We start from the raw sequence: 65,263 nt of genomic DNA on the forward strand, positions 1-65,263 counted from the left end.
AATCATCTTTTCACCCCCTCTATGTCAGTCCTGGCTTTTCGGGCCTGATATGGGAATGGCATTAGAGTTGTTAAAGCTTTATATATAAACGGAGTATTTGCATCATTTGAACAATTGTCAGAAAAGAATATGTAGCGGGCATAATAAGCCACGCCTTGTACGGGTAGTAATAGTACTTATTTACCTTGAAAGATTAGGTTAATGAAGGGATCTGGGTCCCCATTCTGAATGCAATTAGTCTCAGCGCCTACGTAGGTAAGTATGTGGATGCCTATCCTGCTGAACAGAGTGGTTAGTACATTACACCCTATAAGATATCGTGGGGTGGGCTTCATGCTAAGGTATTTGACACAGCGGACCCTGGCGTGTAGAGTGTATGCTGTGCTATGGGTCCAACTCAGCATAACCCTTTTTCCCCAGAACCAACAGGGCAGTTGAGACGCCCCTACTCCAAGGTAAGTACACAACTCCAAAATACATATAAACCCTCAGGTAAGTACTGCAATAAGCCCTAAACTCCAAACACAGTAAAGACGAATCAATAGGCAACAACAGTTTAGTATTAATTGAATGTAATGTAGACGGTAACACATTCACTCCACGTACAGTACGTGTCTGTCGCTCTCTCTAGATTTCGTATTTTTTCTATTTGTTCAGCGACGCACACACAGCCGCAAAGCTCTCGCACACCGCGCCTCTCTTCTTTTTTTTTCTTCCCCCGGTTTGTTAAAGAGCCTCACTCTGATTGGCTACAATGGAGGAGGCTTGCCTGATACTAACCCAATCGTATACGACTATACTCAGAATAGTTATACCATACATATGCCCTGCCACACCCATTTTTTTCGATACCTTCAGGTTAGGCACTTTGTACAAAAAGACTATCACCCTTTCCCAGAGCAACCTCCAAGCACCCCCTTAGACGCTCTTTTAGGATCTAATACTAGTCTCAAAGGGGCCATCTCCTGGATATATGATGTAATTAACACTATTAACCCACAATCTCTGAACAACCTAAGGACAATTTGGGAACAAGATCTCGGCCTGTCTTTTGCAGAGGACCAGTGGATTTCAATTCGCGACCTAGTGCACTCCTCATCTCCTTGTGCTAGACACGGACTAATACAAATCAAGATACTTCACCGTCTTCATCTCACTAAGGAGAAACAGGCAAGGATATACCCAAACATTGATCCCACCTGTGAACTGGTTGCACATGTTTTGGTCATGCTCAAGCCTTCCGACTTTTTGGGAAAAGGTATTTGAATCCCTTAGTGACATGTATAATATTACAATTGTACCTCAGCCCATTATTGCCCTGTTTACATTGAAGGGGAATGCAAATAAATTTGAAAGAGTCTGGAGGCCTTTTCTTACCTACTATGATAACCTAACCCAAATAACAGACTGGGATAGTTCATAACCTAATCAGTTCTTGGTTGGAGCAGAACTGTAGCAGTACAATTAAGAATTAGTTTAAAAAGATAAAAATTAGTGGTTTTTTATTATTATTGTTTATTTTTTATTTATTTTATTTTTTGCTTTTCCCCCTTGTCTGTGTTTATGTGAATGAGGTCATTGTATATCTGTCACATATTTATTTGTACCTGATGTCATTTCAGAGGATGTTGGGGAGGGGGGCATGTTAGGGAGCAGGGGAGGGATGGGAATTATACTCGATTTATTTCATGATTGATTCTGTGATTTCTAAAATGCAAAATCCAATAAATATAAGTTTAAAAAAAAAGGCCGGCTTGGTGCTTAATGATGATAAATGCCACTTCAGCAAGCCCTCCCTCCGCTTCCTTGGACATGTTGTCACTGCAGACGGTATCCTTTCAGTCAGAGAGCACACCGACGTAGTCTTTAAGGCTCCTGCTCTAACTGATGCTGCTTCTCTGTGTTCCTTCCTAGGACTGGTGTCATGGTATTCCAAGTTCCTGCCCAACTTTGCGACAGTTGTAGCTTCAATGTGCGAGGCTGTCAGTGCTACAGACACGTTTACATGGACTGATGCTGCACAAAACAGTTTTGATGAAGTCAAACAGCTCCTTGTAGACAGCCCAGCACTCGCTTTGTTTGACCCCACCCTTCACACAGTAATCTCCACCGATGCGAGTGACCACGGTTTGGGGGCTGTGTTCGCTCAAATACAAACGGATGGCACCGAGAAAGCAGTAGCTTTTGCATTTGTACACTGTCAACGACAGAATGCAAGTACTCTACTGTCGAGAAAGAAGCACTTGCATGCGTGTGGGCTGCAGAAAAATGGCGAACATACTCATGGGGCTGTTGCATCACACTTCGTACTGACCATCAGGCACTCACCACACTACTTACAACACAGGGCATTAGACGTGCTGAGATGCGTATTGCCTGGTTGTCAGCACACCTTCTCTGCTTTACTATAATGTCATCTACCAACCTGGCTCCCAAAACTTCACAGCTGACTGCCTATCACACCTTCCCCTATCTGCCTCTGCTGACCCTGCAATGGATGTGGAGCCTGAGATAGTCGCCCAGATCTCCTCTACACTCAACTCCTTGTCAGTGGCTGAGTTTGAAGCAGCCTGCTCTGCCTGCCCTGAAATGACTGCGCTGCGTGAACAGATCAACAGGGGATGGCCTCTTTCAATAAAAGCAGTGAGTCAAAATCTAACAGCCTACCACAACATCAGAGATGAACTCAGTCAAGGACAACTATGTCCTCAGAGGCAACCGCCTTATTGTACCAATTACCTTATGTCATACACTGGTCACTCTGGCCCACGAGAGTCACCAGGGGGTTTTACGCACTAAGCAGTGCCTGCGAGACCTTTACTGGTGGCCAAAGATAGACTCTCAGGTCCAAGCCTGCATAGCCACATGCATCCCTTGCCAGTTTAATGATAAAACTGCTAAGCCTCGTTCTGCACCCCTACAACCAGTACCTCTGCCAGATGGCCCATGGAAAAAGGTAGGGCTTGACATAGTAGGGCCTTTCAAGACAGCTGTGCCCACCTGCTGTTATGCTATTACGCTGACAGACTATTACTCCAAATGGCCTGAGTTGGCCTTTTCCCACACTGCAACAACTGCTGACGTAATGCAGTTTCTTACATCTGTTAGCAGACACAGTGACCCAGAAATCATTGTTACAGACAGTGGAGCTCAGTTCACGTCAGCAGCCTTCACTGAGTTTCTTGAGAAAAGGGGCATCCTTCACAATCGGGTGTCAGTCTACTATCCGGCGGCCAACGGGGCCGCTGAACATTTCGCTGCATCCAGACTGCAATCCAGTAGTCTCGGCCATGGAAAGAGGCTGTGTTGGATTGGCTACAAGTCTACATGCCCACTCCAAACACCACCACTGCTGTCTCACCACATGAACTGCTTTATGGCAGAAGAATGCGCACTAAACTGGACATACTGCCCCTGCAACCTACTTTGACAGCACAGGGTGACTCTAGGCACAGAATGGTCCAAGAAAAACCAGCCAAGATCAAGCGCTACACTAACTCCAAACGTGGTGCCTGCGTGCCTCTTTCAGGAGGGAGAGAGAGTTACGATAAGAATACCTCACAACGTTCCCAACGCACACCTGAGATTCAGTGGACCAGTGACTGTGGAAAAGAAGGTAGGCACAAGCACCTTCTTGCTTAGTGATGGGGAAAAATGGAATGCATCCCACCTGGCTCCCTTCCCTGCTGCAACTGAGTATGAACCTGTCAACAATCCTGCTCCAAAATCACATCACACGCACACTCTCCACATCCAGCCACATGCAAGAAACAAGCCTAGTTGGCACAAGTACTATGTCCCGTACTGAAAGTTTGAATGTAAGTTTAAGCCATTGAATGGTTATAAAAATCATGGGAAAGAGAAAAAACAATATTACAAGCAAGCCTGTTATAAGGGAAACATACTGTTGACAAATCTTTATTTGATGTATACTCTGGTTTTGAAGAAATTGACCATGGCCTAGAGAGAAAAATAGAATCAGAAAGCAATGGTAAATGAAACGTAATGTTATGGTAGGATTAGATGTTACGGTATTGTAACGTGCATAGATAACAAGACACGCTGGCCGCTGGCTGGCGGGTCTGACCCTTTAGTCGAGCCGTTAGCGATGTCTCCTGCGGTGCGGGCGATGCGGGTTCGCTTCCCGGCCGCGGCAGTTCCTGTGGTTGCGTTGTCCCCCGAATTCGCTACAGTATATTGTTTGATTGATTACAGAATCTTACTGATGCTGGTTTGGCGGTAACATTCTTTTACAGAGAGAGATTTGTGTTCTGTTTATATTGATATTCATGTTACCCTCTTGCGTGGTGCTATGTTAAAATGCTGTTTTGTGGAGTTAGAAAACAACGAGACAGGAGACGTGAGAGTAGACGTAGTCGAGGTAGTTTACTAGCTCCAACTTTGCATGTCATACGTTCGACAACGACACTGAACTCTGTACCGGAAACCGAAGTGCATTATCTGACCCCTCGCCTCTTCCCTTAAAGGTACACTGTCCTCTTAGGTGAATGTCTCTAGTTATATAGATGTGGGTCACCACACAGGCCCCCCAAGAATTCACCTACACAAAACAATGCCAAACAGCAAAAGCGCAAGTCATGAACATAAAAATAGACTCTACAAGAGAACAGTCAATGACATAGTGCAAAGTCACGGGGAAAACAAGTGACGAGTCGGGGGGCGGACCCTGCGGCCATAACGGCTGCGCTTCACAGGAGGGGAAACAGATGGGGCCGAAACCCGGGCCATAGGCGGGGCCGAAGCAGGAACAGAGGCAGGTGCCGGGGCCGACCTAGGAGGGCGTCCCCGCCGCGGGGGTAGGGCCAATTGCATTGGCTCCCCAATGTCCAAGTGAGCGGGCTTGAGACGGTCTATAGCGACCCGCTCCGGCCTGCCCCCCATGTCCACCACAAAGTTCTTATCCCCCGCCTCCAGGACGCGGAAGGGCCCGTCGTATGGGGGCTACAGCGGGGACCGATGGCTGTCGTGCCTAATGAAGACGTACCTCGCCGATGGCAAATCCTTGGGGACGTAGGACCGGGGGAGGCAGTGTTGAGACATCGGAACGGGAGCGAAGGCACCGGCAGCGCTCCGGGACGCACTGAGGTGAGAGGCGGCCGACCAGGGAGCCGTAGCATCCGGAAGAAACTCCCCCGGAACTCGCAGGGGCTGGCCATACACCAGCTCAGCGGAGGAGGTCTGGAGGTCTTCCTTCGGGGCCGAACGCAGGCCGAGCATGACCCATGGGAGCCGGTCCATCCAGTCGCAGCCAGTGAGGCTTGCCCGCAGAGCGGCTTTCATGTCCCGATGGAACCGCTCACAAAGTCCGTTGCTCTGCGGGTTGTACGCCGTAGTGCGGTGGATCTTCATCCCCAGGTGCTCAGCGACCGCCGTCCAGAGCTCCGAGGTAAACTGGGAGCCCCGGTCGCTCGTGATGTCACCCGGCGTACCGAAACGGGCCACCCAGCAGCCGATGAACGCCCGTGCTACCTCTGCTGCCGTCGTGGAGGACAAGGGAATAGCCTCTGGCCACCTGGTGGCCCTGTCCACAATAGTGAGGAGGAACGTATAACCACGGGAGGGGGGCAGGGGACCCACCAGGTCAACATTGACGTGGTCAAACCGCCTCTCTGGAACCACAAACGGCGCCAAAGGGGCCTTGGTATGGCGGTGCACCTTGGCGCGTTGGCACGCCACACACGAGCCGGCCCAGGCTCTAACATCCTTACGGAGCCCAGGCCAAACAAACTTGACGCTCACCAGCTTGGTCGAGGCCTTCACTCCCGGGTGGGAAAGGCCGTGGACGGTGTCGAAAACTCGGCGCCGCCAGGAAGTAGGCACCAGGGGGCGCGGTTGACCGGTGGAGATGTCACAGAGGAGGGTGGTGTTGGCCGCGTCGAACGTCACGTCCTCCAGCCGTAGCGCCGTAGGGGTCGACCGGTAGTCTTGAACGGTCGCGTCCTTGGCTTGGTCCGCTGCCATAGCGGCGTAGTCGAGTCCCAAGTGAACGGCGTTAACAACCGCCCGTGAAAGGCAGTCGGCAACGAAGTTATCCTTGCCCGACACGTGTTGTATGTCCGTGGTAAATTCGGAAACCGCCGCGAGATGGCGCTGCTGACGCCCAGACCACGGTTCTGAGGTTTTGGCCATACAGAACGTCAGCGGTTTGTGGTCCACGAAAGCGGTGAACTGTCGGCCCTCCAATAGGAACCTAAAGTGTCTGGTTGCGAGGAAGAGACCCAGTAGTTCCCTATCAAAGGTGCTGTATTTGCGCTTGCTCTCACGGAGTTGTTTACTGAAGAACGCCAATGGCTGCCAGCCCCCCCCCACCCACTGCTCACACACGGCCCCCACGGCGTAGTCGGAGGCATCCGTTGTAAGGGCTAGGGGGCGGCAGGCGACGGGTGAGCTAGCAGCGCAGCGTTGGCCAGCGCGGTCTTGGCGGCCACAAAAGCCTCGTCCATTCCCGAAGACCAGTCCAGCTCATCCTTAGACTTCTTACCCCGCAGGGCCTCATACAGGGGACGCATGATGTGGGCGGCACGGGACAGGAAACGGTTATAAAAGTTCACCATGCCCAGGAATTCCTGCAGCGACTGTACAGTGCGGGGGCGGGGGAACATGGTGACAGCCTCAACCCTGGCAGGGAGGGGAACGGCCCCCTGTGGAGTGATGTGGTGCCCGAGGAAGGTGATGGACGACTCCCCGAACTGACACTTAGCTGGGTTGATGATGAGGCCGTGTTCGCTGAGCCTGTCAAACAGCTGTCTGAGGTGCGTCATGTGGTCCTCCGCCGACGCGCTGGCCACGAGGATGTCGTCTAAGTACACAAACAAAAATGGCATGTCGCGGAGCACAGAATCCATAAGGCGCTGAAACGTCTGCGCCGCCCCTTTAAGGCCGAAAGGCATACGTAAAAACTCAAAGAGCCCAAAGGGTGTGATGACAGCCGTTTTTGGGACATCCAGTGGGTGGACCGGCACTTGGTGATACCCCCGCACTAAGTCGATTTTGGAATAGATGGCAGTGCCCGCCAGGTGGGTAGAGAAATCTTGTATGTGTGGTATGGGGTACCGGTCGGGGGTCGTGGCATTGTTTAGGCGACGGTAGTCCCCGCACGGGCGCCAACCCCTGTTGGCCTTAGTAACCATGTGAAGAGGGGAAGCCCACGGGCTGTCAGAACGGCGGACAATGCCGAGGCGCTCCATAGTCGAAAACTCCTCCCTGGCTATTGCGAGCTTGGCCGAGTCGAGGCGTCGGGCCCGGGCGTAAACTGGGGGGCCCACTGTGGTGATATGATGTTCCACGCCGTGCTTGGCCACCGCCGAGGAGAAGGTGGGTGTGGTGAGCTCGGGGAAATTTGCGAGCAGGCGTTGGTATGGATCCCCGGTGGAGAGTGTGTTAGCAAGGCACAGCGCTCCAGCCCCCCCAAGTGTGCAGGGGTATGACGCAAAAGAGACGGCATCAATCACGCGACAGTTTTTAACATCCACCAGCAGGTTGAAAGCACAGAGGAAATCCGCACCTAGGAGCGGGGTGGATACAGCAGCCATCACAAAGTCCCAGCCGAAACGTCGGCCGCCAAAACACACGTCCACATGTCTGATACCGTACGTCCGAATGGACGTGCCGTTGGCGGCGTCCATCTGGGGGCCGTGACTGTCGGTCATCGTGTCCACAGCTTGTGCTGGTAGTATGCTGCGTTGAGCGCCAGAGTCAACCAGCAGCCGTCGGCCCGACAAGGAGTCTCTGATGAACAACAGCTTGCAGTCACGGCCGGCGCCCATAGCCGTTAACGAGCGCCGGCCTTGGCGTTTCCCTGAACCCTGTAACTGCAGGGTTTGCGACACCGTTTTGCTTTTGCCCCAAACCTGGCATGGTAATAACAGAGCCCGTCGTCAGGTTGGCGGCGGGCTGTCACCGCAGCCGCGGTGTCCATATAGTCGTACACAGGTGGTGGTGGGGCGGTCTGGTGGGGTAGCAGGGCATGCACAAACTGTTGCCGGTTGGCCAGGAAAACCCTGTCTGCTTCAGCAGCCAGAGAACGGTAGTCCTTGGAGGCGGCGAGAGGAGAACTGGCCAGTGCTGTGCGTACAGGTGCGGGGAGCTGCCTCAGAAAAATGTGTGTGAAAAGAAAGGCCGCATCAGCCCATCCCAGCACAGACAGCATTTTTTCCATTAACTCAGACGGTTTGCCGTCGCCGAGGCCATTCGGGGACAGTAAACGGTCTGCCTTCTCCAGCTCCGACAGTTCAAATAGTTTCAGGAGGAATGTCTTTATAGCATCGTACTTGCCAGCAGCTGGCGGAGCTTCCAACAGTGTCATTGCTCGCGCCGTTGTCGATGCGTCTAACGCCGCCACTACGTAGAAGTACTGCGTTGCATCCTGCGTTATCCCTCTCAGCTGGAACTGGGCTTCCACATGTTGAAACCACGGCCGTGGATTATGCTGCCAAAAGTCGGGTAGCTTCACAGTAGCGGTGTAAATGCTAGCGTTAGCAATAGCCATGTTGTTAGCACCGGCGTCGTCGTTGTCAGACATACTCGTATTAGTTGTTCGATCACGTCGGGGTCACCAATGTGGAGTTAGAAAACAACGAGACAGGAGACGTGAGAGTAGACGTAGTCGAGGTAGTTTACTAGCTCCAACTTTGCATGTCATACGTTCGACAACGACACTGAACTCTGTACCGGAAGCGGAAGTGCATTATCTGACCCCTCGCCTCTTCCCTTAAAGGTACACTGTCCTCTTAGGTGAATATCTCTAGTTATATAGATGTGGGTCACCACAGTTTCCTGTTTTTGACGTGAAGAAGAGAACGTAATGCTGGCTGCCTACATGATCCTTGAGTTAAGTAAACGTCCGTTCTAATCCGACCTGCCTCCTCGTGATTGTGCACCATCCAACACTACACACAGGTGTAACAGAATGTATCGCAGCCGTTGCAACATTGACGAGACATTTCTGCTGTATTAAAGCCTCCTGAAGACAATAAATTCTATCGTCAAGTATATTCACTGTGCTATTGCCTAAAGAACATGTGCATTAACATTCGTCCAAATGGCATCTATATATGTGAGCAGCATTTTCAGCCTGTCTGCCAGCATCTAACCTGACTAAGCATGCCCAAGACAGCGTTTGCATAGCAGATACACTGAGTGCATGTCCAGGAGTGCTTGGACATACCAAAACAGCTTGCTTTGTGGGCGATATACTAGTAGATTATGACCGTGTAACTCAGCCAGAAATAATGGGTTAAAGAAAAAGAAACTTATTTAAAACTATGTAAGTTATAAACGTTAATTTGTTTTAAGTTCATTTTTTATTTTATTTCATGTTATAGTTATGATTTATTACTTCGTTAAAATCGGTTACCTCTATCGGCTCCATTCTTACCTGCCTCGATTGATCGAGTCTAGGATAGAGGGCGTGTCCGTGTGAATAGAGAAGGGAGGGGCAGTGATACGAGAGACGAGAGAGCGGACGCTGCGAGCAGCTTATCAAACGATAATTGCTTCGCAACATGTGTGAGCTTGCACGAGCCCCGGGCTGGGAAGAGTGCCGTTTTAACGATGTTATCACATCCCACGTGTCTTGGTCAGGTTTTTTTGTTATGATCGGAATCATGAGAAGTCATTTGAGAGCTGATAGATGGCGACCCACCAGAGTAGCAGTAAGAAGCGGATCTGGACCTCTGCAGGACAACTCTACTTACCATCCAGTGTGGCAAGTTGTGCCAGTCACCCAGACTGGTATCCTTTGAACAAAACCCGAGTGCACTCTGACAATTAACTCTGACTAGTCATTGACTCATTGAAGTGTAGAAAATCACACTTCAGGACTATTTCTTTATTTTAAGGGCCCAGTTTATTATTTTCATTGAATTGTAAAATTGTATTTGTATTTTCCAGCACACTAAAGGTGCAGTTCAGATTAATTTGTGTGTGTGTGGTTATTACACTCTGCCCTTAGCATTGCGCAACCCAAGAGTGGGTTACAACCGCAAATCCCAAAAATATGTTATATCTACAAAACAGTATGTGATAGGAAATTTTTAAGGTGATTTTCGCGATCAGCAGCCCAAAATCCGTTAAGTAAAAGTGTTCAGGAAGCAAAATCTTCATTGTCAAGTGTTGTCTGTTCACAAACACCAAGTTGTCAGCTTGCTAATACTTAAAGTACACCCACACATTATTGGTAGGAAATGTACTTTCTAGTTAAATGTGAATTTTTCACACATTGTACACCACATTGAAACTATATTGAACAGAAAAGTGAAGTGTCCCATTTTCAGTGTACCAGTACATTTTAGTATGCCAGAACGCCCATATTGTATTGCTCATATTGCCCTATTTCTGCAGAGGCAAATGAATAAATAAATATGGCTATTTATCTTATGAAGATGTTTTACTTCAACAAAAATACTAGATCATATCAGATCATGGCCTGCCAGCATAAACCTTATTCACATTGTTCCATCTCATTTCTCTGATACAGACCATTATTAAGTCAAACTGCAGCAGAAGAAGACCACTGTGTAAAAGCTGTAGGGCTCGCCTGCCAGGGACAGTGGATGCAGTGGGACCTGGCACTCGAACGATTGTTGTCCTGGAAGGAACTCTGGGGTGTAGTTGATCTTCCTCCTCCATGCTTTGACTGACCTCTTGCCAACTCCAAACAATCTAAATACAACACAATCTAAATCTACAAAACAATCTACAACACACAAAATAATTAAGACAAAAAACAGAGGGGACAATTAATTATTTTAAAAACGATCTGATGGTACAAGACTGGAATAAAGTATATGTGGAAGATGTAGATGAAGCCTATGACAAATTTGTCAATAACAACGTCTCTTTATGAAAAAAAACTGTCCTCTTGTTAAGAAAGTAGTAAAACAGAAAATTACTGAAAAGCCATGGTTAACTAAGGGATTATTAAACTCATGTACGAAGAAAAATGTATTGTATAAAGACGTTTTAAAGAAGAGAACAAAAGAATCGGAACACAAATACAAGACGTATAAAAACAAACTGACAAAAATTATGAGAAACAGGATTACTACAGCAAATTACTAGAGGACAATAAAAACAACATAAAAAATACATGGGTGGTATTGAATGATATTATCAAAAATAAAAAGGAGGAAACTGGATACCCAAATTGCTTCCTAACCAAAAATAATAAAACTATCAATGATATGGCCTTAATTGTTTATGAATTCAAGCACTGTGGCACAACTTTTTGCACCCTGAATCACATCTTGACTGGATATCCCAAACTGTCCTTGCCAGAACTCTAGCAGCAGTGTCCTGTATGAGTTTTGGCCCTTTGACAGCTTTTTTGGGGAGACCAGAAAAAAGGCCATTATGTGAGTCTCATCTATTGGAAATAAAGGCTTGAATAAGTTTTTCCAAGTCTTCTGTAGACATGAATCTTCATCCCTATTCCAAGAGGGTGGGGAGGAACTTTAACAAATCCCATAACAACACTCCATTCAACACATTGTGTATACAGAATAACAAACAATTATAGACTAACACTCAAGACATAAACATTACAAAAGTGAACAAAAACTTGGAAAAATTATTGCATACAAAGCAAGAGCATGACCATCAGTGCCAAAAGTAGGATCTAAAAGACATGACAAGATGAAAATTAATAGGGGATGTTGTCTCCAGAAAGCAGATGAGACGAAGCTCATCGCTGAGTCCATCACTAAGACCTCTCCTGGCTCCTTTGCTCTTTATGGGATAGTGGGCTATTTATATGGTCTGTGTTGTGCCATGACTGTTTGACTCCGATGAAGATGCAGTTTGCATGGAAACATAAGTCTTTACACCAAATAGATCATTTAAGATGTGTAGTCCAGCACTTCTCTGGGATTTTTTTACCCATTGTTTTGGTTTTATATTGACTTGTCTGCGAGGATCAGGCCTGGGCTAAAGTGCAAGAGACAGTTTGTATTATTTTGCAGCTTCATTTAGTTAAAAGTCCATATACAGTCCAGCAGACTACATTTATGCATATATGTCTGTTTCCTGTTTTCAACACTGTAAGCAGCTTGACACATGCAGACCCAAGTAAAAAAATACCTCTCAGTCTGTCAAAATCCCTCACAGGTTTACTGTGTATGTCTCTGTGACATTACCTGTGTGACACACAAATACCATTATTCATTGACCATAAAAGCGATCTTTTTATACCCCTTTGCATTTTTTGATTGAGTTAGAATATGATGAGTCAGGAATACCATTTACTTTGAATTGGCCAATGGCTCTTAAATCATGGATGACACCCAAACTTGGTCATGACCCAAATGACTCATATGCACACAGGGAGGAAAAAGTTTGAAATCTTGGTTCAAACAACATTCAGTGATTTCCCCACTGGCACTGAGGGCATGTGGTACCTCAGGTTTTTCCAAAAAAGTCTATTAGATGTCAGCTTGGTGAGTTTGGAGTTCCCAGTGGATCTAGTCCACTTCAAGGCTCCCTGCCTTTTCCTGATGTAGCGCAATGACTCCGGTAAACTACCATAGTCCACTGGGCCATCTGTTGAGGATAGAATAGATTAGAGTTTAACAACAATACATGTTGAACTGACAACCCCTAGCCCAACTTGTGTTATCAAACTATAATGAAAAATATCATCATTGCCTCCTTTTAGATTGTCCGCCTCAGGACAGATAAGGACAACTTCCTTATCTTTGATTCTCTCTTCACTAGGGCTGCACAATATATAATTTCAACATTGTCATTGTGATATGTGCAATAGTCACATTGCAGGACAGGCGATGTGAAGGCAGATTAACTCATTACCAACACCTCATTAACACCTTATGATTAACACCTCATGATACACCTTTTTGCTGCTTGATACAAAAGGAAAACTTGCACGGTTCTTATTTTCCACGACTAATCTGCAAGAGAAGTCTGTCTGATATAACATAATTTACTCTGATTTAAGGGTTCTTGGATACACGGAGTTTGTTGCTAGTGAGTGACATGCAGGCTCTGCTTGCATAGCGAACCACCAATCACAATTATTCTTGATTAGTTTATCAAACAACCAAAGCAGACCCCACTATTCGTCAACCACAACCTGAAAAAGAAAGAGGAACAGGAAAAAAACATCGAAAAGGAAGATATGGTTGCAAAAAGAAAAGCAATGTCAGTTGTATGGATTTTTTAATTTTCAAAGTATCTTTAAAACCAGCTGGGGTTTTTCTTCTTCTTCTCTCATTCATTGTTGTTTTTATTTTGGTGAAGTGCAGACTACATATTGTGAAATTTGGATCGTGCGTATTTTTGAGTGTTTATTTCCAACCCGTATCAGGATGCAAGTTTGTCTGCTGTTGATCCTTCTATTGGCCTTTTCTGACACAACACGAGTTGAGCTGCACTCGCCGCTCGGTTTGGTGCACATCTGACAAGGTGTGCTGAGAAGTCACTGAGGACAGAGCAAAATAGGCGCAGTTTTCAAAACTTTTAGCGGGACAAGTTTGTCATTTTGTCTCGATATAAGCGTAAACTTGTGTTGTATGATTCAAGGAATTCTGACACACTATTTTCCTTCATTTTGCCTTCCATGCCTGGCTGGCTGCCTCGTTTCTATTGGCCACGTGGGTATTTGTCACAGTGCACATGCTTTGCTCGACACAGCAAAAAGCCGTCATGGTGCAGCGCAAGCCATTGGAAATAATGGGTTTCAGAGCGCAGTGGTGCCATTGTCGCATTGTCTGAAAGGGCCTTCTGCCTGCTGTGCACTGAGCGTGCACATACGTTATCCTCCATTGAGATTCGCAATACTTTGTCTAAACTTCCTCTGGGATGGAACTGTTAGTTTTCCTTTCCCATTTTTGTTTTATGTAGGTGGTACATACTATCTTAATCTACTGAAGTCCCCTCTATAGTTTAGAGATTATTGTAAGCCCAGAATCCATCCTATAGGCACTAACAAAAACTTTCAATAAATTATTTTCAAATGCCTTTTGACTCTTTAACTCGCATCTAATTTATTTAGGGTAAAGTCACGGTCATGACAGCACCATCTCAGAATTCTTATCTCTTCAAACCAGCCATTCTTAGTGATAGTATACTGGTGGTTGGGGAACTACTGCTACAGTTCTGAGCTCTGTTTCTTGATTTCACTGTTGTCCTGGGAGTAGGAATCATAGGTCTAGTTGCCTTTGGTACAATCAGTGATAATTGTTTAGATACGTCTTTTTCCTTCCTGGAAAATGTGCTGAACAAATTCGATGGTTGTCACTGGGAACAGTGGCTGCCCGTCCGCCCACTGGATGTCCCCAAAACGGCGGTGATCACCCCATTTGGACTGTTCAAGTTCCTGCACATGCTGTTCAACCTGAAGAACGCTGCGCAGACATTCCAGCACCTCATGGATTCGGTGCTACGGGACGTGCCTTTTGTTTTCATCGATCTAGATGACATCCTCATTGCCAGCTCCTCCAAAGCGGAACACCTGTCCCACCTCCGGACACTATTCAAGCGGCTCAGCCAGCACAGGTTGATCGTCAATCCAGCCAACAGCCAGTTTGGGCTGACAACCATCGACTTCCTCTGACACCAAGTCACCAAAGACGGGGCAGTACCCCTCCCATCAAAGGTGGACGCCATCGTGAACTTACCGCGACTGCTCATAGTCAAGTCCCTACAGAAGTTCCTCGACATGGTGAACTTTTATCACCGCTTTATCCCCTGAGCTGCTCAACTCATGCGACCCCTGTATGAGGCCCTGAAAGGCAAGGCCACCAAACACACTGTGGACTGGTCTGTGGAGAGGAACAAGGTGTTTGTGGACAGTAAGGCTGCTCTGGCTGACGCAACAATGCTGGCGCACCCGTAACCCAAGGGTATGATCGCCGTTACTACAGACGTGTCCGGGTTGAGAGGGCGGAGCGAGGACCAGGGTGGATGGAGCAGCACCATGTTGCTGAGATGGTGATTTTGTATGGAAGAATAGATACACGCGTTCATGTAGTCATTGAGAGAAATTGTTCGTCTCTACTTTCCTGCAATTTCCACTATATATATATATATATATATATACACTACCGTTCAAAAGTTTGGGATCACCCAAACAATTTCGTGTTTTCCATGAAAAGTCACACTTATTCACCACCATATGTTGTGAAATGAATAGAAAATAGAGTCAAGACATTGACAAGGTTAGAAATAATGATTTTTATTTGAAATAAGATTTTTTTTACATCAAACTTTGCTTTCGTTAAAGAATCCTCCATTTGCAGCAATTACAGCATTGCAGACCTTTGGCATTCTAGCTGTTAATTTGTTGAGGTAATCTGGAGAAATTGCACCCCACGCTTCCAGAAGCAGCTCCCACAAGTTGGATTGGTTGGATGGGCACTTCTTTGAGCAGATTGAGTTTCTGGTGCATCACATTTGTGGGGTCAATTAAACGCTCAAAATGGCCAGAAAAAGAGAACTTTCATCTGAAACTCGACAGTCTATTCTTGTTCTTAGAAATGAAGGCTATTCCATGCGAGAAATTGCTAAGAAATTGAAGATTTCCTACACCGGTGTGTACTACTCCCTTCAGAGGACAGCACAAACAGGCTCTAACAGGTACTATTTAATGAAGATGCCAGTTGGGGACCTGTGAGGCGTCTGTTTCTCAAACTAGAGACTCTAATGTACTTATCTTCTTGCTCAGTTGTGCAACGCGGCCTCCCACTTCTTTTTCTACTCTGGTTAGAGCCTGTTTGTGCTGTCCTCTGAAGGGAGTAGTACACACCGGTGTAGGAAATCTTCAATTTCTTAGCAATTTCTCGCATGGAATAGCCTTCATTTCTAAGAACAAGAATAGACTGTCGAGTTTCAGATGAAAGTTCTCTTTTTCTGGCCATTTTGAGCGTTTAATTGACCCCACAAATGTGATGCTCCAGAAACTCAATCTGCTCAAAGAAGTGCCCATCCAACCAATCCAACTTGTGGGAGCTGCTTCTGGAAGCGTGGGGTGCAATTTCTCCAGATTACCTCAACAAATTAACAGCTAGAATGCCAAAGGTCTGCAATGCTGTAATTGCTGCAAATGGAGGATTCTTTGACGAAAGCAAAGTTTGATGTAAAAAAAATCTTATTTCAAATACAAATCATTATTTCTAACCTTGTCAATGTCTTGACTCTATTTTCTATTCATTTCACAACATATGGTGGTGAATAAGTGTGACTTTTCAGGGAAAACACAAAATTGTTTGGGTGATCCCAAACTTTTGAACGGTAGTGTATATATATATATATTAAACAAAGAATCATATAGTATGATTCTTTGTTTAACCACATTAGCAGCTGATGAGTGCATGATGCACAAAACAGGCCTGTACTGCAATGCATTAAAACTTTTTTTTTTCCTGTATCTGTGTTGATATTCCGCTCCTCATTAGTTGAGCACTTATAACAACGCCATTGACAGTTTCAGAAAAAACGCTATATATCTCACAGAAAAAAAAATATTGTAATGTGAATTTTTCCAATATCGTGCAGCCCTACTCTGCACACTATTAAGATCAGGCAAATGGATTCTGGGTACTTGCTCAGAAGTGTTATTTGGCTGCCATCTCAATGTTAATATAATTTATTAATCAGATTTTATTTGCCTTTATGCTGACCCAGGCCCTCCCGTCCTAAAACTCTGGCTTCCTCACTGTTCCCAGAGTCAAAAAAAAATTCAGCAGGTTGCTGGGAAGTTTCTTACAGCACCCCCTTTTTTGGGTCTTGCTGCTAACACCTGAGGGGCATATTCTGCAGTCTCTTGCAAATCTAAACTAAAAACCTACTTAGCTGGTCGACTTTGTTGGTGCTTACCTCTCCTTGCCAATTATACAAATGAGCTAGAATAAAGTTTATGATTACCTATTTCCACCAGGATCACAGGGGGACCATTTTGGGTGAGAGCATCAAACAGGCCTATCCTCTGCTCATAGTTTAGTTGGGTTTGGCTGTGGTTTATTAGCAATGCTTCTGTCATTTCTGGTCCCATGGAGGATTTCCCCTGCGCAGACAGGATGATGATCAGTCGCTGGCATCTATGAAACATTGCAGCAATGACCTCGTGCATCGCTATAAGGAATAAATCAAGTGTGTTAGTTTACTCGCATACAGTAACTGTTGATTACACACGGTGTGAAAAAAATAGCATAGCATGGGTGTGTGTGTGTGTGTGTGTGTGTGTGTCTTGCTCAAAGAAACTTGAGAAGTATACATGGTTGTTCCAGGGAGTTACCCTGTGACCTTCTGGCCAATGTGGCCAGAACCTTCTCTGTTACTTTGCTCCTATCATGTTGACTGTCTCAGTGAAAAAAAAAAAACCTGCTTTATAATAGGACAACTGAAGCATCAGTATTGTCTAGTAGTTAATGAGATCATTCACCAATTGGATAGATTTTTTTTCTGTGTATTTATGCTCAAGCAAGATATTGCTGCATCATCTCACTGACCCGGTGCCTCAACAAAGGTGGAAAGACAAATTTACTTAATTAACTCTACCATTTACGAGACCCACAATTGATGTTTACATTTCTGCTGCATTGCTCCACAATGGCATGATCTTCTTGGGTTGGTCTCCAAATCTATGATTGAACAGTTGACCTTTTGGACAGACTGGTCTTTCTGAAATTACCCTTAATGAGTGTCCAGGACTCAGGGCATCCAGGTAGCATAGCGGTCTATTCCATTGCCTACCAAAACGGGGACTGCAGGATCGAATCCCCATGTTACCTCTGGCTTGGTCGGGCGTCCCTACAGACACAACTGGCCATGTCTGCGGGTGGGAAGCTGGATGTGGGTATGTGTCCTGGTTGCTGCATTAGTGCCTCCTCTGGTCAATCGGCGCACCTGTTCAGTGGAGAGGGGGAGCTGTGGGGAATAGTGTGATCCTCCCATACGCTACGTCCCCCTGGTGAAACTCCTCACTGTCAGGTGATAAGAAGTGACTGGCGACTCCACATGTATCAGGGGAGGCATGTGGTAGTCTGCAGCCTTCCCCGGATCAGCGGAGGGGTGGAGCAATGACCGGGACAGCTCGGAGGAGTGGGGCAATTGGCCGGATACAATTGAGGAGAAAAATTAAAAAAAAGTGCTCAGGACTCCATGGTCTGCACCCATCTACAGGCCATTGGCAACTCTTTCAAGGATGAGGATGCGCACATCCTTGATAAGGGGGAACGCTGGTTTGAACAGGGAGTCAAAGAGGCCATCAGTGTGAAGAGGGAACGACCATCTCTGAACCGAGGAGGGGGGCTAAGAGTACATCGATCACCATCTTACAATGCTGTGATTGCAGATATTCCCCAATCCTCTGTCAATAGTACACGTGGCTATTGTAACTCTAATTAATGGTCATGGTATTTGCATATGAAACCTGTGTTAGATCGCTGGTTTCGGTCACTTGCCACTGTGCTGTTTATAAGGTTGGCGATACTTGCAGTCAGCTGAAACTGACAAAGTCAATTAGATGAGTGATGAAATGTTTCTCCCACTAAACCTCATGTCCAGCTGAACTGATTCAACTTTCTGGGGTTTCTTTACCTGGATTATTGAGCATGCATCAAGATGTAGTGATAAATATTGTAGCAATATCATCCTTGTCTCCTTTTAGATTGTCCTCCTCGGAAAAGATAAAGTTTACACTTGTTCTCTCTTTATACAATTAAGATGAGCCAAAGGGATTCTGGGTACTTGCTCAGGAGGGTTACTTGGCTGCCATCTCAATGTTAATATCATTTAGTAATCAGATATTATTCAATCTTATATACCGACTCAGGCCTTCCAATCCTAAAACTCAGGCTACCTCGCTGTTCCCCGAGCCTAAAAGATTTCAGCAGGATGCTGGGCAGTTTCTTTCAGCGCCCCCTTTTTTGGGCAGGTGTTTTTGAAATTGCTGTCAATGAGTGAGAGGTCCAGACCCATCTAATGAAAGATCTATGTGATCAAGTTGTGAACTGGCCTGGCTCACAATGCAGTTAGCAAAGTATATCAAATTTAAAAAAAAATCCCTTTATCAGCATAGCACGGCTTGCGCCAAAGCAAAAAAATGTGTGAGCATTCCTGACCTTGTCCTGGGCAGTCATCCCGTCCCCTGATGTAGAGAGTGTAGCCGTGCTGCTTCTCAAGCACCTCCGGCAGAACTTGAAGGGCAAAGGTCGCCATCTCCGTTGAACACTCGTTGTCAGCATAAAGGTAACTGACATACGCATCATAAAGCTTCCCATCCAGAGCTGAGCGAAATCCAATAAAGTGGAATTGGAACAAGCCAAGACAAATCAAGTTATGAAAAAAGCAGAGAAAGACATCTAGTCATGCAAGATTTGGATCATCTTCTAACTATCAACTGTCTTTCTTACATATTCTATTCATTCTATTGATTATGGTATACTTTTGGACTGGCTTGAGAATTACCTAGGTGTTTCAGGTCTGGCTCTGTCTTGGCTTAAGTCTTACTTATCTGATTGAACCATGGTAATGTTACATCTGATTTCTCTGCAGTGGAATATAGTGTACCCCAGTGCACAGTTCTTGGTCCTTTGCTTTTCTCCCTTTACATCTCTCCTCTTGTTCATATAATATGGAGCTATGGAATAAATTTCCACTGCTACGCTGATGATACTCAGCTGTATGTACCTGTCAAGTCAGACAATCATTCTAATATCTGAAATCTAGCGGCATGCTTGTCTGCAGTGGAAAATTGGATGTCATCTAACTTTTCACTACTTAATTCTGGAAAAAAAAAACTGAGACGCTGGTTATCAGCTCTGCAAGACAAAGTCCCTTTGATGACCAATAAAAGGTATATCTTGGCAACTGTGTGATCTCCCAAAGTTCCATATCCAAAAATCTTGGTGTCATTTTTGATCAATCCCTTTCTATTGAGTTTCACAGACCTCTTTTTTCAACCTACAAAACACTGCCAAAATCCAGTCTTTTCTGTCCATGGCTGATTCGGAGATCCTGAGCCATGCTTTTATTTCATCTTGTTGAAATTACTGCAATGTCATTTTTTCTGGCCTGCCACACGCCAGCCAGCACAAAAAACCTTCAGCTGGTTCAAAAATACTGCTGCGAGAATACTAACTTAAACAAAAAAGGTTGACCATATCTCGTCGATTCTAGCCTCGCTTCACTTGCTCCCCATTCATGCTAGGTCTGACTTTAAAGTGCTACGTTTAACTTATGAAATACTTAACTGGTTTGCCCCATCATATTTGTCAGATCTTATACGTGAGCATGTACTTTCTCGTGCCCTCCGTTCTCAAAGTGCAGGCCTCTTCTCTGTCCCTAGAGTTAAAAAGGAGTCTGCAGGCTGCAGAGTCTTCTCTTACCGCGCCCCCTTTCTGTGGAATAGTCTCCCAGCCACCATCAGAGAATCTTACTCTGTACACTCTTTCAAATCTAAACTGAAGACTCATCTGTTCTCATTAGCTTTCAACTAGTTGTCTTATTTCTTTGGTAGTTTGACTTCCATCTGAGCTTTGTCACAACTATCCTCTTTTAGGAGGGTCTCAGTCTCAATATATTTATAACTGTAGGTCTTACAAGTAATCTTTTGGTTTTGTCCTGCCAACGAGAATGTTCCCTAAACTTTCTGAATGCATTGAACCATTCTAACCTTCTGTCTGTATCCCTGAGCAGTGAGCATGTGTGCCCATGTTGTGAACCTGTCCCCTACCCGCTACACACACACACTTTCTCTCTCTTATTCTAGGACAATTCTTCTCCCTTTATGAACTGTCTGGTGACCATGGATCATCTCTCTCTTTTGACTGCCTGATGACTTCAGAGCCTGTTTGTGGTGCGTCCTGTTTTCCTTTGGTCACAGTCCGACCCTCCTAGAGATTTATGCTATCGTTTGCACTGTTCTCATCTAAAATTGGTGGCCTGTCCGGGGCACCTCCCAGCCAGCCGCCCAATGACTGCTAGAATAGGCTCCAGCATCCCCACGACCCTGAGAACAGGATAAGCGGTTTTGCACCCAGAGAAAACCCACCGCAGACATGGGGAGACATGCAAACTCCACACAGAAAGGACCTGGGATGACCCTCAAGGTTGGACAACCCCGGGGTTTGAACCCAGGACCTTCTAGCTGTGAGGCGACAGCGCTAACCACTGGGCCACCGTGCCGCCAAGATGACAATAATCCAAATATTGAACCCTTTATGCCTGGTTATCTTCATCTGATAACAGCCAGAATTAAAGGACCTGGTCAGGGACTTAGATTTGTCAAAAGCTAAAGCAGAACTACTTGGTTCAAGATTGCAAGGATGAGGTTTGTTGTCACCAGGTACAAAAATTTCTATCTTTCAGAACCATCAAAAACATTTGACAGACTTCTTCAAGCAGGTTGACAATCTTTGTTTCTGCACTGACATTGACGGATTGTTCATGGCTTTGGGTTATGTGCATGACCCACAACAACGGCATTTTTTATTGTAGATTTGTCAAAGTTAAGCCTGAAAGTTGTCCAGTTACACAATGGCAATGTCCACCCTTCAGTACCCATTGGCTATGCAGTACACATGAAAGAAACCTACAATAACATGGAACTGTAGTTGAAACACATACAGTACAACAATTATGACTGGAAAATATGTGGTGATCTAAAAGTATTGGTACAGCAATGCAGCTCGGATATAAAAAGTACTGTTGTTTCCTTTGTGAATAGGATAGCCATGCTAAAGAGTCACATTACATTAAAAAGAACTGGCTGCTCTGTAAGCATTTCATTCCAGGGCAGAAAAGTGTGGCGCATAAACCACTTGTCAACCCAACAAAGATATTTCTACCTCCTCTTCATATAAAACTTGGATTGATGAAACATTTTGTGAAAGCAATTAACAAAGAAGGTGATGGATTTCGCTATTTGAGACAGACGTTTCCAAGAATAACTGATGCCAAAATTAGGGAAGAAATTTTTGTTGATCCACAAATCAGACAGGTCATCAATGACATGGAGTTAGAAGAGCTGCTAGTGGGGCCAGAGAAAATAGCATGGAAGCCACTAGAACGACCAAGACAGTCATTATGACCGTTTTGGATTTCCAAAGTTTAATAATTTCGTGGAGAAAAAAGATAGAGACCTGCCACTCCCTGAATTCTGCTAAAATTGCACATATTTGCATGTAGAATGAGTTTTAGATCAATTGCACACAAAAAAGTTATGATAAGATCTACCTAAAATGACCATGACCGGTCAAAATGACTGCTCGTAATTTGCGTGTGATCGTGTGCATCTTGTCACAATTTATGACGTGTTTTGATCACATCATTTCCTTCGCACACTTCATTGCGCTGTCCTAGAAACACACTAGCGTTCTCCAGTGCAGAGAAATAATCAAAATTTGATTTTTGATGATTGCCAACATGTCTGGTTACAGAAGCACCATGACTACCACCGATGCATTGCAGTATTTACAGGTGTTGGACAGCAGCCATTTTAAATTGTTTGAAAAATAGTATTAAAAGTTGTTCAAATGTTACTTTTGGTGTCAGATAGTTTCTTAACAGACATACTAACATGTGTAATGCATTAATATCTCAATTGGGTATTTATTTATCGTGACAGAGTATAGAGTTTAAAAGTCGTGGCGGTCAAAATGACCGTCCATGGTCATTCTAGTAGTTTTTAAGTTCCGGTCGTTGTTTGAGACCGTTTCAACATTTATTTTCAGTTCTTTTTTTACATTTCACGTTTTATAGGCCTTGTTACATTTGCTAGATTAGGAATATGTGTTTTCCGTTTTGTTTTTCTGGTAATATTTTCACTTTCTCAATTTTGCTATTCAAATTCGACCACGTCTCTCTGAAGTTTAAATGTATTATAGTTGTCAAAATGTTAATTTTGGTGTCAGTCATTTCCTAACAGACATATTAACATATAAAATGCATTAATATCTCAATTGGGTAATTATCTTGACGAAATATAAAGTTTAAAAACTGTGGGCGATCATTGTGATCACCCATGGTCGTTTGAGGTAGGAGTGAAATCCCAGACATTCTTAAGGGTGTTGTTGAGAATTTTCTTGGCAACTACAGAGCACCAAACAACATTGAGCTGCTTGACAACATGCTTAAAGTATACAAAACCATGAAGTGCAACATGGCATTGAAAATTCATTTTCCACATTCACACTTGGACTGTTGATTTTGGTGCAGTCAGTGACGAACATGGTGAAAGGTTTCACCAGGACATTGCGACCATGGAAAAGAGGTATCAGGGCAACTGGAATCCATCAATGCTGGCCGACTATTGTTGGACACTGACACAAGAGGCACCAGATGCTGAGTACAAACAACAATCAGCTGCAAAAGATTATAAGCTTCGCTGAACTAACACAATGTGTCAGCATCATTACGTGATTAAACATGTTAAATTCAATAAAAGTTATTTTAAGGTTTCTCTGAATTCCTATGTGATACAGCAAATCTGAAAAATAGTCTATCATAATCTCTAAATTTATTTGAGGAAGCAAAACGTTTGGGGAAAAATTGTCGTCCTGTGCAATCATAAGAAGCTTATGTTGCAAAAATCTTGCAAAACTCATCATTTTGCAATTGATTTCTACAAAGCCATTCTAAAAGGGGACTATGTCCACACATCTCAAGTAGCTCACTCTTTCAAGTGTTTTGGACTGGTAGGAGCAGTTTTGGGAGAATAATTATAAAGATAAAAGGAAAACATGACAATGACTTTGAATGTTGAGCCATACATAACTGTAAATGATGAAGTTGTGAAATCCTAGAGTACTATGACATATGGCTGACAATAAACCAAGGCATCATGTTACAACTACAATAACACAAGACATACATATGCATTTTTGTTTATCCATCCATCCATTAACCAAACTGCTTATCATGCTCTCAGGGTCTTGGGGATGCTGGAACAAATCCCAGCAGTCATTGGGCGGCAGGCAGGGAGACACCCTGGAGAGGCTGCCAGACCATCACAGGGCTGCATTTTTTCTTTTTTTTTTATATGACTGGTTTTTCTGTGAATATGATACGGTGTAAACTATGTCTAAAAATGTGGTACATTGGTGTTCACCGCATATTGGGTCTGACTTGGGACATTGTCTTCCCCTTTATGTCTTCACCTTTTAATATGTCTATTCTGTTCTGTGTCATAAATGCCAAAGAATATCATTTAAGCTTACAGTCCTGAAAAAAAATGTTTAACTTACTGATATCACTTTTTTTATGGAATGTGTATTATATTTTCATGAAAAGAATATGAATATAAATATAAATATATAATAAATAAAAATATATAATACACACTCCATCTTCTATCCAGTCCTTTAATATTTCAATATTTGATCCCGGTGATACAGCTCACAATTACATTTTTATTTTTTTCCATGCAGATTTCTACATTAATGCATTCTAGCACATCATCAACCACTGTTGTCATGCTTTCCACCACCTTATAATTGAAGCTTTTATCCAGGTACAAAGCCACACCCCTCCATTCTTTTTTTTTCCTGCTCATATATGTCAATTCATATCCATTCAGCTCAAAGTCCACACCCTTCTCAGGGCTGAGCCAAGTCTCTGATATAGTCACAACACCATTCCTGGGGGATGACGTTCACTGTTTTGTCACATTTCAGCATAAAATCCCCACATCGATAGAATCTAGCCTTGCACCAATCCATCCATCCTCATCTACTGGATACACAACTTCCTCTGTAATAGACCCCAGGCACTCAGTCAGAGTAGTCACATCATCTACCATTGTCACCAACAATGGAGCAGCCCATGGCTGAGCCCTGAGCCCATTCCTCTACAGTCTACACCCTCTACACCAATGACTGTCGAAGTCCATCCCCTGTCACCACTTCCTTCAAATACTCTGATGACACTGCCATCCTGGCACTTTTGAATAACAATAACTCCTTAACTGCCTATCTTGACACCTGGACACCATCCACTGCACAACCTGATGCGAAGACAGCTTCCTTCAGCTCAACGTTCCAAATATTAAAGAACTCCCTCAACCAAATTAACCCCCCCAACCCAACCCACCCCCGTTGCACCCCCACACCCCCATAACCATCAATGGAGAGGTGGTTGAACTGGTAAACTCTATCAAGTACTTGGACATAACACTGGACAATAACCTGGCTTTCAACCAACACGCCAATAATATCCAGAAACATTGCTAACAAAGGCTCTCAGTAACCAGGAAACTCAATGCCCCATCTGTTGAAGTGCACATCCTTCATGCACATTCTCCTCTTGCTGTACCTCAACATCACAGAACCACTGCTCCTCTACAGCTCCATCTGCTACTTCTCCATACTTACCGCCACAAACAAAAACAAACTGCTCAAAATCACACAAACAGCTTCAAAGACAACTGGACCCCCCATTCTCTGCACATGGGGCTGCAACACTGTGAGGGCAATTCATATATGAATGTTTGCTTATTTTTAATCTTTGACCATGTATCAGCTATACTATGTTCACATTGCTTGGATTGATGCTTGGGGCTCATGTGTAACAGGTCAAAGGTGGCACCATAAAGCGCCTTCTCCGGTGTGAACTAGTAAAGGCCTGTGATTGACTGTTGGTTGATGGCAGAGGAATATGTAGGAGACTCACTTGAGTGTCACAAGATCTGAAGGAACGGTCCTGGAGAATTACAAGCTGGAAGACAGGGATCAGGGAAGACCTGACCTATGAACTCATTGAGTAAGTTCTGTTATCCATTAGGATGACAGACCAGCAATGAAGATGAGCTACTTCTTCCAACCAGGATTAGGGAGAACACTGGGTACATACCATTGTGACCGTAACTCAGATTTATTTAAAATAAGCATGACTCGGCATTTTGTGCTGCAAAGTATGAAGGGAGTGGGCTCTGAGATCAGGGCACACACTTAAGTATCTAGGCTTGTGTGTCTGTTCATGAACACAGTGAAGTGTGACAAAACTGTAAGAGATTTTTGTCTCGCTCCTCATTTAATGTCAGAGTGGAATTAAATAATTGCCACACCAAAAACAAACTCTGTTCTGCTGAAGGCCAGCTCCAATGTCTGTGACGCCAGCCACCCGCTTCACATTCACTTCACACAACTGCCATCAGATCGTAGGCACAGGATTATAATGGCCAACAAAACATGCTACAGTAAAACCTTTGTCCCCTTTGCCATCATAACTTTAAACAACCAGCCATCCAGACTGAACACTGTTACCATTTGTAATTGTTGTCATTGTTAACTGTGATGTCTTTATCTTTGTGTTGTCTACACTCTTAAGCTGTATGTTGTTTTTGTTTGTTACAACAAGCTCAGGAAACAACTTTCCTCTCAGGAGGAAGATAAAGCGCTATCTATCTACTTCTCTATATATATCTCTATCGTTATCTATATCTCTCTATCTATCTACTTGAAGCACTGCAAATGCTCAGAACACTGTTCAATTCTGCAGCATCAACACTCCTGTAGACTCGTATTTTCTAAGGCAAGAGGTGTTAGTCGCGTTTTATAAAAACAGTGTTTTTTTTATATTTAATGCATGTGAGCTGGTGCCCTCTGTTGTGTTACAGATGGCTCATGACGTTTATCATAACTCACTGATCTGCTTCTGCACCAGTTTGTGTTACTTTTAAGAGAGGACCCACCAAAGGGCTACACAAACCGGCCGACGAACAAACCATACTGTAGAGTACTCACTTTTGTGTTTGACCAGAAGAGGAAGCAGTTTCCTGTAAAACAGGACTGCATCCACCTTACAGAAGAAGAAGCCAGTGGCAAAGGCTATAGAGACCAAACAGGAGGCTAGGCAGAGACCCACACAGGTGTAGAAGATGCTGTGGTCAGCTAGGACAAGCGAAGAAAAGACAGAAAACACTATCAGAGACTCTGGTGCAGTATGACTTCATCCGCCATAGCACTGAGAATATATTCAAGAAAGATGCGACCAATGCAAGCTGCCAATTCTGTATATCAACCTGATTTTAAATTCATTGGATTGGCTTTAGAATAGATAAAATTGGGGGGCATCTGGGTAGCATAGCAGTCTATTCTGTTGCCTACCAACACGGGGATCGCTTGTTCGAATCTCCGTGTTACCTCCGGTTTGGTCAGAGGTACAGACATAATTGGCTGTGTGCGCAGGTGGGAAGCTGGATGGAGGTATGTGTCCTGGTCGCTGCACTAGCGCCTCCTCTGGTCGGTCGGGGCACCTTCTCGGGGTGGGGGGGGGGATACCGTTATCTCCCACGCGCTACGTCCCCTTGGTGAAACTCCTCACTCTCAGGTGAAAAGAAGCGGCTGGCGACTCCACATGTATCGGAGGAGACATGTGGTAGTCTGTAGCCCTCCCCAGCTCAGTGGAGAGGGTGGAGCAGCGACCGGGACAGCTCAGAAAATAGGGTAATTGGCCAAGTACAATTGGGGAGAAAGGGGGAGGGATAAATAAAATTGAACATTTTAAATTTTTCATCTTGAATTTAAAAAAAAAACGTCAAAAAATATTTCAGACAAATAAATCATTCCCTCTTAAATGTTGTGGGTGTGGCTTTACAATGTTTAGAAGACTATTATCAAATACGACAGATTTTAGAAAATACTGTGGAACAGAAAAACAGAATAAGATAGTTGTTTTTTTAAGCAGTACATAAGAGTCTAACGGAATACACACAATATATAAATTAAATGAACAAAATGCAGCACAGCATATAGTAACAGAACAGAGCAGAATACCTCTCTGAAGCCACACCAAGCCTTCATCTTTACCGGTGGGGTTATTCACATGGCAGCAAAAGGGTACATTCAGGAACTCAGGTAGTACCTCAGAGATGGACAGAATGGACAAGCCAGACACTCTACCGCTGTCATGACGGCTGATGAAAAGTTTAGGGATGATATTGAAGAATTGGTCAATCCATCCATCAATCAATAAAACAAGCAGACAGGTCTATAAGATATTTCCCACACAAACAAAACTACAGTCATTAATGGCGAGATTAAGTCAGGGAATGTGTGGGGTATGAATCAATTGAATTAATCTGTTAATCAAGTAGTCAAGTAGACAATAAATCATATATGAATAGTAAACATGAATTAAAAATCCTTTCATGCTTTGTATGTTGAATATAGGGGATATGATTAATCACTCAACACCAACTGATCAATCAAATGAACAAGCAATGAATTAATAAATCAATCACATACAAACAAAAAATCAAAATCTCATAAAGAGGACAACATAGTCTATTACTTATATGCTGGTGATTTATGATACAGGCTTTGTTACATCACCAAAAAGCAGTGAATCATCCATCCATCCATCCATTATCCAAACCGTTTGTCCTGCCCTCAGGGTCACAGGGCCGTGTGGTAATTGCAAATACACCCAAAACTTTGGAACAGCCGTTCTAATTAGTGTAAGTGCATAGATAAGTAGACACGCTGGCCGGCTGGGGGGTCTGACCCTTTAGTCGAGCGGTTAGCGATGTCTCCTGCGGTGCGGGCGATACGGGTTCGCTTCCCAGCCGCGGCAGTTTCTGTGGTTGTGTAACCCCCTCGAATTCGTTACATTAGAACTGCCACTTCTATCAAATTGTGTGTTAATATTCACTTGTACTCTCCAAAATGTTCATCTTATTGACACACCTGTTTGTCTTTCTCTCATTTTTACACTTTTGTGTCTGTGTAATCTGTCTTTATTCCGTTGTCTTCATTCTTTAGCCATTTTCAAATTGTGCAGCACTGTGGTCTGATTTGATTGTTTTTCATTTTTGGTTTATAGTTTAAATAGCTTGACTTTATCGCATATGAAATTACCGCACCCGTGTAGATAGACAATGCAGGCACTCACACCAGATGGACACTCATCAATGCGCACGTATACATACAGACATATCGACTTATGCAGAAAGGAAGTACAAGATGTTTTCAGAGACTTAAGAGACAGAGGAAGAGGGGGATGAAGGAGGTAAAGAACTCACAATGTGAAGGAGTCATTTAGCTGCTTGTAGTCATCAGTGTATTGCCCGTTAACAGTCCAGTGCATTAGGTTCTCAAACTCCTCACTGACTCCCAAGTAGGCCAAACATTTCAGCTCTGCTCTTGAGCCTGTTGATAATTTATTACTTTACATGACACACAAAAATTAAATCACAGGCACAAACAACGTACTGAGAGTCCCATAGCCCATATATAAACACTTCATACCCCTCTCAAACATCTCTCCATTAGTTTGAAAAAGGATTTTAAATTCATCTTGCAAGTTTTTTTTCTGTTAATCTCTTAAGGGAGTTGGCTCCTCTTTATTCACCTGACATGCTTTTAGCTGTAATTCATTTAGATTGCTTATCTTCTCCTCCCTATGCCACAAGTCTGTTCCTATTCCTGTTCTCCGCACCATTACACTTTATCACCTTTTATTTCGCCTGTATATAGTCAATCCTGTGTATATATCTGAAGATTGTTGTGTTATAGTTTTGTTATTCTATGGTAAGTACACCGAGAGCGCCAGGAAACCAGAGTCAAATGCCATGTATGTGCAAACCTACATGGCCTATAAAAATGATTCTGATTCTGAAGTGGCCATCTTCAGTGTCTATGGGCCTCACATTTGGGGGAGTCTGCCAGAAAATCTTAGTTTCAGTTTCAAGTTTACTTGTCATATATGAAAAATAAGTTTACACTTATTCTCACAATGAAATGCTTGTTTTGCTGGCTCAACACACAAGTGGGAAATAAAAGTACTTATGAATGTAATGTGAGAAATCAAAGTGCAAGAACAGGATACATGTGAAAAAAAACAGTCACTGCAGACATTGGCTGTACTTTGCTTGGACAGTGTGCTACAGTAGAGAATGTCTGTACAATATAGTAAGGTGACATATGCAGTGGTATTGTAACAGTAAATTGTCCAAATAGGAGATTGTGCAGTTGGTAATAGTAGCCAATGTGAACAGATAAAGTGTGCATTTTCAGTAGTGAACGGGTGGTCTGTGATTGAGTGATCAGTTTAAGAGTCTCATGACTTGGAGGTAAACACTCTCTCAACACCTGTTGGTCCGAGACTTGATGTTCCCGTTTAGTAAGTTCTTAAGCTTGCTCATTAGAAAATCAAAATTATTTTCATTTTTGTCAAAAGAGTAACAGGTAACTTTTTGGATTCCGGCAACATCTTTTACTACAATCGCAGTGTTTTTTTGTTTGTTTTTTTTCCTTCACAGCATAGGTAACGTAAAATTGCTTTACTTATGTAACCCTGGATGGTGTCTCCTAAGCCCTCCTTTAACTAAATACCCCACCCCCCGACCCCCTTGCCAGTCTCTGCATTGTGTAATTTTTTTTTCGTTTTTTTTTTCCGGATTGGAATTGGGGTGGAGAACAGGTGTAGGAGTCGTTTGATTGCGGTGTGGTAGAGCAGTCCAGTGTCTCTCTTTATTTGTGCCTCGCTTGTCACCTTACAGTAATACAACGGAATTGTAACCCAAAATGGCCACAACCAACAAAAACAGCAAAAAGCAGCGCCATGTATAGAGAGAGTCTGGCCAACTGGCTACACAGGCACCATATTGCCTACCAACTGGTAGGCAGCCCCATGTGAGCGCTATTCAAAATCGCGCTCACTTCATGATCTCTCAAGCTGCACTTTCAAAGAAATAAGGGAAAACAGAGATGGGATGGGGGCAGCACGGTGGCGCAGTGGTTAGCGTGGTCACCTCACAGCAAGAAGGTCCTGGATTTGAGCCCCAGGGTAATCCAACCTTGGCGGGTCATCACGGGTCGTCCTCTGTGTGGAATTTGCATGTTCTCCACGTGTCTGCGTGGGTTTCCTCCGGGGGCTCCGGTTTCCTCCCACAGTCCAAAGACATGCAAGTCAGGTGAATTGGACATACTAAATTGTCCCTACGAATGAATGTGTGTGTGTGTGTGTGTGTGTGTGTGTGTGTGTGTGTGTGTGTGTGTGTGTGTGTGTGTGTGTGTGGGCGGGCCTGTGGGCCTGTGATGGCCTGTCCAAGACGTCTCCCCGCCTGCCACCCAATGACTGGTGGAATAGGCTCCAGCATCCCCGCGACCCTGAGAGCAGGACAAGCGGTTAAGATAATGGATGGATAGATGGAGATGGGGTGGCAGGTGAGGTTCTCAGGCATGGTGGGCATGGCTATGGTGCGGTAGGTGTGCCAAACGCAGCGGCGGGCATGATGGAAAAGACACGTCAAGCGGGTACATTTCGAGTGTTGTGAGTGAAGTTGAAGTCAGTGTGAGTGAACTGGATGGTACTGGTGACATACTAGATATACGTATAACATGCGCGGAACCCGGGGGCCCACCCAGACCGTGAATTTTTTCCCCCAAACGACATAACAATGGAGAACACATTGGCCTAGAGGCTTCTGATTGGTTCTGACCACGATGTAGGTTGGTATACGTCATCAGCAGGAGCGCAACAATGGCAATACGTTACATTCACCCACGTGTATTTGTTTACACTTTGCTTTTGCCCGACTACTGTTGATACTGTATAGAGATTGATATTTCGAAGGTTTGGGTTTGGGCTTGTTTTGTGATCTCCCTAACGTCGTGTATTTTTTTATCACAATAAAAGGTCTCTAAATTTAAGGCAAAGTTCGTGATTTTTAAATGTCTTATGGGTAGGGTGCGAGTCATCCACAATTAGCAGTTAGCCAGCATTAAGTGTACATTTGAGTGAATAATAGGTGTGATGCACAGATATAGAAGAGGAAACAATAGGTGTGATGCACAGATATAGAAAGTTTGACACCTGGATTGTGTTATTTCTAAAAATAAAAGGTGTATTACATTTAATGTTACAAGTTGACTTCATGGATAATGTGATTGCTGGACTCCCGTCACAAAATGCAAGGTTACAGCAATCAGCCCAAATTCCCCCTCAAAATTGTATGGCAGGGAGTGTTTCCCACGTATGATTCCAAAATCCATCCCATATGACAATTTACATTTACATTTGCCTGATTTCTGTCAACAGTTATACATGGTTTGGGTGTGCTATACAACTGATTTCCACACATCAATACCTTACAGACTCTTGAATTGCTCTAGAGAAGTTAGTTTATCGAAAAATCGTAAACACTGTCAATGAACTCACCGAGCACAAGTAGGAATAAACTGAGAGGGACCAGCCCAGCCTGCAAATCTTCATGGTCCAAACTGCCCTCTTTTGTGCATCCTGTGGAAATCGATACATCATACGGCCTTGTCCCAGCCAAACGGAACAGCCCCAAGCCGCACAACACACCATTTCTCCTTCAACTGCTACAAATCGGCGAGAAATGGCTGAAAACGTAGGAAAAATCATTGAAACGTCATAATGACAGAGCCAGACGTTGGTAGGCAACATGGCACTTGTCAAGCATGTGACAGGCTCTCAGCCAATCACAGCGCATGTTGCAAAGCTCAAAAGATGGCCAGACTCTCTCTCTCACTGGCAAAAAGAATACGAGAGCGCCCACTAGTGAGTACTCTAATTAATTGACCTCCTTACACCTATCCTGTCTGTGTTTGATGGCGTCCCAGCCATCGGACAACAAAATAAAATCCATCCATCCATTATCCGAACCGCTTATTCTCCTCTCAGGGTCACGGGGATGCTGGAGCCTATCCCAGCAATCTCTGGGTGGCAGGCGGGGAGACACCCTGGAACAGACCGCCAGGCCATCACACAGGGCTGACACACACACACACACACACACACACACACACACACACACACACACACACACACACACACACACACACACACACACACACACACACATATTCATAACTAGGAACAATTTAGTATGGCCAATTCACCTGACCTACATGTCTTTGGAGGAAACCGGAGCCCCCGAGGAAACCCACACAGACACGGGGAGAATCTGCAAACCTCACACAGAGGACGACCTGGGACGACCCTCAAGGTTGGACTACCCCGGGGCTCGAACCCAGGACCTTCTTGCTGTGAGCCAACCATTGCACCACTGTGCTGCCCACAAAATAAAATAAAACACAAAACAACAAAATAAATAAAACACAAACCCATAACAACGTACACATTGTTATGGGTTTGTGTTTATGTTTGTGGTATGTGAAGTGTGCTGTGTAATACACTCACCGGCCACTTTATTAGGCACACCCGTCCAACTGCTCGTTAACGCAAATTTCTAATCAGCCAATCACATGGCAGCAACTCAATGCATTTAGGCATGTAGACATGGTCAAGACGATCTGCTGCAGTTCAAACCGAGCATCAGAATGGGGAAGAAAGGTGATTTAAGTGACTTTGAACGTGGCATGGTTGTTGGTGCCAGACAGGCTGGTCTGAGTATTTCAGAAACTGCTGATCTACTGGGATTTTCACGCACAACCATCTCTAGGGTTTACAGAGAATGGTCCAAAAAAGAGAAATATCCAGTGAGCAGCAGTTCTGTGGGCGAAAATGCCTTGTTGATGCCAGAGGTCAGAGGAGAATGGCCAGACTGGTTCGAGCTGATAGAAAGGCAACAGTAAATCAAATAACCACTCATGACAACCGAGGTATGCAGAAGAGCATCTCTGAACGCACAACACGTCGAACCTTGAGGCAGATGGGCTACAGCAGCAGAAGACCACACCGGGTGCCACTCCTGTCAGCTAAGAACAGGAAACTGAGGCTACAATTCGCACAGGCTCACCAAAATTGGACAATAGAAGATTGGAAAAACGTTGCCTGGTCTGATGAGTCTCGATTTCTGCTGCGACATTCAGATGGCAGGGTCAGAATTTGGCGTCAACAACATGAAAGCATGGATCTATCCTGCCTTGTATCAACGGTTCAGGCTGGTGGTGGTGGTGTAATGGTGTGGGGGATATTTTCTTGGCACATTTTGGGCCCCTTAGTACCAATTGAGCATCGTGTCAACGCCACAGCCTACCTGAGTATTGTTGCTGACCATGTCCATCCCTTTATGACCACAGTGTTCCCATCTTCTGATGGCTACTTCCAGCAGGATGACGCGCCATGTCATAAAGCTCGAATCATCTCAGACTGGTTTCTTGAACATGACAATGAGTTCACTGTACTCAAATGGCCTCCACAGTCACCAGATCTCAATCCAATAGAGCACCTTTGGGATGTGGTGGACCGGGAGATTCACATCATGGATGTGCAGCCGACAAATCTGCAGCAACTGCGTGATGCTATCATGTCAATATGGACCAAACTCTCTGAGGAATGTTTCCAGTACCTTGTTGAATCTATGCCACGAAGGATTAAGACAGTTCTGAAGGCAAAAGGGGGTCCACCCCGGTACTAGCAAGGTGTACCTAATAAAGTGGCCAGTGAGTGTATATGTGTCATATGATCTCTAACAGCAGCGCTCTTTTCTTGCTTTGGCTTTCTGCCACAGTATCCGTCCGCTGTCTATCTTCTGCTGAGCAGTTTCAAGCTCTACAAACTATTGACTGATAGGACAACATGTTGGGAAGGGTGTCTGTCCCTCGGGGGATTCCTCCTTACAGGCTGTGGGGTGGGGGGGTGCTCTCTTGTGGGCTGGTCCATTTTTTCACTGTCCTTTCCCTGAAGTAGTTCTTTGGGACTTGCCTTCTCCCTCATCCAGCTCACTTTGATCCTCCATGACATCCAATTCTTCACTCTGGGCTCCACTTGCACCCTCCCTGAGGTCCTCAGGCTCACCATCTTCCACATCCTCTGATCCACTGCATGAGATGCTGGCTTCTGTGTCTGGCTCACCTCCCTTAGTTGCCTCCTGCTGGGGCCCCATGGGAAAAAAACATGCACTGACTAAGAAGGTTATGTGGACCACTCTTTCTCTCACTCCATCTTCAGACCGAACCACATACACAGGTATGCCAGGCTGTGTCTTTACAACAATGTAGGGCTGGCATTCCCATCTATCATCAAGCTTCTAACTGTCTTTCATGTGACATATTTTTATCAGGACCCTGTCCCCTGGCTTGAACACATGGCACTTTGCTTTGCAGTCATAGTGTCTTTTCTGCTGTTCTTTGGCTTGCCTGGACATCTGGTTGGCCTTGTCATACGCAAATGTCAGACAGTCCTGAAGAATTTTGGCATATTCACTGTACTCATATGGCTCCTCGTTCTCTGACAGCCCAAAGACTAGCTCAATTAGGAGTCTGTGATGTCTGCCATACATTAAAAAGTATGGCATGTATCCAAATGAGTCATGATGCATACAATTATAGGCATGTGTCATGGTGTCTACATACTCGTGCCAGTGGCACTTCTGGTGTGGATCCAGTGTACCCAGAATATCCATCAGGGTCCTATTAAACCTCTCTGTTGTTCCATTACCCTGAGGATGATATGGACTTGTGTGGGTCTTGGTGATTCCAGTGATCTTGCACAGCTCCTTCACCACAGCACTCTCAAAATTGTGCCCTTGATCCATATGAAGTTTGGCAGGAAACCCAAAATGGCAGAAGCTCCTCCAGCGCACCTTTGCCACCGTGCAAGACTTCTGGTCCTTAGTGGGGTACGCTTGTGTAAAATGAGAGAAGTGGTCGGTTATGACCAGCACACTCTCAATTCCTCCTTTGGACATCTCCAGCATCAGAAAATCTATGTAGACAAGTTCCACTGGGACTTGAGTGTGAATACTGACAGGGGGAGCTCTAAGACCTGCAGTGGGAGTCTTTCTGAGACAGCACCTCCACCTCTCACATTGTTCACACCATGCCTTGATGTCATGGAACATCCTGGGCCAGTAAAAACGCTCCCTCATAAGTGAGAATGTGTGCTCAAAGCCGAGATGCCCAGAGTCATCATGAAGGGCTGTTTTTGCCAACATTCGCAATCTCTCTGGCAGCGCTAACTGCTCGATTAATCTCCTTTGACCATCTTGAACTCTGTGGTAGAGGATGCCCTCGCTGACCACCAACCTCTTCCACTCTTTCAAAAGAAGGCGCACCTGCACCCCACCTTCCACACCACCACTTCTCTTTGGCTTGGTGTTTAGTGACCTGTAGTGTAGAACTGGACCAATCACAGAATCCTCTTTTTGCCCTGCCCTACCCTTCTGTTTTGTCATTGCATGCAGCGACTCCGTTCCGATGCCAGGATATTCAGCAGTTCAAGTAGGCAGGATAGCGGTGTTTGAGGACAATCTGCCTGTACTCCTCCTAGATTTCACTCTGCTGCATCTGAACTCTCTGACGTCCTCTTGTTGTTCCTGGGGGCATGTCTGCAGCACCTGGGCAATATCTTGACAGGACATCCTGGACAGTGTGTCGGCGTTGGCATTGCATTTTCCTTAATGGTACTGAATATCAAAGTCAAACATGAACATTTGGGACACCCAGCACTGGCCCGCTGCATCCAGTTTAGCAGTGGTCATCACATATTTAAGCAGATCGTTATCTGTAATGACAGAGAATTAGTGCCCATACAGGTGATCATAAAATGTCTCGGTTGCTGCCCTTTTCAGAGCTAAAAACTTGAATTTGTGTATGGGGTAACGGGTTTCAGCTGAACTCAGCCCTCTACTGGCATAAGCAACAACTTGCTCCTTGCCGTCCTGAACTTGAGCATGAACTGCACCCAGTCCTTCTCCTGATGCATCAGTCTGTAGCAAGAAGGGCAGATTATAGTCTGGGTAGTGCAGAACTGGAGCTATGTTCAGTTTCTGCTTTAAGATGTGGAATGCACTTCTGCACTACTCTGTCCACTGGAACTGGAGTTGAGGAGTGCCTTGGTCCCCCTCTTCTTCTTTCTCAGGTCCCCCAAGGTGAAACAATACAGAAGTGCAGCCAGTTGTGTGTAACCCTCCACAAACTGCCTGTAATATCCAGTGAAAGCCTGGAACTGCTGCACTTCCTTGCGGTTGGCAGGCCACATCCAGTCCTTCACCTCGCTTATCTTCTCTGGGTCTGCCCTGATTCCCCCAGCGGATACCAGGTGCCCTAGGTACTGAACTTCCTTTTTCATCAGATGGCACTTTGATGAATTCAGCTTCAGCCCATGTTTACGAAGCCAATCAAACACCAGCTGCAGCCCTTTCAGAGGTTCTTCAAAGGGCTTTGAGGAGATGATGTCATTGAGGTAGATAAGCAGATTGATGTAGTTCAGATCACGAAACAGCAGGTCATCAATCACAGGAAAGTTGATGGAACGTTCTGCAACCCAAAAGGCATCCTGTTGGCTTCATACAGACCTATAGGTGTGCTGAAAGCCATCTTGTGTTTATCCTGCTCTGCTACCTCGACGTGCCAATACCCAGAAGTGAGGTCGAGAGTAGAGAAGTACTTGTACTGCCCCAATTCTTCCAGTGCATCCTCTATCCTCGATAGAGGAAAAGAATCCCTGGTACTGCAAGAGTTCAGCTTCCTGTAGTCCATGCATATTCTCAGTGACCCGTCCTTCTTGGTTACAACTACAATGGGGGAAGCATAAGGGCTCTTGCTGGAGTGAATCACACCGGCCTCTTCCATCTCTGTAAGGACCTTCCTGACATCCTGCCACTGAGAGGGTGGTATTTTGTGGTAAGGGAGCCAAACGGCTTAGGATCCACCAGGGGGATTTCATTTTGCACTGTCTTTGTGTGTCCATAATTCAATGAGTGCTGGGATAAGACGTCAGCGTTCCTCTCCACCAGTTCTTTGAGAAGAGAAAGTTAAATCCACACAACATGCTGGGGAATCTCCATTACCACTCACACCCTGCTCATGGCTTTGACATGCTCCAGACTCTTCATTCCCAGTATTTTGACTCTTACATGCCCGGTGACTCCTCTCCTGACCTCCCTCTCCAACCTGCAGCCCTTGTTGGACCAGGAAAATGTCCACCAGGTGAGTGTTAGGCTCTCTTGACACTGATCGTTCAGACAGGTTCACCACTCGGATGGGAACACGCCACTTCTTCACATTAGCCAGGACTCTGCCCACTGCAAGGCCCTCCTTAAGCTTCAGAGAGGACCAGGCTTCGATAAGTGCAGTGTAGGACCTTTTCCTTGGCCCCTTTGTCACCTTGCACATCACATCCATCTCTTTACCAGCAAAGACCCAAACTTTGCTGCTGACATACTGAACAGGGCCCACTCTGCCTTCAGGACCACAAGGTCCAGTCTTGCCCACCTCCATCAGTGCTGCATACCATTCTGGATGGCTGTCTTTGATCTTTGCCTCGAGGCTCGTATGACCACAAGTAGTGGAACCATGGACCTATACTTTGTTTCAGGAACAACAAAGGCTGGTACATTGGCATATTCCTTGCCCAGGACCTTGAAGCTGATGTGTAGTACACCATGGTGAAGGATGTTCTGGTCACCGGCACCTTCTACAGGAATACTGGAAGGTTGCAGCTTCTGCTGACATAATCCAGAGTGTTTACACCAAAACTCATAGGTGATGCTGGTTACTTGAGAGCCAGAGTCAATGAAAGCCCTACACATATTGCCATTGACTTCTATTTCACCTTCAATCCTAGGACCCACAAGAAGTGTGTCATCTACTCTACCATCCTCACTTCCTTGCTCTTCCTGTTGGGCACCTAACTGCATGCCTATGGTTGTCCCTGTTACCATAGGCCTCAAGCGTTTAAAGAATGTCCAGCCTCTGTTGCTCTCCCTCTTGAGAAAGTGTAGGGGGAGGCTGGGGGTTTGCGATCTGGTTGTTGTCTGGCATTACTGTTCTGCAAACTCTAGCTACATGCCCAGCCCTCCCACATTGATAGCACATGAAAGGGGTACCAGAACTCCCACTCCTCGTTGCTGTCATGACCCGCTCCAGATCCTAGATGTCTCTTCCTCTCAAGTTTCCCTCCTGTGTGATTACCAGTCCCACCCTAATGTGTTTCACCTGTGTGTCATTGTCTCCCCCATGTGTGTATTTAAGCCATGTGTTTGCTCCCTGATGTTGCCAGTTCGTCTTTACCCCCGTGTGAGCATTCCAGCATCAGTTCTTGTCTTCCCAGTGAATGTTTTGACCATTGCCTGTTTTTTGTGACTCTGCCTTTTGCCTGCCATTTTTGATACTTCTTCCCAATTTAATTGAATCCCGTGTACCTACCCTTTTGCATGATTAAACCTTTTTGGAACTTTTACTACCTGTGTCAGTCTACTTTGTGGGTCCTTCATCGTTGTGAGCCTAATAGTTGCTGGCTGGTTTCTGGTTGGTGCAGGGGTTTGCAGGGGAGCTATTTTTGATTCCAGCTGTGTGAGCCTTTTAACTTGCTCCTCTTGACTTAGAGTTAGCTTCTTGACCAGTGCAGTTAATTCAAAAGTGGACTTCACTCCATCAGCCCTGTCTTTAGCTCCCCCCTGCTGTTCTCTTGCAGCAACCTGAACCTGGCTGAATGATTTCTTTGGTTTGTGTTGGGGGTGAAACTTCTTGGTCTCCCTGGCTAGATTTCGGAGTTCTGATTGAAGTTCACGAAAACTCATGAGCCTTGGATTCATGGGGACAATAATAAGGTACACCTCATCATCATTCAATCCCCTCAGGAACTGGCGAGTAAATTTACCATTACGGTCTGAGAATGGTTGCCCCCCCCCCCCGAGCCTCCCCAACTGAACGGAGCGTGGCCTCCAGTGCAACAGCATAGGAACAAGCTGATTCACCCAGTCGCTGGCTCCTCTCATAGAAGTCAGCTAATGGATCCAGAGATCTTTCAATGTCTCCATATTCAGCTCTCAGTTCATCAAACGCTCCCTCCGGGTGCTGTTCCTGGGGAGGGAGATTTAAGACCAGCCTCCTTCACCACTGAGGTGCCACACAATTGATGCAAAACAAAGCTGCGTGGGCAGCCCTCCAGCATCAAGAAGATACTGCATATCATGTATCCAGTATTCAATAGGGATTTTAAAATCAGGATTTCCACTGAAAACTTGCACATTCTTCACTTGGTGTGTCTGTGTGAAACCAGTGGGTGTAGGCTGGGCAGGACTGTATCCTGCCAGTCCTAGGGTAGGAGCTACCGGGGTTGACACAGTCTGGTAGGGGTGCATGGACAATGGTATGCCAGGAAGGGAGGCTTGAAACTGGGGAATCAGTGAGTCATGCATGGTGGCTTGGGGAGTATACAAGGGGGTGGGCAGGGCATGCATACTGTTCATTTGGGTCTGTGGCATATGTGTTGTGGTTGGGTTAACAGTCTCTGTGGTCTGGAGGTATACTGGGGAGGGTATAGAAGCTGGTGGTCCTCTGCCTGGTTGCTTACACTGTTGACATGAGAGCCTGTGGAGCATACATTCTGTCTGGGGGTATGTGTAGTTGGGGTGGTGGAACATGTCTTGATTCCGGCGGAGTTGGGATGGTTGTTGGGGCATGCATGATAGCTGGTGGGATACGTACAGTAACTGGAGGAATCAGTATACTGGATGGTATAGCCTGTCCAGTAGTGGGAGGTATTGCATGCGCAATAGTTGTGGGTTGTATGATGGCTGGCAAAGAGGTTTGGAATAACTGTGAAGAATACGCATGATGGGGTAAACCATGCATCGACTTGGGCCTAACAGACTGTTGTGGACTCATGTTGGGATTTTAGGTGGCCTCCATATTTACTGTACACTGATTTGAAAACCCACCTGTAGCTTGAAAACATTGATCCTGGCCTACTGTGGGCCTTGCAGGGGAATATAAAACCTGTCTCACTGTGGAGGGCCCCTCCGCTGGTGGCCGATGAGGAGTATCTTCCTGAGTGCTCTGCATATTCCCTCTTCTTCAGGATACAACACAGTGTTGGGTGTGCGTGTAAAGTATAAGTGTTGAGTTTCAATATGATGTGTATGTGTGTAATCTTTATGCAGTATGTGAGCTAAGTCCAACAATACAGATATGCAAATGTAACAAGTTACAGTAAATACAATGTAATATGGACTATAATACACTCTACTCTTTCACCACTTTCCATAAACAGAAACAAAACAGTCAATAGGACTGTAGAAACCAGTACGTAAAAGTACTTTTGTAGTACAAAATACAAACCCCAATTCCAATGAAGTTGGGACGTTGTGCAAAACGTGAATAAAAACAGAATACAATGATTTGCAAATCCTTTTCGACCTATATTCAATTGAATACACTACAAAGACAAGATATTTAATGTTCAAACTGTTAAACTTTATTGTTTTTTTGCAAATATTCACTCATTTTGAATTTGATGCCTGCAACACGTTCCAAAAAAGCTGGGACAGGAGCAACAAAAGACTGGGAAAGTTGAGGAATGCTCAAAAAACACCTGTTTGGAACATTCAACAGGTGAACAGGTTAATTGGAAACAGGTGAGTGTCATGATTGGGTATAAAAGGAGCATCCCCGAAAGGCTCAGTTGTTCACAAGCAAGGATGGGGAGGGGTTCACCACTTTGTGAACAACTGCGTGAGCAAATAGTCCAACAGTTTAAGAACAACGTTTCTTGACGTACAGTTGCAAGGAATTTAGGGATTTCATCATCTACAGTCCATAATATCATCAAAAGATTCAGAGAATCCAGAGCAATCTCTGCACGTAAGCGGCAAGGCCGAAAACCAACATTGAATGCACGTGACCTTCAATCCCTCAGGCGGCACTGCACTAAAAACCGACATCATTCTGTAAAGGATATCACCACGTGGGCTCAGGAACACTTCGGAAATCCATTGTCAGTTAACACAGTTCGTGGCTACATCTACAAGTGCAAGTTAAAACTCTACCATGCAAAGCGAAAGCCATATACTATCAACGACACCCATAAACATCGCCGGCTTCTCTGGGCCCGAGCTCATCTGAGATGGACTGACGCAAAGTGTAAAAGTGTGCTGTGGTCTGACGAGTCCACATTTCAAATTGTTTTTGGAAATCATGGACATCGTGTCCTCGGGCTAAAGAGGAAAAGGGCCATCCAGATTGTTATCAGCGCAAAGTTCAAAAGCCAGCATCTGTGATGGTACGGGGGTGTGTTAGTGCCCATGGCACGGGTAACTTGCACATCTGTGAGGGCACCATTAATGCTGAAAGGTACATACAGGTTTTGGAGCAACATATGCTGCCATCCAAGTGACATCTTTTTCAGGGACGTCCCTGCTTATTTCAGCAAGACAATGCCAAGCCACATTCTGCACGTGTTACAACAGCGTGGCTTCGTGGTAAAAGAGTGCGGGTACTAGACTGGCCTGCCCGCAGTCCAGACCTGTCTCCCATTGAAAATGTGTGGCGCATTATGAAGCGCAAAATACAACAACGGAGACCCCGGACTGTTGAGCAGCTGAAGTCGTACATCAAGCAAGAATGGGAAAGAATTCCACCTACAAAGCTCCAACAATTAGTGTCCTCAGTTCCCAAACACTTATTGAGTGTTGTTAAAAGGAAAGGTGATGTAACACAGTGGTAAACATGCCCGCCCCAGCTTTTTTGGAACGTGTTGCAGGCATCAAATTCAAAATGAGTGAATATTTGCAAAAAAACAATAAAGTTCATCAGTTTGAACATTAAATATCTTGTCTTTGTAGTGTATTCAATTGAATATAGGTCGAAAAGGATTTGCAAATCATTGTATTCTGTTTCTGTTTACCTTCTACACAACGTCCCAACTTCATTGGAATTGGGGTTTGTAATAATTAGGAGAATATCAATAAAAACAAAAATATTACTCAGTGCAGCGTTACGGCTCGCCCACCCCGCGCCGGCAGCCAATCAGCTCGTCAGGGCTGGGCTTAAGTTTGCTGGTCTCCCAGCGCCCGTTGCCAGTTCGTGCCGTAACCTTCTCAGTGAGGTGGCTACTCTTCCCTCCGTGTGTATTCTCTCCGAGTTTATCTCAGCCCGTGGATTTACCGTTTTCTCTGTTTGTTGGGACTACCCGCGAAGCGGATTACAGGGCTCTTTTCCTTGCCATGTGTGTTTTTCTCGGTGGACCTTAAAGGGACATTTCGGTTCATTTTGGGTTTCCTGCTTCCTAGTTGCTCCTTGTCCTTCCGTGTTGACCTTTGTATGAACTATTAATAAAGTACGCCAGTTTCGGCGAACTCTACCTCTGCCTGGTGTCGCGCGCTGGGGGTCTCCCACAAACCCTAACATGCAGTGAATCAACCAAATCCCAATATCTCACATACAGTAAATCACTAATTGGTAACAAGCACTTTCCATAAAAAAAAAAAACAACCAAAACAAAGGATATATGGTGGTATCAACAATTGGGTTCTGTTCCCCTTTATCCTCTGCTCAGACCTGGAATCTGCAAATCTGGGTCAGGGCAGCAAAGATGTAACCCTGGACGGTGTTTCCTAAGCCCTGCTTTAACTAAATATCCCAATCCCAGACCCCCTAACCAGTCTCTGCGTTTTTTTTTGTTGTTTTTTTTTGCGGATTGGAGTTGGGTTGAAGAACAGACCCAAGAGTCGTTTGATTCTGGTGGTAGAGTAGTCCAGTCTCTCTCGCCCCCCCCCCCCCCAATTTATAGAGCTGTAGCGGTTACATAACAAAAAATAGAATTTGAATCCACTGGCAGGAAAAAACGACTGCCAGAGCAGTACAATGGATAGCGCCAAGTATATAGCGTCTGAGTACATTTCCCATTTTCAAAGTCACGAAATTGACCTAGAGTCTAAAAAACTTACAAGATTACAAATATCCGACCCCTATAACCTTCCTAGCATCCTTTTTAACCCGATTGAGGTTACAAATGACGTTCCCGGCCTCCAATATCCTGACATATATATCTACTTGATCAACTACCCCTCCGTCTACACCGGCAGCTCTTTAAAGGCTTATAAAAGTCTGGGAGGCTATAAATGGACAAAATCGGGGTTTGTGTCAGGTATCCAATTTTGGAATATCCCAGCAAAGGCCTCTCTGTTGTTACAGGAAAAGTAATTGTGAAGTAATCTCGAAACGAAGCACTTCGTTAGATTACCTTGGTTAGGTTAGCATTGTGGCTAAAACATTAGCCCTTCAAGCTAATGTTAGCTGTAGTAACGAACAATTTAGCAGCCTCCCTCGCCCCTCCAACCCCTTAAAACTGTTCATCAAACCATATCGTTATTTTCAATGAATGTAGTCTACATAAATGTTTCACTCTAATTCCTACAACAGGTGAATCACTCACAGAGGCTTAATGAACCGCAGCTGAAGCCTTGGTTGCCATCCGTAAGGATGGGGTTGTACTGGGTGCTCACTGAAACTGCACAGCTGGTGTAGGTGAGAGTTGCTCTTGTGTTTAAGCTGTGCTGTTTTGCGATGCTTACTGTAGCCTAACGTTTTGGCTGTGTTGTTGTCCATTCATCCCCAGCAATTGAAAACCCTCCCTCCTCCTTCTCTTTAGATACATTGTTTAGGCCTACTATCACAAAAAAAAAAACGTAGCCTACTTTTATCATTATCATTATCAACTGGAAGCTAGCAAGCTTACCTGATATAAAATTATCACTGCACAAGCGATTTCCATTGGCAGTTGGGTCCCAACTTTTATTTTCATCACTCGCACTCTTCGCCCGTTTGATGGCAGCAAACCATTGACTTCTTCTTTGTGGATGCCTAGGAGGACGGTAAAACAACTTCCCGTTGCCTTTAGTACGTTTATTTTTACACCCCGGGCCACAGCAATTGTCAACCATATTTATGATAGTGTTGCTACAAATCAGCTGATCGAACTACAGCTGACAGACTGGCACTCCATGGAACTTTTTACTGCCAGTATGGCCACGAGAAGGTTTGTGACGTCAACCGCTACGTCTCAATTGTATCTGGCCAATTACTCCTCTCTTTTTGACTCGTCCTGGTCGCTGCTACACCCCCTCTCTGCCAATCCGGGGTGCCCTGACCGACCAGAGGAGGCGCTAGTGCAGCGACCGGGACAAATACCCACATCCGAATTCCCACCCTCAGACACGGCCAATTGTGTCTGTAGGGACGCCCGACCAAGCCGGAGGTAACGCGGGGATTCGACCCAGCGATCCCGTGTTGGTAGGCAACGGAATAGACCGCTACACTACCCTGGACGCCCTGTCTCTATTTGTGCCTCGCTTGTCACTTAACAGCAATACAACGGAATTGTGACCTAAAAAGGCCACAACCAACCAAAAAAGGCAACCACAACAGCTGAACCAGAACAGAAACAGCAAAAAAATATGAGCATGTCGTCTGGTGGCTATTCCAATTATGAACCTCCTTACACCAGGAATACATGGTACCACTAGCGGAAAGAAGATGGCGGCGTAACATACAGACCGCATCAGAATTCTCTCCTGAACGTATTTTTTTTAAAAATAGCAATTTAGACAATTATTTTATAGAAAACAGTATATTATTATTAATAGGATATATTTCATTATCTAAATATCGTTCTTCCATTGGTAAAAACAAACGTCAAGTTACTTTTTCCCACAACTCTCAACTAGCTTCACAGATTAAGCTAACACAGCTAGCTAGCTTTTCGTTGAGAGATGGCAACCGCACCTAGCAACCTAGCAACGAAGCACAAGTCTGCCGTTGCTGGTGGTGCTGTCTCAGCGGACTCCCCGTCAAAAACCCAGCAGGTCAACAAGAGAAACAGGTCGCTGACAGAAGATGAGGACATTGCTCATAGCATCATTACAAAGCTGACCCTGGCCATCAACGAAAGAGCAGACAGTCTACATGCAGGAATTGACGGGCTGACAGAATCAGTCCAGTTCATGTGTGGTGAGGTGAAAGATCTGAAGCAGAGAGTGGACGCCACCATCACGAGACTCAGTAAGACAGAGCAGAAGTTGGCTGAAATGGAAAACAGGGTGCTTGAACTGTCAAGGTACAAACGACGCTGGAACCTGCGCCTGTTCGGCCTCGATGAGAAGGAAGGAGAGGAAATTCAAGAGAAGGTGATTGCCATTTGCCAGAGAATGGCTCCAGACCTCCGTGACAAACTCCCTGATGTAATCGACAGTGTCCACTGGCTCGGGAAACTGCATCAGGACAACCAGCGTCTGAGAGCCATTATTCTGCAGTTCTCAATGAGACACTACCGCGACAGGGTCTGGAAAGCGGCGAAGCACTCAACATTCCTACGAGAGAACAAGCTGCAGTTCAAGGAAGACTTCTCTTCAGAGGACAGGGCAAGACGTAACCTACTGTGGCCGTTGGTGGAGCAGGCAAGAAAGGAGAGCAAGCTGGCCTACTTCGTCGGTGCTAGAGCCTTCATCGAGAGAAAGGAAATTCACCCCCCGCCCCCCCAAGCAGACGGGTGACTAGCCAACAGCGTAGGCGAATGTCTATCCTATGGCGCAAGGTGAAGACAGGTCATTCATTCATCAACTACAGTTCAGACTGCTGCTTGTTCACTTCAATTCAGTCTTAAATAGTTTTTTTTTGTGCTTGGTTTAGCTAACGTTATAGGATACTCCCGTTATGGGCCTCCTTGTGATATCTTTCTTGTAGCATTAACGGTACAATGCTACGCTCTTTCTCATGTAACGGTAACGCCACGAGCCTGGCGTTGTAGATCGTCTCCTGCATTGATCTCTTTTTCTTGTAAAGTTAACCTGTTTATAATTGCACTGTAACTGTGTACATTCAAACCTGTCAGATTACACTTGTACATAGGGTGTGCGCTCGGTGCTGAGTTTGTGCTGGGTTTGTGACTAGGTAAAGTTATGATACTCTCCCGGCATGGGCCTCCTATTGTAATCTATATCTCTTAATTTTCTAGTAACGTTAGTCCAATGTTCAATGTCTAATGTCCTCGGTGTGATTGCACCATGCTATACATGTTTTTTATTAATGGAAGAATAATAGAAAGAAACTGGTTATTAAATATAATTAATAATAAGCTATTATTATTATAGCTTGTTAAGAATAGAAACCTTTTTATTATTGTTTAATATATATTATTAAATTGCTAGTTTGATGTTAAAAAGGAGAGCTTTCTGCTCTTATAAGATTCTACTCGCTCAGATTTCAGGATATTAAGCTACTTAGTTACAACTTCCTTCGTATTCGCTCTTAAGTGTCTCGGTTCATCATTTCATCTCTAACAGTTATTTCTCTCAATGCTCGGGGTTTAAGGGACAAGGTTAAACGTAAGGCTATATTTCGCTATGCTGAGAATTTAAATACAGATTTTTGTTTTATACAGGAAACTCACTCAGAGGCAAATGATTTAAAATTTTGGAAGTCTCAATGGGGTGAAGACCTATGGTTCTCTCATGGCTCAAACCATTCAGCAGGTGTCTTAACGCTAAAACACAAATTCAGTGGCGAAATCCTGTTCTCTCTCTCGGACCAACTTGGGCATTTTCTCTTCTTGGTCATATCACTTAATGAGGAGTTGCTATTGCTAGGAAATATATATGGCTATAATAACAAAAGGGAAAATATAGAGCTTATTGAAGTAGTAAATAATAAGATAAAGTTCATTATGGGAAAATATACACATAATATGAGATTAATTCTAGGTGGAGACTTAAACTTAACTATTAATGATACCATTGATAGATGGCCTGCAAAATCTAGTCCCACACCAAATGTCGCACTGACAGATTTCATGGGTAAACTTGATCTTACAGATATATGGAGGGTGAAAAATCCAATTCTGAAAGAATTTACTTGGGAAAACAAAACAGGCTATCTCAAGTCCAGAATAGATCTGTGGTTGATATCAAAATCTATGGTAAACTCCACCACTAGAGCCATAATCCTACCTGCTCCCTTGTCTGATCATAATGTTATTTTATGTCTGCCTGTCATCAAACAAAAAAGAATTCTGGTTACTGGAAGCTCAACAATTCTTTATCAACACATACTCGGTTAGAAAACGTTATTCTGGAGGAGATATATAAATATTGGCAATTAGCTCCAGTCCAAACTGAATTTAGCAGAAATTGGGAACTTCTTAAGTTTGAACTCAGGAGGTTAATGATGAAAGCACTGATTTAGTAAAAAGCAGAAGAGGCAACTCAAATAATTACAGATATCATCAAGTTAAATAATATTGCATATGATAACATGTCTGAGGAAAACAAAGCCAAGTTAGCAGATTTACAACTTAAATTAGATAACGCTTACATTTATAAAGCTAAAGGAGCCTTTATACGTTCCAGGAAGAAGTGGCTTGCCTTGAAGAGGGGGAGCAAAATTCAACATACTTCTTTAATCTAGAAAAACGCCATCAAACGAATAATTGTTTATCAAAACTGAAAGTTAATGATTCAGTTATAGACGACCCTCTTATTATCTCTAAACACTGTGAACTTTTCTATAGTAAATTGTATGAGTCCAGATCCTCAGCCACTAGCATACAAAACTTCCTTCAAGAATTTAAGGATGTCAAAAAAATAAGTGATGAATGCACTAGCATGTGTGACTCACCTATTACCGTAAATGATATAAAAGAAGCTATAAATAAACTGAAACCTAACAAGTCTCCAGGTACTGACGGACTAACTGCTGAGTTTTATAAAAAGCTCTCAAATGAGCTATCACCATTTTTGCATAGGGTATGCATAGAAAGCTTTGATAAGGGACACCTTCCCCTTACTATGACTCAAGGCCTAATTAATCTCATTCCAAAGCCACACAAAGATAAATTACTGATAGATAACTGGTGCCCAATTTGTCTCCTCCAGAACGACTACAAAATAATAGCCATCTGTTCGGCTGAAAAGATCAAGGATGCTCTTAATGAAATAATAGATGAAATCCAATCAGGTTTTATGGCAGGTAGACATATAAACAACAATATACGACTTGTATTAGATATATTAGATTATTCAGATCTAGTGGAAGATGAGGGATTTCTTCTTTTCCTAGACTTCTATAAGGCGTTTGACACCATAGAGCATGACTTTATTTTTAAAGCACTTGATCTATTTGGTTTTGGTAATACGTTTTCAAATGCAATTAGAACTTTTTATAAACATAGCAACTGTTCCATCAAATTGTCGCATGGCACATCTCAAAGATTTAGCATTAATAGAGGTCTCCGTCAAGGTTGCCCGGTTTCACTTTATTTATTTTTGTTAGCTATGCAAATCCTTTCAATCCACATTAAAGACAGTGGTATCATGAGTGTATCCATTGCTGGAAGAACTATCCTTATCAGCCAACTAGCTGATGACACAACGTTTTTTTCAAAGAATGAAGACCAGATTAGTAAGACAATTGAATTGATAAAAATATTTTCTAGAGCCTCTGGTCTCTATCTAAATATTTCCAAGTGTGAATTACTTCCCATAAAAACATGTGATGAGGAAATAATATATGAAATTCCTGTCAAAGAAACTGTCAGATATCTTGGAATAAATGAGAGACCAGAAAGCTAGAGCTCAAGTTATTTTGATCCTTTAATAAAAACAGTAGAACAGAGATTCAATCTCTGGCTTCAAAGAGATTTATCAATCTCTGGAAGATCTTTGATCACAAAGGTAGAAGGCCTATCTAGAGTGATTTACAATGCCCAAGCAATGGATATGCCCAAGGACTATTCTACTAAAATAGAAAACTTTTATTTAACTTTATTTGAAAAAAGAAACCCCACTTAATCAAAAAGAATGTGCTTATGAATAAGCCATGCTTTGGTGGTATCAACGCCCTCTCCACTTTAAATATGACCTTTAAGATAAACTGGATCAAAGCTTTTCTCAAGAACCCAACATCAGTTTGGAATTTTATACCATCCTATGTCTTTAACTTTGTAGGCGGCTTACCCTTTTTGTTAAGATGCAACTTCAATATTGCCAAAATCCCACTGAATCTTTCAAGTTATCATAAACAAATGTTATTATGCTGGTCATTAATGTATAAACACAACTTTTCCACACATAAATATTTCATATGGAACAATGACGATATAAGATATAAGAATAAAACTTTATTTAATAGAAGATGGTTTGACAGAGATATACTATTAGTTAGCCAGTTATTTAACTCTGCATGTCATCTACTCACTTATGATGAATTCATGCGTTTTGTATGACTTTCCTGTTACTCCAAGAGACAATGCAATTGTATTTGATGCAATTCCCACTGGTACCAAAATGCTGTTATCATCTGCACCCAAAGGCAAAGATTGTGTAATTCCTTCATTAGACTCTATTAATATTTTCATTTATGCTGAATGTCCTTTATTGAGTGTAAAAGCTACCAACTTGTGTATAAGAAATGTTATTCTCAGGGAAACTGTTAGGCCTACTACTCCCGCTGCTGTCGTTTTTTGGAACGACATGTTTGACAATATTCAATGGAAATGGTCATGGTTATTGCCAAAGAAATATTTGTTAACTAACAAAGTTAAGGAAGTATCTTTTAAGATAATGCATCGTTGTTACCCTGTTAAAATGTACTTTTCCAGATATAAGACTGACAGTGATCCAAGCTGTAGTTTTTGTAGTAATGTTGAAGAATCTTTAATTCATCTTTTTTGGGAATGCACTTATAGCAATATTTTCTGGACTGATGTAAACAATTGGGTACACAGGAAAATTACTACCATTGATATTAAAGAAGAGCATGTTCTATTTGGAGTAACTAAGAATGATGTTAAGGATACCAATCATCTATTCATTATAAACCTGATTCTTCTTCTTTGCAAACACCATATTCCCACCAGCAAATTTTTAGCCCAAAAACCTAACTTTTTTGTTTTCAGAGCCACATTCCTTCAATATATAGAAACAATTAAATTCAGTAAACATTGTAAAGCCATTAAGACCTACACAATTTATGAAAATGTATTTTTGCCTTCATAACTGCTGAGATGAGACCCCGAGCCATTGTATATTTCTTTTCTTTTTTCCCTTCTTTCCCTTTATGTGTATGCTTTGTCCTATATATCCTGCTGTTCATCCAATAACTGTATATTGTATAATCGAATTATTGTGTGAAAGGAACACTGCTGTATGAATGTTTTAATATATTGTGATAAATTTGTACTGTTCACTTTGTGCAATAAAAAAACCCCCCAAAAAAACCCTCCTTACACCAGCAGAAAGCGCGAAAAATATGAGTGGCTACTCTTATTTCACCTCTTTACACCTATATGTGCACTGGAAAACAATCAAAATTTCCCAGGAGGTTTTGTGCCCGTTGGCAGAAACACAAAAAAGCGTCGTGAAAACGAGCCTTCAATAGCCATCACACTATGCAAACAAAATGGATTTAGTGTTGATATGTTGAAGCAAAAAAGTTACCTGTTGCCACTTTAAGTCTTGTTTTGAGGCTGTCTCTCTTTTTATTTTTAATACATATATGCACATTGTTTTAGTTTCTTTATTAAAGAAATGTACAGTATTAAACAAGCGACAGGAGGTTTTTCAAAATGACAGACAAGAGACCTCAACTTGAAAAGATTTTGCCTGAGAAGACTTTTTCTGTTGTGCACAATTTAGTAAGGAGCTGAAGAACTGTCGATACTGTAGGTTTGGAAGACAGTGGGAATGGAAAGAGTGACACCTGTGGTCAAAGTTTACAATATAAAAAATTCATCTCTCACTATCTGTCCTCCTAATACTATATATATATATATATATATATATATATATATATATATATATATATATATATACACTACCGTTCAAAAGTTTGGGATCACCCAAACAATTTCGTGTTTTCCATGAAAAGTCACACTTATTCACCACCATATGTTGTGAAATGAATAGAAAATAGAGTCAAGACATTGACAAGGTTAGAAATAATGATTTGTATTTGAAATAAGATTTTTTTTACATCAAACTTTGCTTTCGTCAAAGAATCCTCCATTTGCAGCAATTACAGCATTGCAGACCTTTGGCATTCTAGCTGTTAATTTGTTGAGGTAATCTGGAGAAATTGCACCCCACGCTTCCAGAAGCAGCTCCCACAAGTTGGATTGGTTGGATGGGCACTTCTTTGAGCAGATTGAGTTTCTGGAGCATCACATTTGTGGGGTCAATTAAACGCTCAAAATGGCCAGAAAAAGAGAACTTTCATCTGAAACTCGACAGTCTATTCTTGTTCTTAGAAATGAAGGCTATTCCATGCGAGAAATTGCTAAGAAATTGAAGATTTCCTACACCGGTGTGTACTACTCCCTTCAGAGGACAGCACAAACAGGCTCTAACAGGTACTATTTAATGAAGATGCCAGTTGGGGACCTGTGAGGCGTCTGTTTCTCAAACTAGAGACTCTAATGCACTTATCTTCTTGCTCAGTTGTGCAACGCGGCCTCCCACTTCTTTTTCTACTCTGGTTAGAGCCTGTTTGTGCTGTCCTCTGAAGGGAGTAGTACACACCGGTGTAGGAAATCTTCAATTTCTTAGCAATTTCTCGCATGGAATAGCCTTCATTTCTAAGAACAAGAATAGACTGTCGAGTTTCAGATGAAAGTTCTCTTTTTCTGGCCATTTTGAGCGTTTAATTGACCCCACAAATGTGATGCTCCAGAAACTCAATCTGCTCAAAGAAGTGCCCATCCAACCAATCCAACTTGTGGGAGCTGCTTCTGGAAGCGTGGGGTGCAATTTCTCCAGATTACCTCAACAAATTAACAGCTAGAATGCCAAAGGTCTGCAATGCTGTAATTGCTGCAAATGGAGGATTCTTTGACGAAAGCAAAGTTTGATGTAAAAAAAATCTTATTTCAAATACAAATCATTATTTCTAACCTTGTCAATGTCTTGACTCTATTTTCTATTCATTTCACAACATATGGTGGTGAATAAGTGTGACTTTTCATGGAAAACACAAAATTTTTTGGGTGATCCCAAACTTTTGAACGGTAGTGTATATATATATATATATATATATATATATATATATATATATATAATTATTTTGCTCCTTAGTTGTTGAGCATGTTCCCTACCATTGAGTGTTTAATCTATAGGCTACATTGTCCTTCCTAATAGCTCTGTGACTGTGTGGATGCTAAAGCAGTTGTCAGGTGTGCTGCGCCAAGGTAAACTGCGCCCCCCCAAAATTGTTAGCAACAGCCGCCACTGGAGAATACACTTTTCAAGCCCTAGAAGGTGTTAGAAGGTGACTGTGTTATTAATTAAGATATTTATGTAACTTGCCTGGCTCAACCATGACTACCTCCTGTTTAGGATACACCACCATGGGCTCCATTAGAACTGTATCTGTCAACATAAAACAGACACCCATTGGTATCACACATAAACACAGAAAAAGCTGGCATAGACCATTAACTTCAATTTTTAAAAAGGTTGGATTTGAATCCAATTTGAACCTCTCCACTGCAAACCCAGCTTTCCAACCATTTAGGTGAAGCCCCCCCCCCCCATTACCACATACCACTGTCGATGCTTAGGCGGATGCTGCGTGCTGCAGTGAAGATCCTGTCGTTCAGGGTGAACTCTGCCAGGCAGGTGTAGATCCCGGCATCACTCTCTGAGGCATTATTGAGCCTCATCTCACCTTGCTGGTTGAAGGAGACAGCCTCGCCGTCCCGTTTCACTGGACCACAGTCCTAGATGCAGAATAACACAGACAGAGTTGTTTGATGCCCTGAGATGTATTTGAACATGTATTATAAAAGTCAATGTCAGTAATTTCAAAGATTAAGAGATAAGTACTTCTCTCCTTCCTTCACTGATTGCTATTCACTATCCCCAGTACATTTATTTGTTCATTATCTATGAATCACTTACTACGGATGTTGCTGTGACAAAACACCTGATTTTTATTGCTTGCTACTGTGGATTGTCTCCATCTCTGATAACTACCTGATTGAAACCAATTTTCAAGAACAAGGGCGATGTGCAGAACTATAGCAACTACAGAGGTATAAAGTTGATCAGCCACAGCATGAAGATATGGGAAAGAGTAACAGAAGCTAGGTTAAGAGGAGAGATGACGATTAGCGAGCAGCAATATGGTTTCATGCCACGAAAGAGGGCCACAGATGTGATGTTTGCTTTGAGACTGTTGATTGAGAAGTATAGAGAAGGCCAGAAGGAGTTACATTGTGCCTTTGTAGATTTAGAGAAAACATATGACAGGGTGCCGAGAGCGGAGGTGTGGTATTGTAAGAGGAAGTCAGGAGTTGCAGAGAATTATGTAGGAGTGGTGCAGGATATGTATGAGGGAAGTGTGACAATGGTGAGGTGTGCGGTTGGGATGACAGATGGGTTCAAGGTGGAGGAGGGATTACATCAAGGATCGGCTCTGAGCCCTTTCTTGTTTGCAATTGTGATGGACAGGTTGGTGGATGAGATCAGGCAGGAGTCTCTGTGGACGATGATGTTTGCGGATGACATTGTGATCTGTAGCGAGAGTAGGGTGCAGGTTGAGGAGAGCCTGGTGAGGTGGAGGTATGCACTGGAGAGAAGAGGAATGAAAGTCAGTAGGAGCAAGATGGAATACCAATGCATGAATGAGAGGGAGGACAGTGGAATGGTCAGGATGCAAGGAGTAGATGTGACGAAGGCATATGACTTTAAATACTTGGGGTCAACTGTCCAAAGTAACGGGGAGTGCAGAAGAGAGGTGAAGAAGAGAGTGCAGGCAGGGTGGAATGGGTGGAGAAGAGTGTCAGGAGGGATTTGCAACAGAAGGGTACCAGCAAGAGTTAAAGGGAAGGTTTACAGGATGGTTGTGAGACCAGCTATGTTATATGGTTTGGAGACAGTGGAACTGATGAAAACACAGGAGGCGGAGCTGGAGGTGGCAGGGTTGAAGATGCCAATATTTTCACTGGGAGTGACGAAGAAGGACAGGATTAGGAATGATTATATTAGAGGGACTGCTCAAGTTGTACGGTTTGGAGACAAAGCAAGAGAGGCAAGATTGAGACGGCTTGGACATGTGTGGAGGAGAGATGCTGGGTATATTGGGAGAAGGATGTTGAATATGGAGCTGCCAGGGAAGAGGAAAAGAGGAAGGCCAAAGAGGAGGTTTATGGATTTGATGAGAGAGGACATGCAGGTGGCTGGTGTGACAGAGGAAGATGCAGAAGACAGGAAGAAATGGAAACGGATGATCCACTGTGGCGACCCCTAACAGGAGCAGCCAAAAGTAGTAGTACTAACTACCTAATTGACAGACACAATAATCTTATCAGGAGTTTGGTTCTACCATTTAACATTTGAAAGGAAATGCCTAACAATTCAATGTCTATTTAATTTGGGATAATTACACGATGGGGGACTTTTATAATGGCTTCCATAGTGAATTACAGTGTAACTGCGTTCCTAAACCTACCTTAAACCAGCGTATATGCATCGTATTGTTCAGCTTGAGGAGCTCCTTCTGTTTGCAAGGCAGAGAGTTGCTGGTTCTTGAAGTAATGGACCTGTTCTCAACTGGACTGGGACACTTCCCACGAGATACTGTCACTTTGAATGCCATCTCCCTTGATCCTTCCTTGTCCCTGAAAAAAAAAAGACATGCATTTATAAAGGGGTGGTTTCAGGACAGTAATATAAATATTAAACACGCCACTGACCCAGTGTAAGTTTCATAATTATACTTTTTTTCTCACACCCTTATTATTTTATGTGTTACCTATTTGAATAGTCAAATATGTTTTTATGACCTTTCCTCCACTCCTATATTCACCATTACAAGAAATTACCTAATGACCAACCAACCAACTAACCAATAATGAGGTATTACCAAGTGTACAACTACATTTTACACATGAAGGATAAAATCTGCATAATTAAAGAATGGACAGTAAACATCAATTGTCATTACAGTGGTATGGCAATGGAGGCAATCAAAAACATAATGACATAGACAGATAAGAATGACAATGATTTTGACAGAAAGCAGCGTTTGGGAGAGAAACAAGAAAATCAAGAGCTTATGGCAGTGATTGCAGGATTTTTAAACTTCAGAAATGATCATTTATGAGTAATATATTGGGGAAGATATGATACAGTGCCAAGATGACAAGTATGAGGTCCTTTTTTCAGCATCTACCATAAACATCAGTTGAGCATTAGACTAAACATAGATTTAATTAATCGTGCAAATTAAAGGTTAAATCTGAAGTGCTAATTATATCACTCTTTAATTTACAATAATAGCTCAGTTGTTCTCAATGTGGGTCATGGGGGCGGGGGGCATTTCGTTAGTTTTCTCCTCTGCCAGGTTGATTTTGTGTCATCTGTTGTGTCACTTCCAGCCACCAAATTGGTTTTGACCTGGCACAGCAGGCGAACATATCTAATTAACTGGCAGAGCAGAAAACCAGCAGCGCTCTGGGTCCCCGAGGATCCCAGTTGAGAACCACTGTAATAGCTCATGCAGGGGCATTTTGTACCTTTTTTCACAGACGTATGTTCCATTATATGAAGCCACCATGGGTAAAAACCACAGAACCCCCTCTCTGACCTCGACTCCGGACGGTAGGCTGAAGGTGTGGTTCCCCCATCTGCTCCAGGTCACATTGGTATGACCCACAGCACTGCCACACGTCAGCGGAAAAACATGGCCCTCTCTCACATCGATGGTTTCCCTCACACTCCTGTGGTCTGGGTGCACTGACAAGTAAAATAAGTCTTTATTTATAAGGGAGCAAATAAAAAATATCTATTATCGTGTTTTTACTTTTTTCATCCGATTACGTCATCTGATAACACATAACAAGGTAGGTAAACCAGAGCCAATCCGGCCATTATGCAAATCAGTTACTGCACCTAAGTCCCTGCCTCCCTCAGTAGGGCCCACCTCTGGCATAACACACACACACACACACACACACACACACACACACACACACACACACACACACACACACACACAGATGTGTTTAGCTGTCAAAATTTACAATTTTTTTTCTCCTGGGAGCATGCACCCATACACCCCTAAAGGGGGGTTGAAGTAAAGCAACTCAAAATCCTTCGGGGCCCCCAAATCATCCATCAATCCATCCATTATTCAAACTGCTTATCCTGCTCTCAGGGTCACAGGGATGCTGGAGTCTATCCCAGCAGTCATTGGGCAGCAGGCGGGGAGACACCCTGGACAGGCCTCAAGGCCATCACAGGGCTGACACACACACACACACACACACACACACACACACACACACACACACACACACACACACACACTCACACACACACACACATTCACACCTAGGGACAATTTAGTACGGCCGATTCACCTGACCTGCATGTCTTTGCATGAACCCTGTATGCCTATAGGATTCCCAAAAGAGAAGGGACCACATTGGGGCAGGCTATGTTCCCACTTTGTCCACAATGTGATCTGATGAGCATGGCTATGGAACATTTCTTTGGACTTGAGACATTATGTGCATTTTACTTTGTGGTTAATGAATTCATAAACCAATCATTGTACAACAAGTTGTGCATATTTTGAAAGCAGATTTTTATACACAAAATTGTTTTACATTTGTGGGTCAAAAGATATTTATTAGTGACCTCATTGGGCCAGACCAGTCAATCCCACTGAGCTCTATATTATCAGTGTCATGTCCACAATTGGGCACATGGAGCTAATTTATGTGCTGATCCTTGATATTTGTGAGTTACTCCCAGCATTTATGAGTTTCGTTCGTTTCGTAGAACAACAGATCAGAAAATATCCACAGACAGGCTTGCACACAGCAGACTAGACACGGACTAGAGACAGACTAGACTCACGCTAGACACAAACTAGATTAAGTGTGGGCAATCTTATCCAGAAAGGGCCGGTGTTGGTGCAGGTCTTTGTTCCAACCAAGCAATTACACACCTGCATCTCCTAATCAAGCAAAGACAAACAAAGGCTCTACTGGTTGATAAGTGGGATCAGGTGTGTAACTGTTTGGTTGGAACAAAAACCTGCACCCACACCGGCCCTTTCTGAATAAGATTGCCCACCCCTGGACTAGACAGAGACTTGACTCAGACTAAACAGGGACTAGACACAGACGAGACAGACAAGACACAGACTAGACTCAGACTAGACTCAGACTAGACAGACTAGACCAGTGTTTCTCAACCCAGTCCCCAAGGAACCCCTATCCTGCATATTTTCTTTGCAACCCTGAATAGGTACCTGTTTGTAGTTATTCAACCAATCAGTAATGAATTTTGTCAGACGTTGCACACCTTGCATAATTAAGTGCTGCGAGATGATTGGTCGACTAAGTACAAGCAGGGCTACCTATGCAGGGTTACAATGAAAATCTGCAGGATAGGGGTTCCTTGAGGACTGGGTTGAGAAACACTGGACTAGACATTGAGTCAGACTAGACAGCAGACTAGACACAGCAGTGTATCGCTGTCCTCTGCTGGTCACATGCAGGTTACATCCATCCTTTATCCAAACCGCTTATCGTGCTCTCGGGGTCGCGGGGATGCTGGAGCCTATCCCAGCAGTCATTGGGCGACAGGCGGGGAGACACCCTGGACAGGCTGCCAGACCATCACAGGGCTATTTCATTCATATCAAATTATGATCTATCTTTCTATCTTCTTCCGGTTTATTCCCTGATTCTCATACACACAACCCAAAGGCACAAATTAAAATAAGATAAAATGATAATAATAATAATAAATAAACATTGCATAGATATTCTGAAAGTTAAGTTGTGCTACTTAACTTTCAGAACTGCAAGGCTCTAACGACAGGATGTTATACCTCACAACCTGTACTGCATGGCGGGTTTCAGTCTCAATGAATTTAACCTTACATTTAATTTGGACCTCTACTTACAGAGGTTTGTATGAATTATATAGTAGTTTGCACTGCATTAAATTGGACGTAACAATCACCGTGGGAAAAAATGAACAGCAATAGTGGCTTGGACAAGGAAAGTGCACAGAAATTGAAAAAGAAACAAGTAACATTAAAAAACAAAACAAAACAAAACAGGAAGGTTTTCATCCACAAAGATCAAAGTAGGAATTGAAAGTAGTTTATGCAGACTTCTTAACCAGAAAGACCTGTCAGACAAGCATGCAATGAGGGTAAAATGATGGAAATATATCCAAAAATATGGAAATAGCAAATAAACTACTTGTTATTTTTAACTGTAAAATTATGTTTATTTATCTATTTATTTATTTATTTGGAGGTGAGGAGGTATGCTACAAAAAAAACTGAAGCTAAAGACAGAAAATCAAATTGTAATGGACATTGCATGGCTGGCCCACTTCACTATAATATACTTATCAAACCACCTTTCAAAAGTTTAATGGACTCAAAGGCTGCAGGCTGCCTTTACCGTACTCAAGCTTTTCTTTTTTACAGAAGACATTACACCTACAGTCACAAGTCTTATGGGCCTATTATATCGAAAGAAAAGAAAAGAAATCTTAATACTTAGGTGTCCCAGAAAAAGGCAAGGAGGATAGTTTTTGGTTATTGGTTCTCTATAAACATGACCTGGATCTGTCCGCCCACCCCACTCACCCACCCACCAATTTAAACATATTATGCTATGAACTGGTCCATATTGTAGTACATTAATGACACGACATCAGCATTTCATGTCAGTCAGAGCAAGACGCTCCGAGACGTGGGCTGTTTTATTATGGCACTATGGCTGATAGTCTATTGTGGAGAGGATATCTATAATTACATTCTGTTCCATTTCCTTAGCGGCAAAGTTGTTGCCCCCCCCCCCCATTCTTTATTCTTCTTTTTTTTCTCATTGGTAAATGTAAACACGGGAAAACATCCCAGAGTCAGATTTTTCCGCTACAATACATACAGCCCACATGTATAGACACCCACAGAGCCCCGGGTGGGAGCATCTGCAGCTCTTACAAAACCAAGAGCAAGGCGCTTTCTGGAGACCCACGGCGGCAGGATATAGTAGGAGAAATACTACGTCAGCCCGTACGCCCGCGTCTGCGTGTGTTTCCTACGGGTGCTCTGGTTTCCTCCCACAGTCCAAAGACATGTAAGTCAGGTGAATCAGCCGTACAAAATTGTCCCTACGTGTGAATGTGTCGGCCCTGTGATGGACTGGTGGCCCGTCCGGGGTGTTTGCCCGCCTGCCGCTCAATGACTGCTGAGATAGGCTCCCGCAGGTATCGATCCGTTATCCAAACCCAAAGCGGTTTGGATAATGGATAGATACCTACGTCCGAAAAGATGACTCAAAGGGGAGAGCGAGCAACAGTAAGGGGGGGGGGGAGAGAGAGAGAGAGAGAGAGAGAGAGAGAGAGAGAGAGAGAGAGAGAGAGAGAGAGAGAGAGAGAGAGAGAGAGAGAGCTTGTTTATCGGCGCTGCTCAATTTAGTATTCAGTCACCTAAACATCCTACTTTTCTCATAATAAAAACCAACACGAGGCGTATCATTCATGGCTGAGTCGTGATGACCCCGGGAAGAGGTCTTTCCCCAAACAATCCTGTTCTGGTTAAAGTTTGATTTAACGTCGATGTGACGTGTACTTACTCTGTCCGAGTGCGCAGGCCAACGAGAGCACGGCAGCCAGGCAACAGCGGTCCATCGCCGTCATGGTGTCCTCCTGCGAAATGATACAGGTGACTTTATCCAGCAGCCCGGAATGAATCCGCTTTCATAGCTAGTACCTTTATCCACGGCCTCTTTCAGTGGGCTGGCGAAAGGTTATTGAGAAAGCAACGCAGAAAAAGACAGGTTAAACGAAGGGCAATTTGAGCGAGTTCCCAAAAGGGAAGTGAAATATACGAGCTCGCCACAATTCACCCAGGGCTTTTGAGTGCAGCCGACCCAACAGAGTCGGTGGAAGTCCCGGCGCTGGTTTATTTACCGCGGTCATGCTCAAGCTAGCCGTCCCCCGTAACTCCCTGATCAAACAAGCTGCCCCTAAATTTTGAGTGCACGCGCATTCTCACCTTTACGGCAAATGGAGTGAAACGGCCCAGAGCGAGCTGACAGGGAGAGTTAAAGATCAGGGAAAACTCCTGACAATGGCTGACATGTCTGAGTTCAGGACAACCCTGACCACACACACCCAAAATCAAGCATTTTTACAGTATCGTTTCAGAACATTTCAAAGTTTGAAAGTCCCGCATTTTGACGTTGAAATGAGTTTCAAGTGTGAAACTTGGAGTGCTGTAAAAGCGCATTACTCCATAATCCCTAACAGTGGCAGGTATATGTTGTGTTCAGGGCAACTGTGACTACATACTAACACAGACCTTACAGAGCAGTGTGTTTTTAAAACCCCCCAACGTTTCAGCCTTGTGGTCGTTTCATTCAATCTAATTCCAAGGCAGCAAGGTCATGTTTAAATCCCTTTATTAACTCGTTTAGCTTCCATGCTTGGCAATCGTAACTATCGAAGGCCATTCTACATTTCCCGGGGTTTTTCTTTTTTGCTTTCAAAAACCACAACCGCTTACAACAAAGTGAACCAAGAGCGCCCCTCAATGAATACAATAAAACAACATCAAATTACAAAACAAGAAGCATCACATGCATTAGAAACCATAAACATTACAGTCTCAACATAAAAATGTGAGACTTTATAACTCTGAAATTCTCTAAAATGATACTGTAAAAACCCTCGATTTGGGGTTAGTGTGTGTTCAGTGTATTTCATTCCTTATGCAACTGCTCTCATATTCCATTTTCATAACATGTGATTTCGTTGTTATTTCGGCTATGCTGCTAAGGTAATTGGTATAAGGTTGGTGTAAATAGTACAAATATGCAATGCAAGACTTTTATAAATTAATAATAATAATGCTAATAATAATAATAGTTCTCCCCGTGTCTGCGTGGGTTTCCCCCGGGTGCTCCGGTCTCCTCTCACAGTCCAAAGCAGGGGTCTCCAACCTTTTTTCCTCTGAGAGCTACTTTTACAAAATGAAAATGGCCGAGAGCTACTCGTGTTTTGTAACATTTATTCTCATAGCTTGTTTCAACCCAAACAAACTGAATAAGCTTGTTTTGCCTGAACATTCACAAAATGTTGGTTTCCACAACTCACAATTTGTATTAAAACATCACAAAAAGTATTTAATTCACCTGCATGTTCGTTTTGTATTTCTGCATGCATTTCTTTCTAGTCTATCTCACACTATCAAATTAAAATATGAATGCTGTCAAAACAAAATGCAATTACAAATACACAGATATTATTACTTACTCACTTGTCATTTTGTTATATCTGTCCACATGTCACTGTATCACTTCACAAGAGTATTCACATATACAGTTGTATGTATGATGTGTATTCAGTCTTTTGTAGTTAGTGAGATGACTGGCACTGCATGGAGTCAACAAGAGAGGCGTATGCTGGAGTGTATCCACTCAGGTTCACTCTTATGGAGTCATTTAAATGTTCATCTGTCAGTCTTGTTTTGAACTTTGATTTCATGACATTCATGTCAGAAAAGGCCGACTCACAGAGGTATGTAGACCCTAACAAAGCAGACATTTTCAGAGCTGCTTGGTGAAGATTCTTATAGTTATCTGGCTCTACTAAGCCCCAGAAATGCCGAGAATGCTGTTGAGCCTTTGACTGCACATTATTAATCTGTCCTGAAGTCTCACTTATGTCCACATCCATGAAGGGGTTGGCCATAAATGTCACACAGGGCTCAAGTTTCTCAAAGTCACTGAATCTGTCTGCAAACTCCTGTCCAAGCCTTGACAAGCGGTCACAATACTTGGAAACATTTAAAACGGTGGCTGCACCTGTGTGACTTTCCAACATCTTTGAGACACAGGGGAAGTGCTGAAACCTTTTGTTTTTCACTTGCTGAATGTAAAATGAGTTTTGCACTGAACGCATTGACAGCACTTGTACCGATAGTGGCCTGTAGGAGCGCTATACAGCTACTGCCTCTATGTATGTGCAGAGACCTACAAATAAAGTTCAGTTATAGAAATGGCGACCAAGTGTGTGCGTGCTCAATGATACATGGTACCAGAGTGAGGTCAAACTAGCCTACAAAGATGAACAACATTCGATCGCCAGAGGAGTTGGAGTTAAGTGGAAATGTCCACGAGAATTGGAAAGCTTTTAAGCAAAGTTTTGAGTTGTAGGTGTGTGCAATCGGTCTGGAAGATGCGAGACACGAACGTGGGAAGCTAGCATTGCTTCTCACAGTGGCAGGCAGAGCCGCGAGGGACGTTTTCAACACGTTTCAGTTTCCTGAGGGCGACGACCAAAAGTACGATGCAGTGCTAGCAAAGTTTGAAGAATATTGCACGCCAAAAAAGAACGAGATATATGAACGGTATGTTTTTCGCAACAGAGTACAAGCTGAGTCAGAACCCATTGAACAGTTTGTCACGGACTTGCGTTTGAAAAGCCAGTCGTGCAACTTTGGCACATTGTGTGACTCGCTAATAAGGGATCAGATAGTTATCGGCGTTTTCGACAAGAAAGTGAGAATGCAACTACTCAAAGAGTCCGACCTGAGCCTGGAGAAGGCAGGACAGATCTGCCAGGCGTCTGAGAGCACCAAGATGCAGCTCAAATCATTCGAGCCCGAAGCAGCAGCAGCAGCAGCGGCGGTGGATGCGGTACAGGAGAGGGCCGCTAGCAAGAGGAACAGCAAAGGAAAGTCCCGCGCGCCCAAGTCCACAAAGGACACGGACTGTGACAGATGCGGGGGCAAACACGCTCCGAATAACTGCCCCGCTTCCGGTGTGGACTGTCGCAAATGCGGAAAGAAGAATCACTACGCCCGGTGCTGCCTGTCAAAGAAGACGGTACAGGTGGTGCAAGGCAGCGACACCGACACGACCGACACAGAAGAGGATGACGAAAAGTTGTTTGTGGGAACTGTGGAGAGCGAGGAGGACAAAAAGGATGAGTGGGTAGCCAATCTGGAAATCAACGGAACGACAATTCCTCTAAAATTGGACACAGGGGCTCAGGTGAACATACTGACGATGAAAGACTTTAATAAACTGTACAAGAAGCCAAAAGTGCATGTGAAAAAGGTAAATCTGAGAACGTACAATGATGAACCGATTCCTACAAAAGGGGTATGTAGAGTCACACTGTCAATGGATGGGCGCTCTGTTAAGGCTATGTTTGTGTTGGTTGAGGGCGATAGACAGCCCATATTAGGTCTGAAATCCTGTGAGAGATTGGGTCTTATCAAAAGAGTGCATGTAATTGACAGGTCTGTAGTGACATCTAGTGGTGCAGCTGACAAACAGCATGAGACTGTAGCTGACACAGGGGAGATAAGAGAGCAATACAGGGACGTATTCAGGGGTATAGGATGCCTACCTGGGCAGTACAGAATCCAGTTAAAAGCAAATGCAGAACTGGTCGTCCATGCGGCAAGGAAGGTGCCGGTGACCCTTAAAGCTAGGCTGAAAGCAGAACTGCAATCCCTTATATAAAAGGGCATAGTGAGGAAAATAGAGGAACCAACTGAGTGGGTCAGTTCTCTGGTAATAGTTGAGAAAAAGAATGGGGACTTAAGGCTCTGTATAGACCCAAAAGACCTGAACAAGTGGATCAAAAGAGAACACTACAAACTACCAACTAACTCAGACATCACTAGTGCTATGGCAGGCGCGCGCTTCTTCTCCAAGTTAGACGCATCACCAGGGTTCTACCAGATCGTTCTAGATGAAGACAGCTCCAAACTCTGTACCTTTAACACGCCTTTTGGAAGGCACTGCTTTCTTCGCTTACCGTTTGGGATATGCTCAGCTCCAGAGGTGTTCCACAAAACAGTGCAGCAGCTGTTTGATGGTATGGAGGGTGTGGGTGTGTTTATTGATGACATAGTGGTCTGGGGCAAAACAAAAGAAGAACATGACGAGAGATTACGCGGGGTGCTAGAACAAGCACGTAGATCAGGGCTTAAACTAAACAAGTCGAAATGTGAGTTTGGGATGACAGAGGTTACTTACCTAGGTGAAAAGGTGTCCGCAGAAGGGATACAGCCTGATCCAGAAAAGATAAGGGCGATAGTAGAGATGCCAGCGCCAAAAGACAAAACAGACCTGCAAAGAGCGTTAGGGCTAGTCAACTACATGGGGAAGTTTGTCTGTATGTCTGCTAACACAAAGGCCCTCCGTAGTCTACTGGAAAAGCAAAATTAATGGCAGTGGGAGCACGAACATGCAAACGAGTGGGAGGTGTTAAAGGCCAACCTGATCAAAGAGCCGGTGTTAAAATACTATGATGTTGACAAACCGGTCAAAGTCTCAACTGACGCACCCAAAGAGGGTCTCGGAGCGGTGCTGCTCCAACTTCACGGCACACAATGGTCTCCTGTTGTTTACGCATCCCGAACAATGTCACCTGCAGAGTGCAACTATGCGCAAATTGAGAAAGAGACATTAGGCGCAGTTTTCGGATGTGAAAAGTTCCACGAATATATCTATGGCAGGGAAATAATACTAGAGACTGATCACAAGCCACTTATTGCCATTTCCAGAAAGCCACTGGGGGATGCACCGC

General features: G+C 43.9%; 1 protein-coding gene across 1 annotated transcript; it reads right to left on the reverse strand.

The window, feature by feature from the left end:
- Window positions 1–11,931: 11,931 nt before the first annotated feature.
- LOC130120344 (interleukin-1 receptor type 1) lies at window positions 11,932–60,360 on the reverse strand. Its single transcript, XM_056288893.1, has 11 exons — window positions 60,292–60,360; window positions 56,197–56,416; window positions 55,131–55,299; window positions 53,223–53,397; window positions 52,985–53,047; window positions 28,997–29,123; window positions 27,750–27,889; window positions 26,718–26,864; window positions 19,098–19,262; window positions 16,900–17,106; window positions 11,932–12,558 (listed from the first exon to the last, which is right to left on the reverse strand). Exons 1-11 carry the CDS (start codon window positions 60,353–60,355, stop codon window positions 12,368–12,370), a joined length of 1,668 nt encoding a protein of 555 aa, XP_056144868.1. The 5' UTR covers window positions 60,356–60,360; the 3' UTR covers window positions 11,932–12,367.
- Window positions 60,361–65,263: the final 4,903 nt, after the last annotated feature.

Source organism: Lampris incognitus, chromosome 11, assembly GCF_029633865.1.
Source record: "Lampris incognitus isolate fLamInc1 chromosome 11, fLamInc1.hap2, whole genome shotgun sequence".
Classification (NCBI taxonomy): Eukaryota; Metazoa; Chordata; class Actinopteri; order Lampriformes; family Lampridae; genus Lampris; species Lampris incognitus.

Excerpts from the sequence above, each read along its gene's own strand:
- LOC130120344 (XM_056288893.1), bottom strand. The coding sequence starts at position 60,355 with ATGACGGCGATGGACCGCTGTTGCCTGGCTGCCGTGCTCTCGTTGGCC. Across the intron at positions 53,048-53,222 it reads CCGCCTAAGCATCGACAGTG|ATACAGTTCTAATGGAGCCC; the intron begins GTATGTGGTAAT and ends TTATGTTGACAG. Across the intron at positions 19,263-26,717 it reads TCTTCTGGTCAAACACAAAA|CTCTGGATGGGAAGCTTTAT; the intron begins GTGAGTACTCTA and ends GATTTCGCTCAG.